General features: G+C 48.7%; 1 protein-coding gene across 1 annotated transcript; it reads left to right on the forward strand.

The window, feature by feature from the left end:
- The first annotated feature begins 15,108 nt into the window (after positions 1-15,108).
- On the forward strand, positions 15,109-44,928 carry LOC139234724 (uncharacterized). The gene is made up of 9 exons (XM_070865405.1): positions 15,109-15,159; positions 15,802-16,000; positions 16,389-16,593; positions 21,601-21,774; positions 29,858-29,966; positions 36,324-36,472; positions 37,470-37,575; positions 42,213-42,311; positions 43,879-44,928. The coding sequence occupies exons 1-9, from the start codon at positions 15,127-15,129 to the stop codon at positions 44,128-44,130; spliced, it is 1,326 nt and encodes a 441-aa protein (XP_070721506.1). The 5' UTR covers positions 15,109-15,126; the 3' UTR covers positions 44,131-44,928.
- Positions 44,929-72,089: the final 27,161 nt, after the last annotated feature.

The raw sequence follows: 72,089 nt of genomic DNA on the forward strand, positions 1-72,089 counted from the left end.
AATTGGCTTCAGCAGCCCCAGACTAGGGAGGACAACATCCGACCACATTCCCAGCTCCAGATTGATTCCCATTCACCCCTCGGGGATATTGCCCGGGTGTGTGTGTGTGTGTGTGTGTGTGTGTGTGTGTGTGTGTGTGTGTGTGGAAGTCAGAAGGGGACAGAATTGAGCTCGGCTGTGATGCCTGCCACCATCGGAGAGCCTGCGGACACACGCACTGTCCAGGCTAACGTGGGCAGGGCACCAGAGGGCCGCGGGCACCATCCACCAGCCCGAGCGAGGGGCTTCAGGAGAAGGGTGGAGAAAATTTGGAATGCCTTAGCTGGGATTGCACCATGCAGAGTGCCCTTTGCAACTCTGGGGGCTAGAATTGGCACTGGTTCATCGCCTGGTTTCTTGGCAATATTGGCCATTTTGGGCGAGAACTGGGCCGGCGAAAAATTCCCCAGCTGAGGCACGCCGGCGGTTTCGAAGTCCCGCTGGGGAGCGGACCGCCACCGTACACTTTCCACAGATCGGCAGAGCGCGATTTTTGGAAAATTTTAAAAAGCGCCCCTGAGGAGCTGGGCGGTAGGTAAGTGGGTCTGCAAGAAAAAGGTAAGTGATTGGTTTTTTACTATTTATTTTCAAAATCTGTTGGGGTGATTTAATTTAAAAGTGTGTTGGGAATGTTTTTTTGATTTTTTTTTTAGTTAGGTTTTAAAAAAAATTATTTTTATTCTTTTTCTCGTGTTAGGCCCAATCCGCAGCCTCAGGGTAAATTTTTATAGATTTTTAAATTTATCGCCCATGTTCTTTAGTCACCGCCCAGTCTAGCAGAAATTTTACTTTTTCGCCCAGATTGGGGGTGCAAGGCTGATATTTTTCGCTGGGTGGATTTTAACATTTTTTTTCGGAAAGTTTTAGCCAGAGATAACCTTCCCAGCTTTAGTGGTTTTTTGGGCGGCAATTGGGTGCTGGCAGGCTTTGGGGAAATTGTGTTTTGCAACCGAAATAGTTTCACCATGCAGAATTTGTTTCCCTAACAACAAACACAAGGGCCCCAAAACACAATATAATGGTTGTCTTCCATTCAGCATTATTCTTATTCTGAAGGAACAAGATGCTGTTTAAGTCCACCAGCTGTGAGCAGGCCTGTCTGCCCTTGTTACCTTGAGGTAGATTTCATGCACTCGTGCTCTGCGTGACGGGAAATCGTGCAGGGCACACTGACGTCCGAACTCAAACTTCCAACACGCACCCCCATCACGTAAGCCCTTTTCAAGTATATATCCAATTCCCTTTTGAAAGTTCTGCTTCCACCAGCCTTTCAGGCAGTGCCTTCCAGATTGTAACAACTCGCTGAGTAAAAAAACATTCTTCTCATGCCCTGGTCTTTTTTTGCCAATTATTTTAAGTCTGTGTCCTCTGGTTACCGACTCTTCTGCCAGTGGAAACACTTTCTCCCTATCTACTCTATCAAAACCCCTGATAATTTTGAACACTTCTACTAAATCTACTAACCGATAAGGGAATAAGGGGTTATAGGGAGTGGGCAGGCAAGTGGACCTGAGTCCATGATCAGATCAGCCATGATCATATTGAATGACGGAGCAGGCTCGAGGGGCCGTATGGCCTACTCCTGCTCCTATTTCTTATGTTCTTATGTTAAATCTCCCCTTAACCGTCTCTGCTCTAAGGAGAACAATCTCACTTTCTCTCATGCCACCAGTAAACTGAAACCCTTCATCCCTGGTACCGTTCTGGTACATCTCCTCTGCACCCCCTCCAAGGTCTTGACGTCCTTTCTAACGTGTGGTGCCCAGAATTGGACGCAATGCTCTATCGGAGGTCTAACTGGTGATTTAACATCAAGGAGGTATCTCAGAGGTTCAGTCACACGACTTTGTTTTCTTTCTCTCCCACAGCTCGGGGCAAAGCTAACGGATGCAGAAGTGGAACGCCTGGATATTGTGCTGGGAGACCTTTCGAAGCAAGTGGAGAAGAGACAGCTTTTGGTGAACTCATTTTTCAAAGACTTTGATGAGGTGAGGGCATACTGCTTGGGAAGGCTTTCAAAGCTGTCAAAGCTACGAATTTCCACAGAGACTGGCTGACATTCCATAACTACAGTATTGATCCCCTCATTACATCAAATACTCTGAATTGCCCGTTAACCTCCTCATCTCCAGGTAATATAATAAAGTTTGTTCCGCTTCTCACCATTGCTAAATCCTTTCATCCCAACACATCGTCAGTGAATCATCACCTGAACTTTCTCCGAGGCCAGAATGCGCATCCTAACTTTGGGTTAGATGTCCAACGATTCACGTGCAATGGGCAGAAAGTCTAGAATATCCCGAATGAGATTTGGCCAGCACTCTGTATAACTTTTGCATCCTGTACGTCTTGTGATAAAACCAAGCATTCCATTAGCATACGTGGTCACTTTAGCACCGAATGACTTGTGCACCTAAATCCCGTTATTTGTCTACTCGCCCACTGCTTCACATTTTGGCTCTACTCCCACCTATCCATTTTGAAATCCATGATGGCTGCTTCGAACCATTTCCTCTTTAGGTAGCAACATGGCCATTCCATCCTTAATCAAAGAGTCTGAGGGGGAGAAATTCGCGTCATTTGTGCCTCCCTGTGGAGGGCGCTAACGGGAAGCAAACAACTCCTCGCCCGGGGCGCGGGCTGCTACCGACTCCCACGTAATTCCGTGGGCGTTAGCGGCGGCGCTAACCGGTAGTGCCCTGCTCCTGCCGGTAACGCCCCAGGCCGCTGTGGTAGCGATGATATCACCGCGCGCAACGACCTGTTTTCGCCCCGGAGCGAAAATTCGATGCCGCCCCGTGAGGCTGCCGCGGTCTCACTCCGCTCGTGGGGCGAACATTAAAGGGGAGGTGCGGCGCCGACATTTTGAAAAATGGCTGACTTACCGGCTTGAAATCGCGGGGTCTGCGGCGCGATGTTACAGCCCGGCACATCGCTCCTCTGCCGGGCTGTTGCCGCCAGTTGACTGCCCCTTCTCCCCAATGCAGAGTCTGCGTCGTGCCCTTCCCTTTACCGGAAGGGGAGGGCCCTGTGTTCCCGCCGGCGCTCCTCGGCGCTCCGCGTTGGAAAATTCCCGCGGTTAGAGCCCCAGTCCCACCCGCCGGCGAGGAAGTGCAGCACGTGATATTGCGCTCCACTTACTCGTGGGGATGCTAACCCCAATTTCGCAGTCGGGGCGGGACATCTGCACTGGGCGCAGGAGGTCCCGCCTCCCAGCGGTTACCATACACAACCGAATTTTGACCGCTGAGACTTTTCCCACTACAGATGTTACGTTAACCAGTCGGTAATTACCTGGATTGGCTCAGTCTTCCTTTCTAACAATGGGCAGGGCATTGGCCGCTCTCCAGTCCTCCAGCTCATCCAGCAGAGCCCTGAAACACAGGCCTTGACAATTAATTTTTGGGTGTGTTCAATCCAACAGAAAGTGGCATACACAAGACTTCTGACAAAGTCACAGTTTGAGAGGACACTCGACAATCTGGGACTGGGTTTGCTGCCTATGGATTTACGGCTGCTGTGCAAGAAATTTGAAGACCCTATGACTGGAAATGTAAATTATGTAGCATTTAGCCAGGCCATCGACAAAGGTAGGAGTTTCTCGATTTGATTCCTGTGTTTTTAAGGGGACTTTAAAGGAGCAGGTTGTGAAATTATGCTTGCTAGCATTAGTTTCAGGTAGATTAGCTGCTTACAGAACTTTAACCTAAATGCTTTTTTCACTCATCTCCTTGTGCCTAGATTATTCTGTCAGTAGTGGCTCAGTGAGCAGCACACTCGCCTCTGAGTCAGAAGGTCGTGGGTTCAAGTCCCACTCCAGAGACTTGAGCAGAAAATCTAGGCTGACACTCTAGTGCAGTGCTGAGGGAGTGCCGCATTGTTGGAGGTGCCGTCTTTCGGATGAGACGTTAAACTGAGGCCGGTCTGCTCTCAATATACCGTGGCACGGTTTAGAAGAAAAGCAGGGGAGTTAACCCCAGTGTCCTGGCCAATATTTATCCCTCAACCAACATCACTAAAACAGCTTGTCTGATCATTATCATATTGCTGTTTGTGGGAGCTTGCTGTGCGCAAATTGGCTGCTGCGTTTCCTACATTACAACAGCGACTATGCTTCAAAAAGTACTTAATTGGCTGTAAAGCACTTTGGAATGTCCGGTGGTGATGAAAGGCGCTATATAAATGCAAGTCTTTCTTTTTTTTAGCCAGAATTCAACAGGCCCTTTGCCCTCTGAAAGGACAGTTTTGCTTGTTGGAGCGAGCCACACGATGACTTCCTCTGATTAAAAAAAATCCCTACTGCAACCTCCGTGTCACAAAAGAGGGGTGCGAAATTGCCCCTTTTATAGCCCCGTTTGCTCCTCCGGGGGTGGGGGATGCTAACAGGGCCCATGGCAGCTTTCGCCAGGGGGAAGCGGGGTGGGCAATACCGCCTCCCGGGAAATTGCCCCGGCCGGTTGCGAAGGCGCTGCGCCCCGCGGTTAGTCCCCGGGCTGCCGCACAACCGGTGATGGCATCATCGCAGTGCGCGCCGACCCTGCACTGACCCCTTAATGCCCCGCGGGGGAAATTGCATCGCTGGGCCACGAGGCTGCTGGGGGCGGATGTCAATGCCAACATTGGTAGTTAAGGCGTTGAGGTAAAATTGGTGTTTTATTTCTTTACCCTCCTCTCCACAACCCATGTGTTTTTTCGGCCTTAGTTTTATGGATCGCTGGCATGCTGTCCAGGTACTTGGCATTTGTTTATTGGCGCTAGTTTGTCGACAGCGATTGCTACATATTACACTGGGAACTGACTGCTGGATTCATATTCTTGTTTCCTCAACACAACCTCTATTCTGTTTTCAAATTTGGTTTGATGGCCTCTGGTTCCGCCACAACCTCGTTTGTAGGTTGAGTCTGGGGCTGAGGAGGTTAACTCCTAACTTAGTGTCATCTGCAAACTTGGATACACAACACGTTAACCCTTCATGGTGAAAAGTTGAGCACCCAGTGAAGATCCTGTTGAACACCATTTGTCACATTCCGTCAATCAGAGAATGAACCCTGTCTCTGTCTCCCACTTCCCAACCAATTACCATCCTATGCCACAAGGTTACCTCCCGTTCCGTACATTTTTATTTTTGCTAGTAGTCTCTTGCATGAAAACGAATAAAATGCTTTGTGGACGTCCATCCGTAGACACGCCCTTATCCTCCATGCTAGTAACCTCCTCAAAAAATTGAACTAACCATGAATTGCCCATCACAAATCCATGCTGCCTCTCTTTGATCAGCTGGTGCTTGTCCAAGTGCTCTGTTACTCTGTCTCTGCTGATTGATTCCAGTAACTTTCCCACAATTGATGTTAAACTGACAGGTCTATAGTTACCTGGTTTCTCCCTCCCTCCCTTCTTAAATAATAAATTGACATTTGCAATTCTCCAATCCAAATTGCTGAATCTAGAATTTGCTGTTGTGCTGGACATCCCATGGCCTTGTCTCTACAGTTTAGCTGGGAGGTACATGCGCATGGCGTGATCTCCTGCTGAATGTGCATGAAGTTCCTTCGCATCTGGCTCTAGGCCTACTCATAGACATCAGGAAGCAGAGGTCTCACTTTAATTACAACGTTCCCTCATTGTGGGATGGAATGCCACCCATAATGTGGTCTATTGCAACCAGGATTGAGCAGGAAGGACTGGAAATGGGACCAGGGAGCTAATCCTCTTCCTCATCTGGACTACAAGAAGAGTGGAGGAGGACATAGGCAGTGTCTTAGAATCCAAGGTATCCGGTTATGAAGGGGTTGAGTACTATAAGAAAGAGTATCGGTAATGATGACCATGGAACTGCCGGATTATTATAAAAACCCATCTGGTTCACTAATGTCCTTTAGGGAGGGAAATCTGACATCCTGGGCGTCCTTGTTCATGAAACACAAAAAGTTAGTATGCAGGTACAGCAAGTAATCAGGAAGGCAAATGGAATGTTGGCCTTTATAGCAAGGAGGATAGAGTATAAAAGCAGAGAGGTCCTGCTACAACTGTACACCGTACTAGTGAGGCCACGCCTAGAGTACTGCATACAATTTTGGTCTCCGTATTTAGTGAAGGATATACTTGCATTGGAGGCTGTTCAGAGAAGGTTCACTAAGTTGATTCCGGAGATGAGGGGGTTGACTTATGAAGATAGGTTGAGTAAGTTGGGCCTATACACATTGGAGTTCAGAAGAATGAGAGGTGATCTTATTGAAACTTATGAGATAATGAGGGGGCTCAACAAGGTGGATGCAGAGAGGATATTTCCATTCATAGGGGAAACTAAAACTAGGGGACATAGTCTTAGAATAAAGGGCCACCCATTTAAAACTGAGATGAGGAGAAATTTCTTCTCTCAGAGGGTTGTAAATCTGTGGAATTCTCTGCCCCAGAGAGCTGTGGAGGTTGGGTCATTGAATATATTTAAGGTGGAGATAGACAGATTTTTGAGCGATAAGGGAGTAAAGGATTATGGGGAGCAGGCAGGGAAGTGGAGCTGAGTCCATGATCAGATCAGCCATGATCTTATTGAATGGCGGAACAGGCTCAAGGGACTAAATGGCCTACTCCTGCTCCTATTTCTTATGGCCGATATGTGACTCCCGACCCACAACAATGTGGTTGACTCTTAACTACCCTCTGAAATGGCCTAGCAAGTCACTCAGCTTCAAGAAGGCGGCTCACCATCACCTTCTCAAGGGGCAATTAAGGATGGACAATAAATGCCGGCCTGGCCGGTGACGCCCACATTCCGTGAACAAATATATTTTTTTAAAGTGTATGGTTGCAGATTGTCAAACACTTGGCTCCATTCTTTGAGTGGGGTATGTAGCTGGTCAGATTCACTCACCACTGGACAAATCCATCTAGCGGTTGGCCAAATGACATCAATGTAGTAAATGACTAATAAATCCAATGGGGAATTCAGGAGAAACATCTTTACCCAGAGAGTGGTGAGAATGTGGAATGCGCTACCACAGGGAGTGGTTGAGGCGAATAGCAGAGATGCATTTAAGGGGAAGCTGGATAAACACATGAGGGAGAAAGGAAGAGAAGGATTTGCAGATAGGGTCAGATAAAGCCAAGTGGGAGGAGGCTTGTGTGGAACATAAACACCGGCTTGGACCAGATGGGCCGAATGGCCTGTTTCTGTGCTGTAAAATTCGACACAATTCTATGTAACGTATTAATCTCTCCTCTTTCTTATTCTCTCTTTCTTGCCATCCTGTTTTATTCTCGCTTCCTCTCTTCTTCACAACTGGGATGTGCAGGTGTTGCTGGTTTCTCTCGTGTCCCTTCGCGGAGGTGAAACTCTGATCCTGTGGAAATGCCACAAATTCCCGGCACAATCCACACACGCGGGGAACTGTGAGACTCCAGCCATGTGTAGGAGAATTGATAAATGCAGATTGTGCAGTTAGCGCAGGAGCTTTACACCGATTTAAAGCACTCTCAAGAGAAGCATGACCATAATTCAGATATAAAGCAGTTTACACCTGGATTCGTCTGTAATTAAAGAGAGGCCAGCCAATTAATCCCAGTGCAGTACTGGCTTTATGCAGCTAGAGGGTCTCAGCGAGCAGCAAATCAGGCATCCTTCTAAAACAGGAAACCGCTCTGGCAGAATGTCAATTTACAACCACGTAAGCTGGTTCCCACAGCCCTTACACTGGCACTTTGGGGCAGAGTTTGTGCTCAGGCGTTAGTCGGGCAGTGCTCCCAACCGTTAGTATGCAGACTCTACTTAGTTTGGTGGGGTCGACCATGCTGGGAGTTTTCCAGATTTGGAGGGTGGGGAGTGGGTGTGTGTGGGGAATGGGTGTGGGGGTGGGGAGAGGGGGGGAGAGTGGGGAGTGGGTGTGGGGGATGGGGTGGGGGTGGGGAGAGGGGTGGGGTGAGGGTGAGGAGAGGGGAATGGGGGAGGAGGGAAGAGGAATGGGGAGGGGGTGGGGGATGGGGTGGGGGTGGGGGGAGGGTGGGAAGAGGGGGATAGGGAGAGAAGGGTGGGATGGGAAGGGGGGTGGGGAGAGGCGGATGGGGAGGGGAGGGGGTGGGGAATGGGGAGGGAGGGGTGGGGAGAGGGGGGGTGGGGTGGGGAGAGGGGGTGGGGTGAGGGTAAGGGGAGGGGGAAGGGAGGGGAATGGGGAGGAGGTGGGGGATGGGGAGAGGTGGGGGATGGGGAGGGGGGGCTAGGGAAGAAAACCACTTGCAGTTGTTGAGGGTAAAATTAAAGGGATGTGGCCACTTAAAGGTGCTTGACTGCATGCAGGGGCAAAAATGTCAGTATCCTTTCCAAACACATTTAAAGCCTCTCTCAGTCTTCACCTTTTTGGGTGCAACATTGGATGGCAAACGTCAGCAGCTGGCACAGTAAATATGGAGGTGATGGGGTGGCGCACCTCTTGAACCCCAATTTGGTGGCTGACAGAGTGGAAGTGGTTTGGAACAAGCCGATAACCGGGAGAATGCCTCTGTCACCTCTCCCCCACTGGACCACATTCCAGCGTGCTTGGCCGGAGGCGGGGGTGGGGTGGTTGCAGACAACTTGAGGTAACCCAGTTGCGGTAATCATAGAAACATAGAAAATAGGTGCAGGAGTAGGCTATTCGGCCCTTCGAGCCTGCACCACCATTCAATATGATCATGGCTGATCATGCAACTTCAGTACCCCATTCCTGCTTTCTCTCCATACCCCTTGATCCCTTTAGCCGTAAGGGCCACATCTAACTCCCTTTTGAATATATCTAACGAACTGGCCTCAACAACTTTCTGAGAATTCCACATGCTCACAACTCACTGAGTGAAGAAGTTTCTCCTCATCTCGGTCCTATATGGCTTACTCCTTATCCTTAGACTGTGACCCCTGGTTCTGGACTTCCCCAACATCGGGAACATTCTTCCTGCATCTAACCTGTCCAATCCCATCAGAATGTTATATGTTTCTATCAGATCCCCTCTCATTCTTCTAAATTCCAGTGAATATAAGCCTAGTCGATCCCGTCTTTCTTCATATGTCAGTCCTGTCATCGCGGGAATCAGCTTGGTGAACCTTCGCTGCACTCCCTCAATAGCAAGAATGTCCTTCCTCAGATTAGGAGACCAAAACTGTGCACAATGTTCAAGGCGTGGCCTTACCAAGGCCCTATACAACTGCAGTAAGACTTCCTTGCTCCTATACTCAAAATCTCTCGCTATGATGGCCAACATGCCATTTGCCTTCTTCACCACCTGCTGTACCTATATGCCCAGATCTCATTGCACCTCCCCTTTTACTAATCTGTCACCATTCAGATAATAATCTGCCTTCCTGATTTTACCACCAAAGTGGATAACCTCACATTTATCTACATTATACCGCACCTGCCATATATTTGCCCACTCACCTAACCTGTCCAAGTCACCCTGCAGCCTCTTAGCATCCTCCTCACAGCTTACACTGCCACCCAGCTTAGTGTCATCTGCAAACTTAGCGATATTACATTCAATTCCTTCGTCTAAATCATTAATGTATATTGTAACTAGCTGGGGTCCCAGCACTGAGCCTTGCGGTGCCCCACTAGTCACTGCCTGCCATTCTGAAAAGGACCCGTTTATTCCTACTCTTTGCTTCCTGTCTGCCAACCAGTTCTCTATCCATGTCAATACATTACTCCCAATACCATGTGCTTTGATTTTGCACACAAATCTCTTGTGTGGAACCTTGTCAAAAGCCTTTTGAAAGTCTAAATACACCACATCCACTGGCTCCCCCTTGTCCACTCTACTAGTGACATCCTCAAAAAATTCTGGAAGACTTGTCAAGCATGATTTCCCTTTCATAAATCCATGCTGACTTGGACCGATCCTGTCACTGCTTTCCAAATATGCTGCTATTTCATCTTTAATAACTGATTCCAACATTACGTCAACTCTTCCACCGTCGGGGAGCTGGTGCGGAGGCCATTGCTTCAACCCTCTTCTTTGAGGAGTTGAACACTAAACTTGTTAACATTGAAAGGAAAATATTCTGTGGGGTCTTGTGATGGTGAGGAGTTGGACTTCCTCAGTCGGAGAGTGGTCTGGCTGGTTTTGCAGTATTTTTTTTATCATGTAAAATATGATGCAGGATTACGCAGGATATACAACACAGTAACAGGTCATTCGGCCCAACCAGTCCATGCCGGCATTTATGCTCCACTCGAGCTTCCTCCCGTCTTTACTCATTTAAATCTAACAGCGTAACCCTCTATTCCCTTCTCCCTCATATGCTTGATTCATCATAGGTAGTCCCTCGAAACGAGGATGACTTGCTTCCAAGCCAAAAAGGGATCAGTTCACAGGTGTTTCAATGAAGGACCTAATATTCCAGGTCCCGAACTACATATTGAAGGGTGGAAGATGCCTGTGCGTGGACTTTTTAAACGTATGGTGGCTGTTGCATACCAGTCACCACACGGGCTTGACAGAGCTAGGTCTTGGTCCAGTGGCAAGGGTTAACCAGGACGACTGGAGACCTGCTCTACTGCACGGGCCTAGTGTGCGCACATATCGCAGTGTGGGCTGGCCCGTGCTGCCCCTGGGCCCTCGTCTCTTCTGGGCCCCAAACTCACGCCTCTCCTGGGCCCCGATCACATCCCACTATGAACTCTTGCCGCTCCTTCGCCCCGAGCTCGCCCTCCTGCTGTGCCTGTCAAATCCAGTCGCCCTCTTCGCAGCCATTGCCCTCCTGCAGCAGCACACACTAATGGCCCCGGCCTGCTGAGGGTCTTGCAGGCCAGTACCGCGCCGATTCCCGGGCCGGGCCGCCGCACGTACAACGTGAGCATTCCAGAGGTGAGGTGAAAGTGACTTCCCTTGACATTAAGGTAGGATTTGACCGAATGTGGCCTCAAGGAGTGCTTGTAAAACTGAAGTCACTGGGGATCAGGGCGAAAACTCTCCACTGGATGGTGACATATCCAGCACAAAGGAAGATTGTTGTGGTTGTCGGAGGACATTCATCTCAGTCCCCACTCAAGAAGCTTGACACCATCAAAGCAGCCCACCTGATTGGCACCCCACCCACCATCTTAAACATTAGCTCCCTCCACCATCCGCGCACTGGGGCTGCTAGGGCAAACAATCTATTCTGGTTAGGGTGTTCACTGTCCATCACCAAGAGTGGCTCGGTAATACCACATTGACTGAGCAGCCGATTCCTGAAGGACATAGCTGCCAGACTAGTCTCACAGCAGGTGTTGAGAACAAACACGAGGGAAGTACCTTCTTGATCTCGTCCTCACCAATCTACCTGATGCAGATGCATCTGTCCATGACAGCATTGGTAGCAGTGAGCACTACACAGTCCTTGTGGAGTCGAAGTCCTGTCTTCACACTGAGGACACCCCTTCATCGTGTTGTATAGCACTGCCGCCATGGTAAATGGGATAGATGAAGAACACACCTAGAAGCTCAAAACTGGGCATCCATGAGGCGCTTGGGCCATCAGCAGCAACAGAATATGTCAGTCCAGCCTCCCCTTAAATGCATCGATACTATTCGCTTCAACCACTCCCTGTGGTAGCGAGTTCCACATTCTCACCACTCTCTGGGTAAAGAAGTTTCTTCTCAATTCCCTATTGGATTTCTTGGTGACTTTCCTATATTAATAACCTCTAGTTATGCTCTTCCCCACAAGTGGAAACATTCTCTTTGTATCCACTCTATCTAAACCTTTCATAATTTTAAAGACTTCTATTAGGTTACCCCTCATCCTAAAAGAGACCCAGCCTGTTAATCCTTTCCTGATATGTATACCTTTGCATTTCTGGTATCATCCTTGTAAATCTTCTATGCACCCTCTCCAGTGCCTCTATATCCTTTTTATAATATGGCGACCAAAACTGCACGCAGTACTCTAAGTGTGGTCCAATCAATGTTCAATACAGGTTCAGCATAATATCCTTACTTTTCAATTCTATACCTCTAGAAATAAACCCTAGTGCTTGGTTTGCTTTTTATGGCCTTGTTAACGCAACTTTTAGCGATTTGTGTATTTGTACTCCGAGATCCCTTTGTTCCTCTACCCCACCTATTCTATTTTGGGGTACCTTATCGAAGGCCTTTTGAAAATCGAGATAAATTACATCTACTGCATGACCATTGTCTACTCTCTCTGTTACCTCTTCAAAAAATTTAATGAGGTTGGTCAAGTAAGACTTTCCCTTTTGAAATCCATGCTAACTATTCGTTATTATATTTTTGGTTTCTAGATATTCTTATATTTTCTCCTTTGGTAGGGATTACATTATTTTTCCGACCACCGATGTTGAGCTGTGAAGAAAGAACTGGCTTCTAAACATGGGTGACCTGGTGGGGCTTCTTCTGGGTATTGAGCATGACTGGGAGAATGAAGAGAGGCTGCGCAGAGTAGGACAAGCTGCTGGAAGAGGGAGGAAGAGGAGGGGGAGAAGGACTCTCAGCAAAAGGCTATATCCCCCAAGGATCTTCAGGGAGCAATTCTCGTACCTTAACTTCAGCAAAGATCAATGCTTGAGATGTCTTCACTGCATTAAAGAGGTCGTGACTGAAATCTGAAACTGCTGCAGCCACAACTGGAACCTCCAAGCAGGGCAAGGATTGCATCACCTGTGGCTGTCGAGGTGATTGTGGCTCTTAATTCTTACACGCCTGGCTCCTTTCAGGCTACTGCTGGAGATATAAGCAACATTTCTCAGTTTGGAGTGCACTGCTGTACAGGTTCAGCGTCGAAAGTCCAGAGTTCCGGAATCCGGAACGTTCCAGAATCCGGACTCTGGACCGATCGGTGGCAGGGTCATCCGGGATCCGTAAAATGTTCCGGAATCCGGACCTGCTGACCTTGCCGACCTCGGGGTCCCACCGCTGCCCGACCCCGGGCCTTACCTTGCTGCCCCTCGCCTCGACCCGCTAGCCGGCCTTACCTCGGGGCCTCCTCGTCGGCCCGCCCAAACACCTCCTCGATGGCGGGGCCCGCCCGAACAGCTCCACTACGGCTGGCCCAAATAGCGGGACCCCCCCCCCCCTTTCTCACGTTCCAAAATTCAGAAATACTCGAACCTGGGCTTGTGATGTCAGAAAGTCCGGAAAAGCCTGGAATCCGAACGGCCTCGGTCCCAAGGGTTCGGGATTCTTGATGCTGCACCTGTATAAGGAAGGTCACCAAGCCTCTCTATACAAAGAGGAACACATTTATCTCATTCACTTTTGTCAGAGACGAGCAAGTGGAGAGAGCACGAAGGTTTGCTTGAATTGCAGACGTCCCAATAGCGCAGGGCGCCATTGATGCGTGTGCCTTGCGTGTGCCTCATGTTCACTCGGCTATTTTCTTGAAACGAAAGGGATTCCAGTCCCTCAATGTGCAGCTGGTGGGTGACCACAGGCAATTATGCCGGTGAATGCCCGTTACCCTGGCAACGGTCACGATCCCTTCATTCTGCGACAGTCCCCTGTGGACCCACCGCGGCAAGCCAAAGGCTGGCCACTGGGCGACGAGGGTTATCCACTCATGACATGGCTCATCAATCCGGTCTGGAATCCACGTGCACAGTAACCCTACAATGAGAGCCATGCAGCCACATGGAACATTACAGAGCACACCACCAGCATCCATAAGTAGCGCTCGCGCTGCTTGGACAGCTCTGGAGGAGACCTACTCTACTCAGCTGAGCGGATATGAAGATTTGTGGCACTATACCGCGTGCTGTGCAACATGGCCATTATGAGCTGTTGCCTATTATGGGCACGAAACTCTGGAACTCCCTCCCTAAACCTCTCCATCTATCTCTTTCCTCCTTTAAGGCGCTCCTTAAAACCTACCTCTTTGACCAAGCCTTTGGTCATCTGCCATAGTTTCTTCTTATGTAGCTGGGTGTCAAACTTATTTGTTTTGTCTTATAGCACTGCTGTGAAGTGCCTTTGGATATTTTACTATGTTAAAGGCGCTATATAAATAAACGTTGCCGCCACCTCTCGGGCGAGAAGCTGAGAAACAGGAACGCGAGGGAGAAACTGAAGGGTGGCTACAACATAGACAACCCCTGTCTGCCCGGGTTCTACATGATCAGATTATTCATGACCGATACCAGTAGCGTCAACTACACCTCCCCATTCATCAACAGTCCCACACTGTTACCTTTCCTCTATCACTGACCATCACATCGTCCTCGTTCCTACAACACAAAAATGAAAACTACCAGAAAATGCACATTCCAATCCATTATAAATTCACCCATTAAATAATGCATTCAAAATGAAACTAATCACCATTGCCTGTTCTCGAGCTGCTACGAGGTGCTTCCCCAATGGCTGCAGCGAGGCTGCTGGGAGGCTGCTGACCTTCAATTCAGGAGACGGCCTTGGAGGGCGACCTCGAGCAGCTCTGGGCCTAAAAGGCCCGGCTTCAGACTGCACCGTCTCGGCCTGGGCAGCAGCAGTCTGGACTGGCTGGGCGACGGGCAACAGCAAGGTCAGGGGTGGGAGCAGGAATGCTGTCATCCTGAGAGATATCCGGACAGCAGGTTCGTGCTCCATGGAGCCAGTGCCGCTCTCCCGGGGCGGCAACCCAATGACCCACCATCTCCATGCCCCTTTTCGGGGGGGTTATCCAATTTAAATCCCTTTCTCTTTTAATCCGTGAAAGCTGTGCAGTGTTTCTAACTGCTGATCTTGGGAGTAAATCCAGCGACAGCAGTTTTCCACTTCCCGCCTCCCATCCGGGAGGCCACGAGATGTTCTTCTGCCTGTCCATCAGGCGGGACATCCTGGGAGGTCTGCCCAAGCAAGCTTCCCCACTGCGTGCACTTCCAGTGGTTGAGCCTGTGCGGGGCGGGGGGGGGGGGGGCGGGGGGGGGAGGGCAGGAACCGGGACGCTTACACGTTCGATATTACAAGGTCATTTTATGTGGTCTCTCTCTCCCAGAATACACCGGTTTTAAAGTGGATTCCTTTGAGCCTGTAACACTGGAAGACAAATCACTGCCCGTTCCGCCGGAACAGCAGCAACTTGGATTCGTGCCGCGGCGAACGATCGAGAATGACCGCGTGGATGTCGGCGAGCTGCTTGGCCGAATGCGCCACCATGTTCTGGTCAACAGAGTCAGGGTGAGAATGGAGCTCCTTCTGTCCTTTCTCATCCTTAATCTCCTTTTTTTTTTGATCGTTTCTCCCCACTGATCCTGCCACCTCCACTCCTGTAGGCGCTGCCTCGAGCAAGAGGGTGAACCCACAGGGCACCTCTCCAGCTGGTCTAACTAAAGTATCATTCCCTAAGTGTCAGCATGTGGCTCAATGGGCAGCGCCCTTGCCTCTGAGTCAGAAGGTTGTGGGTTCAAGTCACATTCCACGGACTAAAGCACAAAATTCTAGGCTGACACTCCCAGTGCTGAGGGAGTGTTGCACTGCCGGAGGAGCTGATTTCGGATGAGATGTTAAACCGAGGCCCCATCTACTTTCTCAGGTGGATGTAAAAGATACCACGGCATTATTTCGAAGAGGAGGGGAGTTTATCCCTGGTGTCCTGGGGCCAATATTTATCCCTCAATCAACATAACAAAAAAACACAGATTATCTGGTCATTATCACATTGCTGTTTGTGGGAGCTTGCTTGTACGCAAATTGGCTGCTGCGTTTCCCACGTTACAACAGTGGCTACACTCCAAAAGTACTTCATTGGCTGTAAAGCGCTTTGAGACGTCTGGTAGTCGTAAAAGGGCTATATAAATGTAAGCTTTTCTTTTCTTTCAGACTGTTGACTTCATTGAGGACTTTGACGTTTTGCACAGTGGACGAATCTCCATCTCGGTCTTCAGGAGGACACTCAGTATGATCGGATTCGACCCGGAACTAACTGATGCCCAGTTCAAAGCTCTGGTGGAATGTTATGAAGATCCCAAGATGCCTGGCCATATCATGTGGACTAACTTTACCAATGACATTGACTCAGGTACAGAACCATTTGCTCAGCCTCGAACTTGGAGAGCAGGAGTGGGAGAGATAACTGAAAATATCTCTTATACAGGTACAATGTCTGAAATCCGACTATCTCGGGAGCGAGACCATGCCGGTTTTAGGACATCTTGGCCGCCTCAAAAATGTCTGGTTTTCGGACAATTCCGATTTTCGGACAGCTGGATTTGGGACGTTGTGCTTGTAGTTACTTTCTTCATGTAATCTTATTGCATTGTTCTTTGCAATGTCTCCTGTACAGTACCGTACTGGTTTTGTATCTTAGACTTATCAGAGGCCTATTGTGGCCAAGACATCTTGTAGAACTATCTCTTACTGAAGGGTTGCCTCACTCCTCGTTAAACGAATGCCAACTCTCTTTCCAGTTTTCACCCTTCCTGAATTGGAGAAGAAGCCCAATGTAAAGGTCCCACCATTGGAGACCTACCAGTTGCCCAAGGTTGGTACCGTGGATGCAGATATCTTAGACCCTACAGAGCGGGCTCAATTCGAGGCATTGATGTGCCGCTTGCAGGAGCGAATCAAACACAGACATCTCGAGACATACACAGTGTTTAAAGATTTTGACAAGTACGTTGGTTATCATTTTCCTTATTTGATAAGTGCTTATAAATGTAATCCTTAAATTAAAAGGCCAGCTTCCAGGAACACAGGAAGAGGAGGAGTCCATTTAGCCCCTCGAGCCTGTTCTGCCATTCAATGAGATCATGGCTGATCTGTGACCGAACTCCATATTCCCACCTTTGCCCCATATCCCTTAATATCTTTGGTCAACAAACAGCTATCAATCTCAGATTTAAAATTAACAATTGATCTAGCATCAACTGCCATTTGAGGAAAAGGATTCCAAACTTCTACCACCCTTTGTGTGTAGAAGTGTTTCCTAATTTCACTCCTGAAAGGCCTGGCTCTAATATTTAGACTGTGCTCCCTAGTCCTAGACTCACCAACCAGCAGAAATAGTTTCTCACTATCTACCCGATCAGTTCCCCTTAATATCCTGAAAACTTTGATCAAATCACCCCTTAATTATCTAAATTCTAGGGAATACAACACTAGTTTGTGTAATCTCCTCGTAATTTAGCCCTTGGAGTCCGGGTTATCATTCTTGTAAACCTATGCTGTACTCCCTGCAAGCCCAATATATCCTCCCTAAGGTGTGGTGTCCACAACTGAGCACAGTGCTCCAGGTGTGGTTCAACCAGGGCTTTGTATAGCTGCAGCATGATTTCTAACCACTTGTATTCTAGTCCTTTTCATATAAAGGCCAACATTCAATTAGTCTTTTTGATTATTTTTTTAACCTGTCCATGACATTTTAATGATCTATGTACCTGAACCCCTAAGTCTCTTTGGATCTCCACTGTTTCTAGCTTTTCACCATTTAGAAAGTACTCTGATCTATCCATTTTAGGTCCGAAATGGATGACCTCGCACTTGCCTACATTGAAATCCATTTGCCACCGCTTTGCCCATTCACTTAGTCTATTAATATCCCTTTGTAATTTTATGCTTCCATCTATACTGCTTACAATGCCGCCTATCTTTGTGTCATTGGCAAACTTGGACATGTGGCTTTCTATCCCATCATTTAAGTCGGTAACAAATACAGTGAATAGTTGAGGCCCCAACACAGATCCCTGCGGGACACCACTAACCACATCCTGCCAATTAGAGTATCTGCCCATTATCCCTACTCCCCGTCTCATAACATGGTAGAATTCTTTATTAAGATGGAGAGTGACACAGTTAATTCAGAAACTAGGGTCCTGAACTTAAGGAAAGGTAACTTAGATGGTTTGAGGCGTGAATTGGCTAGAATAGACTGGCAAATGAAACTTAAAGGGTTGTTGGTGGATAGGCAATGGCAAACATTTAAAGATCACATGGATGAACTTCAACAAATTGTACATTCCTGTCTGGAGTAAAAATAAAACAGGGAAGGTGGCTCAACCATGGCTAACAAGAGAAATTAAGGATAGTGTTAAATCCAAGGAAGAGCCATATAAATTGGCCAGAAAAAGCAACAAACCTGAGGACTGGGAGAAATTTAGAATTCAGCAGAGGAGGACAAACGGTTTAATTAAGAGGAGAAAAATAGAGTACGAGAAGAAGCTTGCCGGGAACATAAAAACTGACTGCAAAAGCTTCTATAGATATGGGAAGAGAAAAAGATTAGTGAAGACAAACGTAGGTCCCTTGCAGTCGAATTCAGGTGAATTTATAATGGGGAACAAAGAAATGGCAGACCAATTGAACAAATACTTTGGTTCTGTCTTCACAAAGGAAGACACAAATAACCTTCCGGAAGTACTAGGGGACCGAGTGTCTCGTGAGAAGGAGGGACTGAAGGATGTCCTTATTAAGCGGGAAATTGTATTAGGGAAATTGATGGGATTGAAGGCCGATAAATCCCCGGGGCCTGAAAGTCTGCATCCCAGAGTATTTAAGGAAGTGGCCCTAGAAATAGTGGATGCATTGGTGATCGTTTTCCAACTGTCTATCAACTCGGGATCAATTCCTATGGACTGGAGGGTAGCTAATGTAACACCACTTTTTAAAAAGGGAGGGAGAGAGAAAGTGGGTAATTATAGTTAGCCTGATATCAGTAGTGGGGAAAATGTTGGAATCAATCATTAAAGATGAAATAGCAGCACATTTGGAAAGCAGTGACAGGATCGGTCCAAGTCAGCATGGATTTATGAAGGGGAAAGCATGCTTGACAAATCTTCTGGAATTTTTTGAGGATGTAACTAGTAGAATGGACAAGGGAGAACCAGTGGATGTGGTGTATTTGGACTTTCAAAAGGCTTTTGACAAGGTCCCACACAAGAGACTGGTGTGCAAAATAAAAGCACATGGTATTGGGGGTAATATACTGACGTGGATAGAGAACTGGTTGGCAGACAGGAAGCAGTGAGTCAGAATAAACGGGTCCTTTTCAAAATGGCAGGCAGTGACTAGTGGAGTGCCGCAGGGCTCAGTGCTGGAACCCCAGCTCTTTACAATATACATTAACGATTTAGATGAAGGAATTGAGTGTAATATCTCCAAGTTTGCAGATGACACTAAACTGGGTGGCGGTGTGAGCTGTGAGGAGGACACTAAGACTTGGACAGGTTAGGTGAGTGGGAAAATGCATGGCAGATTCAGTATAATGTGGATAAATGTGAGGTTATCCACTTTGGGGGCAAAAACGCGAAGACAAAATATTATCTGATTAGAAAAGGAGAGGTGCAACGAGATCTGGGTGTCATGGTTCATCAGTCATTGAAAGTTGGCATGCAGGTACAGCAGGCGGTGAAGAAGGCAAATGGTATGTTGGCCTTCATAGCTAGGGGACTTGAGTATAGGAGCAGGGAGGTCTTACTGCAGTTGTACAGGGCCTTGTGAGGCCTCACCTGGAATATTGTGTTCAGTTTTGTCTCCTAATCTGAGGAAGGACATTCTTGCTATTGAGGGAGTGCAGCGAAGGTTCACCAGACTGATTCCTGGGATGGCTAGACTGACATATGAGGAGAGACTGGATCAACTGGGCCTTTATACACTGGCGTTTAGAAGGATGAGAGGGGATCTCATAGAAACATATAAGATTCTGACGGGACTGGACAGGTTAGATGCGGGAAGAATGTTCCCTATGTTGGGGAAGTCCAGAACCAGGGGACACAGTCTTAGGATAAGGGGTAGGCCATTTAGGACTGAGATGAGGAGAAACTTCTTCACTCAGAGAGTTGTTAACCTGTGGAATTCCCTGCCGCAGAGAGTTGTTGATGCCAGTTCATTGGATATATTCAAGAGGGAGTTAGATATGGCTCTTACGGCTAAGAGGATCAAGGGGTATGGAGAGAAAGCAGGAAAGGGGTACTGAGGGAATGATCAGCCATGATCTTATTGAATGGTGGTGCAGGCTCGAAGGGCCGAATGGCCTACTCCTGCATCTATTTTCTATGTTTCTATGTTTCTCCTGCCGCTCAGCCAATTTCCGAACCAGGTCAATAATTTGCCTTCAATTCCATGAGCTTCAACTTTAGCTAACAGTCTCTTATGAGGGAATTTATCAAATGCTTTCTGCAAGTTCATATAAATAAAATCCATAGACATTCCTCTGTCTACTACTTTAGTCAGCTCTCCAAAAAGTATGGACCTATTGTTTACAATCCATGCTGGCTCCCTTTGATCAGCTGAAAATGTTCAAGTTGTTCAAAAAAGGCCAATTCCTGATTTGTGACGACCATTGTTAACATTATACGGGTCCCTGTGCTGTCAATGGAGGCTGCTACGCAGCCAGAGCCTATCAGAGAATCATGGTCACGCTTGCCTTGAATGCCCACTTTGAATGGGCAACCTTAACGCTTGAAGCTCAATGATTATTGATGACCTGAATGATGCATGAGTAATGAAGCTTGAGCAGATTGTGTGCAACAGCTGTAACCGCCGGGAAATGGCGCATTGCGACACAATGACAAGATTATTGCGAGAGGGTCCTTTCCGACACGGATTGGGGAGCAAACCATTGAAGTTCAGTACTTGCTGCACCTTTCTGGAGACAGACCCTGTCTTTAAAAGGAATCCTGGTGGGGCCGGGTGTACCTTCTGTAAACGGAAGACCTTCTGACAAGGCCCTCCCGTTTGCTCCGCCCCTCTCCTGCAAGTGCCTGCTCCTGGCTGGATACAGTTCCACAAGCACAAGGCACATTCAAGTATTGTAGCCAAGTACTCGTTCGTCACCTGTGAGTGTGGGGTCGGTTTTCTTGGTTTGCGCTACCAGTTGTGCGTATCAGGGAATGGTTGGCGCTGCCCCCTTGATTTGCCGCTGCCTTGCAGGCATGTTTACCAACCAGCAGCGCAAATTTGGAAGGTTAGTCCTTGCTGGTATTACTATTACCATGTGGTTTTCAGTTCCCAAAACCGCTAAGTGGCAGCCCGCAAAAACCGGATTGGGCGATTGGCTGTTCTAAGTCGAACCTGTGACCTGCTTCCGCACCACTAAATTACACACCCACCTTACGAGCCGAGCGACTCCCTCTGTACAGTGGGGTCCAGATGGTGAGGCTCACGTTAAATGTTACCCCTGTGTGAGAAGAACTTATTCGAAGGAGACTTTGTCCTCAGGGCCACGCAGGTTTGCTTGCGACTAATGGTACAGAACTCTGACCCGAGGATTGGCCTCCTCACGCGGTTATTGCCATGGGTAGGAGGGGCAGGGCAGGGAATAAACGAGGAGCATAGCCAACCCCCATTCACCCACCTGGTTTCAAAGCAGAGCCTCGCGAGCAAGTCAACTGGAAGCTGCCCGTCCTCCCAGTTGGGGCTAGGTGTTCAGCGTGGGGTAGGGGGCATAATAACCAAAGGGACGAGATAGTTACCTAATGGAGGAGATGTTTTATCGACACAGAAACAGGAGTAGGCCATCCAGCCCCTCGAGCCATCTGTCATGGCTGATCTAATTATTGTCTTGGTTAAGAAATGGTATTGAATGATCGCAGAAATATTCACAGTCAGAGTGGTCCCATCTCGGCCGTGCAGAGTAAAGGGTGGAGTTCCACAGTGTAAGTCTCGTCACTCCCACTTTTCTAGATATAACAACGGCCACGTGTTGCGATCCCAGTTTTGCCGATGCCTTTCTCAGCTCAATCTGCAAGCGACCGATGAAGAGATGGCTCTGCTGGGGAAAGTGTTCTCGGACGAGCTGGGCTTCGACTACGTCAGGTTTCTGGAGCAGGTGGATCCCCAGGAGAAGCCCGAGAAGAAGTGAGTATGAGTGTGTATTGCTGGATGTTCCACGTCCATGGTCTCTCGCCCAGAGAGCGCTGGGCTGGTGGGGTTTATGGCTTGTTGATCCACCTTTCATTCCCCCCCCCCCCCCCCATCTCCACCAACTCCTGAGGATGACGGCTCCTGTTGGGTTACGCGGTCATGGGTTTCAACAACTCTGACATCTCAACCAAGTGCCTGTCCTCGTGTGTCAGCCTCGACTGTGCAGGTCGGCAGGTTATTCGATATGGGCAGCATCGCAACCAAGCCCAATCCTGCCCTCGCTTAACAATTGCACTTTCCAACAGGGTAGTGATCAGAAGCTGGAGCCCAGGCTGACTTGTTTTCCCATTCCGTACCTTCGGGATGTTACAGCCAACATGAATTCAGAAGAATGAGAGGTGATTTTATCGAAACGTATAAGATTATGAAGGGGTTTGACAGGGTGGATGCAGAGAGGATGTTTCCACTGATGGGGGAGACTCAAACTAGAGGGCATGATCTTAGAATAAGGGGCCGCCCATTTAAAACTGAGATGAAAAGACATTTCTTCTCTCAGAGGGTTGTAAATCTGTGGAATTCGTTGCCTCAGAGAGCTGTGGAAGCTGGGACATTGAATAAATTTAAAACAGAAATAGAAATAGATGATAAGGGGATAAGGGGTTATGGGGAGCGGGCGGGGAAGTGAAGCTGATTCCATGATTGGATCAGCCATGATCTTATTGAATGGCGGAGCAGGCTCGGGGGGCCGTATGGCCTACTCCTGCTCCTATTTCTTATGTTCTTATGCCTGTGGTTGAGGCCAATTCAGCACAGATCAGGGGAAGGGGTGGGATGAGAAGCCATTGCTGGAGACACTGTGGCTACAATCGAGAGTGTTGCTAAGCAAGGGCACCCACTGAGCTGGACAATGGAGGAGGAGGGCATGGTTGACTGTGCCGAAGGTCACAGCGAGTTCACGGAGAGATCCCACAGTCAGGTCACAATCACAGCGAATGTCACAGGAAAGACAACGGAAAGCTCAGCTGAAGAATTGATTACCCCAATGCTGACCCGGTTGACCTACCACCCATTGCAAAAATCCAGCTCATACAAAACTCTGCTGCCCATGTCCTATCCTGCAGCAAGTCCCACTTGTCAATCATCCCTACAGTGTTTTTTTTATTATTCATTCACAGGTTCTGAGTGTTGCTGGCAAGGCTGGTGAAGGAGAAAAATTTCTTAACCGATAACCTTTGTAACTTTTATAATGTGTAACCAGCTCCGCTGTCTCTCTCTCTCTCTCTCTCTCTCTCTCTCTCTCTCTCTCTCTCTGATGAATTATGGGACAGGGAAAGTGGTCAAAGTAAGAAATGTATGCTTAAGCAAAAAGATATATATTCAGTCTCCAATGTCTGCTGACCCTGAGTCATGGAGATAAGGGAAGTGGGACAGTGGGCAGTTGGAGAGGCAGACAGATGTATATCGCTTGTACTAATAACAGGAAGGTAGTTCTGCTGAAACGGGAACTAACCCCACTTGTGTGTACGTATGCTGGTTAACCTTTGACTTACCACAATATAAAGATAGATTATCATAGCATTACCATATAGGGTAAGACATTACAAAAATGTTAGATAATTGGACAATGGTGTAAGGGGGCGGGACCGCCCCCTATGGTATAATTGTAACTTGAATACTTTGCTCGGAGAGAAGGTGTGGCGAAGCTGCGGAGTTTCCCCACTTCTCCCAGAACGCTCTGTACGAATAAACTGTGATGTTTTCCTTCACCGTACTCGGACTTGGTGTGGAATTTAGTTCCCTTACAGATTTGGCGCTGCGAGCAGGGTGAATACGGTCGCTTCGGGTCACCTAGCCGATGGAGAGGGACGAGTAGTCAAGGTTTGACCGTCCAGTCAATTGAGCCCCGGGAAAGGGCGACTCCTGAGCCCCGATTCACCAAAGAACAAAATGTCCGTGAACGGTGAGAAAAACCACAGTTGAGCCGCGGGTTAGAGTCTAAGCTAGCTTGGTATGAGTGATGTGTGAAAGAAACGAGTGTTCCCCGCCACTTCGATTGTCACAAACAATCTCAGTCACCTAACTTGAGCCGGAATTAAGAGGGCGAATGCCCCACGTGAAGGCCAAGGATTACGGTCGAAGGGAACAAACGAGAGGACAAAGTAGCAACGGAAAAGTGGAACAGTGAGTGAAGTAGGGACTAATCTCCTTGCGACTTTGAGTCACACAGGTCGGGACATTGGGGGTCGTGTGTAGAACAATTAATGTGGTTGTAGTAAGTTGCGGGTGCAGCTGGAAAAGATCGGAGTGGGTCGCGGAGGCGCCATTTTTAACGAATCGCAAGTGTGTTGAAACACCTCTGACGATAGAGACTGCAAGTCCTGAACGCACCGCTGACAGTAGTAAGACCGTGACGTGAGATTACGATGAGTGGTAAGAATCGCAAGTGTAATCAGACACCTCTGACGATAAAGATTGCAAGTTCGCCTGGTAGAAGTGAGTAAGACCAGGCATACCTTTGACAATCGTGAGACCGTGAAACGGAGTGGGGCCCCCCCCCGGGGTCGCTGACCAGACTGTACCTAGTCGACCAAAAGGGATTGATAGATAGAATGCGAAAGGAGGGATGGGCCCCGACGGGAAAAAAAAGTGTGAGAGAACAGAGAGAGTGGTGGGAGATGCAGAAACAGAAAGAAAAACTGGGACATTTGAGAGGACGAAAAGCAGCCCTCAAAGCCTACGTGCTAGACTCCGTTCTAGTTATGAAAAGAAAGGATAAAGATGCAGCCTTGAAAGAAAACAACTTGAATGAAATTGAAAGAAAAAGTATCTTCGATTGTCTGAATTAACGAAGTTACCGAGCCCTCTGTGTAAAATACCAAAACCTAATTTGAAGAAAGGAGATAAACAAAAGAGGACATAACTTACTAAATACTCGTTGATATTGGCTGTGAAAAAAAAAAAGATATTGGTTTAATTGAAAAGATTTTTGGAAGAGGTAAAAGACACTCTCCATTGAAAATGATTTTAAATTACGAGAAAGTTTCATTGCAGTTTGAAAAGATTTCCAGAATAGACGTGTTTATCAAGAAAAGTCCCAAACAGTCTAAACAAGCAGGAGGGTTTTAAAAATAACGAGAAGAGATCTAAGCTATGCGAACTCAGCAGAGAAAGAAAAGTTGGGAATTAGAAAATCTTACTGATTTTAAAATTCTTATCGGAAATGTTGGAATGTATACAGCTTGTGTGAAAATTGAAGTTCAGTAAACAAAATAACTATTAAAAATGTGTGGTATCGTTTTAAATCAATTAAAAAAAAAATCTTTGGCAAGTACTTGAATTAGAAGTTAAGAAAAAAAATTGAAATTTAATCTAAAATGCTGTCTGTCCTGATGAGAAGACTTCTATTATGACGACTTTACGAATGATTTCTGCTGTTTTAACGGATTCCTAATTTCTAAGCAAGTTTTGAAAGCACAAAAATTTTTTTTAAAAATGAAATTCGGATGATTACGTGAAGTCACGTAATGACATCAGGCCTTCTTACAAACCTGTAAAGAAGTTAACCCATTCCATTGACAACTGTTTTATATTGGACATTATTCATTTCGATTTCTTAATAGAATAAAGAAGACTCACCTGACAGATAAAGGAAATGGTGGGATAGTAAGAATAAAATAAAACAGAACTAGCCCATGTAATAATACTCGCTTGATACAACTAATGAAAAAATTATTCGAGGAACAGACTTAATAAGGGAATTTAAACTATTAATAGACGGCGAGCTTAACAAAATGATCTGGCCGCAAGCAGATGGACGTAAAAGCAAGTACTCCGCGCCCTTACGAAAAATTGCGAAAATGGGCAGTGCTAAACCACTGGCCCGGGATTAGGGATAAGAGTCGAGGGTAGACGGGGTGATATGCGAGACCCTAGAGCCGGTATGGGCCAAAACAAAGCAGGACACAGGCCTCGTTGACATGACGCCGGTTAACGTCCCAGGGCCCGAACATGAGGGATATAGGAGAAAACCCGGCAGAAGGCCTCCTGGGGGCAGTGAGCCGGACCAGTGTGAGGAAGTGGATAGTGAGAATATAGAAGGTCGTCTAGCAGACGAACCCTTAACCGGGGCACAGATGACCCTCTACGTGGATGGGTCTAGAAAGTATGTCGAAGGGACACCATGGACCAGGTGGGCCGTGGTAAATGGTCAGTTACAAACCGTGGCGTCTGGCAGATTAGATGGGGGCTCTCAGCCCAAGTTGCTGAGATTGTGGCCTTCATTGAAGCCTTGAAACTGGCAGGGGGCCATGGGAAAATATACAGATAGATTTCACTGGGCCATTGCCAGAATCATGGGGGAAAAGATATTGCTTAGTGGTAATAGGCCAGTTCACCCGATGGGTGGAAGCTTACCCAACATGGAACTGTACGGCCACTGCGGTAGCTAGAATTCTGGAGGAAGAAATAATCCCTAGATGGGGGGATGCCATTGCAAATGGACTCGGACCAAGGCACCCACTTCACGGGGGAAGGTAATAAAGGCTGTATGTCAACTAATGGGAATAAAACAAAAATTCCACATACCATACCATCCCCAGAGCTCGGGGATGGTAGAACGGATGAATCGAACCCTCAAGGTGGCGATTGCAAAGGCAATCCGAGAAACCGGGAGGACCTGGGTTGACGTGTTGCTCCTCATTCTAATGAAGTTAAGAGCGATCCCAAACAGGATGACTGGGCTGTCCCCCTATGAGCTAACGACGGGGAGAGCGATGCAACTCCCAGAAGGAATTTTTATGGGAGGAGTGGATGTAGGACGCCTAAGGGATAGAATTCGGAGATATATATATTGGAGATGAGTAATAGTCTCCAGGAAATGTGAAAGCAAACCAGAGAAAGGCAGGCTCAATGCGATAAAAAAAAACTGGAGTTCGCCGCCTTCCCGGACATACCTCAAGCCGGAACACGCGTGATGGTGAAGGTTCTCCCAGGAAAACCCGGGTTCGCCCCGAAGTGGATAGGGCCGTACGAGGTTATGATTAGTGGAGATACATGCGCCTGTATTGACATTAGGGGAAAAGGACAATGGAAACATAGAACCCAGCTTAAGATTTTCGAGCCTGCCGCTCAATACATGTATTATCTGTCATTATTTTTCTGTTTAAAGGTCAGGAGCGACTCTTCAAGCAAGCCAAACGGCCATTTTGCCTTTGAGTAATTGTTAACATAGAGTAATAAGACGGAACTATACGTCACGATCTGTGTAATGACCTCGGTCTGTATTGTATGTGCCCCATTGGTAAGACAAAAACGGGAGCTTCATGTAAACACCTTTTTATATATGTCCTATGCCTATGCAAGGAATGGGAACTTCTCTAGTTGCTGGGTGCGCTCTCATATCCCCACACACTCGAGAGGAGGGATCCCTTTGCGTCCCATTCCCCTAAATCTGACCGAAGTTGCCGCATGGGTCCTTCATCAGAACTCCTCCAGTCCCATACGGGAGGGATCCAAGGCCAAAGGAACATCTGCCTCATACAAGGTGGACGGAAGCGGGGACGAGAGAGATTGGGAAAGCGCTGGGTATCATACCAGAGGGGCGCTTCGTGGATGGTATCAACCATCCTACAATCGGCAGGCGTTACCTCCATCCTTGGCCCTGACTAACACATCGAGGATAGGGAGACCCCGGGGAATAATATGCCTCACCCGAAGTGTAACTGGCACAAAAGGACACAACATGGGATATAGTAATTGCACCTACCGCCTTAACGTAACCGAAGGGGCGGAGCCAAGTTTCCTCGACGCCTCCCGAACATGACAGGGGGGGTGGGGAGGTGAAATTGGACATGGTTATTCTATCCTGAGACACTGAGTGCCCCAGCAGCATACAATGGCACGTATTTTGTGTGCGGGCATAGGGCATATCCCTGGTTACCCAGGCGATGGACAGGGTCCTGTTATTTGGGACATGTGGTCCCCTTTGTCAGACAGGTACGTACCCTGGCAGAGGTACGTACACCAGGTCGACGAAGACGAGCGATTACCCTGGTAGAAAGACTCTTTGGAATTGTGATGTTCCCATACGGGATAGGGCGCGCCATGGATGAACTAAGAAACGTAGAGAGGGTTCTGGTACAAATAGCTAACGACACTGCCGAGGTGATGGAGAGCATAACAGCTGAAATGGTAGCCATACGTACTACCATACTTCAGAACCGAATGGCCCTAGATTACGTATTGGCCCAGAACGGAGGCACTTGCGCATTGATTGGGGCCGAGTGTTGCACTTATATACCCGATAATTCGGAGAATATAACCAACCTAGCCGACCACATAAGGAGAGAAGTGAGGAAACTAACCACCCCGGATGGTGAAGTTGGCTGGCTGGGGGGATGGATGTCTAAGTTGGGACAAAGTGTTATACAGGGGCTGATTTTGATTGTGGGCATATGCCTGGCTCTGTACCTTGCGGTAATGATGATTAAGATATGTATGTCCAAGCTGTGTACTGCGATACCCATAGCTGCCGGGACCCGCATCAACGATACAACAACCCAACTTCCACCCGCAACATACCAGAAGCTGCTCCTCCATTTTCAGCAGGACCACCAGGCACAAGACGACGAGACAGCCCAAATGTAGAATTGGATTGTTCTTATCCGCATGAGATGGGAAAAGATCAAAATGAGGGACTGTAGGAGAAAAATTTCTTAACCTATAACCTTTGTAACTTTTATAATGTGTAACCAGCTCCGCTGTCTCTCTCTCTCTCTGATGAATTATGGGACAGGGAAAATGGTCAAAGTAAGAAATGAATGCTTAAGCAAAAAAAAATATTCGGTCTCCAATGTCTGCTGACCCTGAGTCATGGAGATAGGGGAAGTGGGACAGTGGGCAGTTGGAGAGGCAGACAGATGTATATCGCTTGTACTAATAACAGGAAGGTAGTGCTACTGAAACGGGAACTAACCCCACTTGTGTGTACGTATGCTGGTTAACCTTTGACTTACCACAATATAAAGATAGATTATCATAGCATTACCATATAGTGTAAGACGTTACAAAAATGTTAGATAATTGGACAATGGTGTAAGGGGGCGGGACAGCTCCCAATGGTATAATTGTAACTTGAATACTTCGCTCGGAGAGAAGGTGTGGCGAAGCTGCGGAGTTTCCCCACTTCTCCCAGAGCGCTCTGTACGAATAAACTGTGATGTTTTCCTTCACCGTACTCGGACTTGGTGTGGAATTTAGTTCCCTTACAGCTGGCATTTATTGACCACAGTAATTGGGCCTTAACTGAGTGGCTTGTCATTTCAGAGGGCAGTTCAGAGTCAACCACATTGCTGTGGGTTTGGAGTCACATATAGGCCAGACCAGGTAAGGACGGCAGGTTTCCTTCCTAAACGATATTTGTGAACTAAATGGGGTTTTCCAACAATCCGGTAGTTACATGGTCACCATTACTGATACTAGCTTTTTATTCCAGATTAATTTATTAACTGAATTTAAATTCCCCAGGTGCTGTGGTTGGAATTGAATTGATGTCTCCAGGCCTCTGGATTACTGGTCCAATAACATAACCACCATGCTACCGTTTCCTATGTTGCATTTTGAGTCTGTGGATCTGGGCAGTGGTCAGTTGGAGGACAGGCAGTGGTCCATTGGAGGACAGACAGTGGTCAGATGGAGGTCAGGCAGTGGTCAGTTGGATGTCGGTCAGTGGTCCATTGGAGGTTAGGCAGTGGTCAGTTAGAGGTCAGGCAGTGGTCAGTTGGAGCACAGGCAGTTGTCAGTTGGAGGTCAGGCAGTGGTCAGTTGGAGGACAGGCAGTGGTCTGTTGGAGGTCAGGCAGTGGTCAGTTGGAGGTCAGGCAGTGGTCAGTTGGAGGACAGGCAGTGGTCAGTTGGAGGTCAGGCAGTGGTCAGTTGGAGGACAGGCAGTGGTCAGCTGGAGGTCAGGTAGTGGTCAGTTGGAGGACAGGCAGTGGTCAGTTGGAGGACAGACAATGCTGCTCTATGAGCTGTGTAGATAATTTCTCATCTTTGACACTTTTTCTTTTGTTCTTATATAGGTACGACAAACTAATGAATGAACTTCACCAGCTGAATGACTCAAAGAGAATCCATGAACAGGGAGCCTCAGATGACATCTTCTGCATCTTAGAAAAGATTAAAACCAAGGTGAAAATATTTAGCGCAGTTTATTCCTGTGTACCATTCCCAAGCACTTCAACAATACAGAGTTCCAATACCAGTATCACATCACTCTTATTATACAGAGTGCATGTACGCCTTTCCTGGCCGGCCTCCCACCTTGAACCCACTATAAACTTGAGTTCATCCTGTCATGGTTGTAACCTTTATGTAACAACACTGCAATACTGTATATACGTAAGAAATGCACACCTTGACCACAGGGGGTGAACTTGTGGGAGACACTCCTCACCTGGTCATCCAGGTATATAAAGGGAGGTCCCACGCAGGGTCATCACTTCTTGGTCCTGTGAATAAAGGTTCAGGTCATGGAGTGACCTTGTCCATAGAATGTGCCTCGTGTGGATTTGTGGTATTGTGTAAGGACTTTACATTGGCGACGAGAAACGGGAATCAACGACCCACAAGAATGGCCACCGGCAGCACAGATGAATGGTACTGTGTTGGTGAGAACTGGGACAATTTCACTGACAGGCTCTAGCAGAGTTTTGTCATGAAGGACTGGCTGGGAGATGCAGCGGCCGACAAGCGAAGGGCTCATCTGCTGACCAGCTGTGGACCTAAGACTTACGCACTCATGAAAGATCTGCTAGCACCCGACAAAACTTTTGAAGAGCTCAGCAAACTAATCGGCGAGCAGCGTACACATGGCCCGACACAGATTCTATACCCACCGACGTCGGGAAGGACAGAGCTTACCGGATTTTGTTGCGGACCTCCGGCGCTTGGCCAACCTCTGTAAGCTCACAGACGCCTGCAGCGGGGGGGATGCTAAGGGATTTCTTTATTGAGGGCATCGGTCATGCTGGGATTTTCAGAAAGCTAATTGAGACCAAGGACTTGACCTTGGAAGCGGCAGCGTTGATGGCTCAGACTTTTATGGCGGAGGAGGAGGAAACCAAGATAATATATGCACGCAATTCTGCTTCCAACTTGATGGATCTGGGAGTCAATATCATAAACGCGACAGAGCTCCGCAGGCAGGCAAGGGCAGTTCGACACACCCCAGGCAGCAATAGACCCAAGAGTAAGTCTCCAACAGAGACAATGGCAGGTTGAACAGACATTTACGCCCCCCCCAGTGGACAATGCGGCCCGGGATGGGGCCATTGACACCCACTAACAGGGTGCTAAAGAGCAGTCAAAAGGACAGTCAGTGAGGAATGCCTGGTAACAGCTCTTTTGTTCACAACAATGGGAATCTCAGTTCATGCTGGAAGTGTGGGGGCAGACATGCTGCCAGGACTTGCAGGTTTCAACAGTTCGTCTGCAGAAATTGTAACCTCAGTGGCCATTTAGCCAGAATGTGCAGAAAGCCTGTAACCAGGCTAATATACGAGGCGGATAAACCAGATGAGTTCAGTGGGTTCAAGTGGCAAACATTCACAGCTCATATATCAAAATGCCACCTATGATGATGAAAGTCCTATTAAACGGCATCCCTATACACATGGAACTGGACACGGGGGCCAGCCAGTCACTCGAGTGTTCAACAATTCGAAAAGCTGTGGCCACTCAAAGCCAGCAGACCCAAACTAGAACGCATTGAGACACAATTACGGACGTACACCAAAGAAATCATTCCAGTGTTGGGCAGTGCAATGTTGGCGGTCACACACACTGGATCGGTGAACTGGCTGCCGCTCTGGTTGTCCTGGGCAATGGTCCCGCACTGTTGGGGAGGAGCTGGTTAGGTGAGATGAACTGGAAATGTGGGGGATGTGCACACCATGTCATCTGTGGAGTGAAGTTCATGCTCACAGGTCCTACAGCAATTTGAGTCACTATTTCAACCTGGCGTCGGGACGTTCAAAGGTACCAAAGTAGTGATACGCATCACCCCGAACGCCACACCAGTGCACCACAAAGCCAGAGCTGTGCCGTATGTGATGCGGGAGAAAATTGAGAGTGAGTTGGACCGGTTGCTGAGAGAGGGCATCATCTCGCCCGTTGAATTCAGTGACTAGGTGAACTCCATCATTCCCGTCCTAAAAGCGGATGGCTCGGTCAGGATCTGTGGTGACTACAAGGCCACTATGAACCGGGTGTCCCTATAAGACCAATACCCGCTCCCGAGAGCGGAGGACCTTTTTGCCACGCTGGCAGATGGCAAGCTGTTCACCAAGTTGGACCTCACTTCAGCCTACATGACCCAAGGACTGGCCGACGAATCTAAACTACTGACCACCATCACCACGCACAAGGGACTGTTTGTTTACAACAGGTGTCCGTTTGGCATTCGATCAGCGGCCGCGATTTTTCAAAGAAACATGGAAAGCCTGCTCAAATCCATTCCCGGAACAATCGTATTTCAGGATGACATCCTCATCACCGGTCGTTACACCGAGGAACACCTCCACAACCTGGAGGAGGTGCTACGCCGACTGGACCGGGTAGGCCTGTGACTCAAGAAGTCTAAGTGTGTGTTTTTGGCTCCCGAGGTCGAGTTTCTGGGCAGGAGGGTTGCTGCAGACGGGATTCAGCCTACCCAATCCAAAACAGAGGCGATTAGACGAGCGCCCAGGCCCTGCAACACATCGGAGTTGCGTTCATTTCTGGGACTCTTGAACTATTTCGGGAACCTTCTGCCGAACTTAAGCACATTGTTGGAGCCGCTACATGTGCTCCTGCGTAAGGGTTGCGATTGGTTTTGGGGGGACTGTCAGGAACGGGCTTTCAATCGGGCACGGAACCTACTTTGTTCAAATAAGTTGTTGACCCTGTACGACCTCCGTAAGAAATTGGTTCTGACATGTGATGCATCGTCCTATGGGGTTGGGTGCTTGTTGCAGCAGGGTAACGCTGAGGGCCAACTACAACCTGTGGCTTATGTCTCCAGGTTGCTCTCTCAAGCTGAACGGGGATATGGGATGGTTGAGAAGGAAGCACTCACATGTGTCTATGGGGTGAAAAAGATGCATCAGTACCTTTTTGGCAGGAGGTTCGAATTAGAAACGGACCACAAGCCATTAACATCCCTGCTATCAGACAGCAAGGCCGTCAATGCCAATGCGTCAGCTCGCATACAGCGATGGGCTCTCACGCTCGCTGCGTATGACTACACCATACGGCACCGGCCCGGCACCGAAAACTGCGCCGACGCGCTCAACAGGCTTCCACTGGCCACCACTGAGGGGGCAGCGGAGCAAAGCGCGGAGATGGTCATGGCTGTCGATGCCTTTGACAGTGCAGGTTCTCCCATCACAGCCCGCCAGATCAAAATCTGGACCAACAGAGATCCCCTCCAATCCTTGATTAAGAAATGTGTCCTGACTGGGGATTGGGCGCCCGCACACGGAGCATGCCCTGAGGAGGTCAGACCGTTTCATAGACCGATGGATGAGCTCTCCATCCAAGCCGACTGCCTAGTATGGGGCAGCCGGGTAGTCATGCCCCAGAGGGGCAGGGAAGCATTCATCAGGGAACTCCACAGCGAGCACCCAGGCATTATGCTGATGAAGGCCATTGCCCGGTCACATGTGTGGTGGCCGGGAATTGATTCAGACCTGGAACACTGTGTTCGCAGGTGCACGACGTGTGCCCAGCTAGGTAATGCCCCCAGGGAGGCCCCGCTCAGCCCGTGGCCCTGGCCCACCAGGCCATGGTCACGTATTCACGTAGACTACGCGGGCCCGTTCATGGGAAAGATGTTTCTCATTGTGGTTGATGCGCACTCGAAATGGATCGAGTGCATCATTTTGAATTCGTGCACGACATCCACCATCGTGGAGAGTCTGCGGCGGTCTTTGCGACCCGCGGCTTGCCGGACATCCTTGTTAGCGATAATGGCCCATGTTTCACAAGCTATGAATTCCGGGAGTTCATGTCGGGTAATGGCATTAACCATGTCAGGACAGCACCTTTCAAGCCGGCATCCAATGGCCAGGCGGAACATGCGGTCCAAATCATAAAACAAGGCATGCTCCGGATTCAAGGACCCTCCCTTCAATGTCGCCTATCGCGCCTTCTGCTGGCCTATAGGTACTGACCGCACTCGATCACGTGGGTCCCACCCGCGGAGCTACTCATGAAACGAACACTCAAAACTCGGCTATCCCTCATTCATCCTGTCTTGTCTGACATTGTTGAGGGCAAGCTCCAGTCCCAAAACGAGTACCATGACCGAAATTCAAGGGGGAGATGTATAGAAATTGATGACCCCGTATTTGTTCTCAATCACGCTTTGGGGCCCAAATGGCTTGAGGTTACTGTAATAGACAAAGAGGGGAATAGGGTCATAGCGGTTAAACTTAACAATGGGCAGATATGCCGCAAGCATCTAGACCAAGTAAAAAAAAGGTTCAGCATGGACACTGAGGAACCTGAGGAAGATCATGAGATGGTATTCACACCACCGTCAGTGAACGAGCAACAAGAATATTCAGCAGCATGCACAGTCCCTGCGGTCAGCCCGGACAGGCCGTAATCACCACAGGTGACAGACACGCATACCAAGGCCCTACAACTAGAGCCCCAACTGCGGCGCTCCACGAGAGAGCACAGACCACCCGAGAGACTTAACCTATGATCCCAATAAGATGTTGAGGGGGGAGGTGATGTCATGTATGTAACCTTTATGTAACAACACTGCAATACTGTAATGTACGTAAGAAATGCACACCTTGACCACAGGGGGTGAACTTGTGGGAGACACTCCTCACCTGGTCATCCAGGTATATAAAGGGAGGTCCCACGCAGGGTCATCACTTCTTGGTCCTGTGAATAAAGGTTCAGGTCATGGAGTGACCTTGTCCATAGAATGTGCCTCGTGTGGAGTGTGGTATTTTGTAAGGACTTTACACATCCAAAACTATTCTGCCCCTGTCCGAGCTCACACCAAGTCCCGTTCACCTATCACCCCTGTGCTCGCTGACCCACATTGGCTCCCGGTCTGGCAACATTTCGCTTTTAAAATTCTCATCCTTCTTTTCAAGATGCCTGTGCGTGGATGTTTTTAATGTGTGGTGACCGTTGCACACCAGCCACCACACAAGCCATGGGGAAAGATTGGATAGGCTGGGTTGTTTTCCCTGGAACACAGGAGGCTGAGGGGAGACATTATTGAGGTGCATAAAATTATGAGGAGCCTAGATAGAGCGGGTAGGACGGACCTATTTCCCTTAGCAAAGGGGTCAACAACCAGGGGGCATAGATTTAAAATAATTGGGAGGAGGTTTAGAGGGGATTTGAGGGATAGCTCCACCATTGGCGGCCGTGTCTTCAGCTGCCAAGACCCTAAGCTCTGGAATTCGCTCGATAAATCTTTCCGTCTCTCTCCTCCTTTAAGATGCTCCTCAAAACCAGGCATTTGGTCACCTGCCCTAATATCTCCTTATGTAGCTCGGTATTCTGTGGACATTTTACCGCCTCTCCCTTTTCCCCCAGGAAGGGGGAAAACTGCTCTGAGTTCCTGCTAATGTGGCTGTTTGGGCATTGAGTTCAGTTGTGAAGCTGCCCCAGTGACTAAAGACCCTGCTGTCACTTGTCACGATTGACACCTGAGATATCGGAACCTGGGGCCCCATGGAGCTCTACCCCAGCAAAGAGTCCGTGACTCCAGGAAAAGGGAGGGAGAATATTGGCGAGTTAAATTTCAATTCAGTTAATTAAATAAATCTGGAATAAAAAGCTAGTGTCAGTAATGGCGACCATGATTGTCATAAAAACCCATCTGGTTCACTAATGTCCTTTAGGGAAGGAAATCTGCCGTCCTTACCCGGTCTGGCCTATATGTGACCCCAGACCCACAGCAATGCGGTTGCCTCTAAACTCTGTGGTTCAAGAAGGCAGCTCACCACCACCTTCTGAAGGGCATTTCGGGATGGGCAATAAATGCTGACCTTCCCAGCGACGCTCACATCCTCTGAACGAATAAAAGAAATAATGGCCGGACAATAAGAAATAAGTTTGAAGTCACATCCATCTGACTTTTTCCATCGTGACCTACAGGCCAACTACCAACTACCATCACCAATCCTACAGAGTAAAGTACTCAGTATTAGAAGTCAATTATTGAATACAAAGTATTAACATCGTAAGATTATCAAATCTCGGGGGTGACTATTGACTTCAGTGGAACTGGATATGGGACGGGCCGAATAACGGGTGACAGATACAATACCGCCCGCTTTGGGTCCCCACCCAAGTTGAAATTCATCCCCCTCAGATCTAAAACTATATCGGGAGGAAAATCACATAATCAGAGGCTTTGTAGTGAAAGAATCGCGTATTTAAATGTTAGTGGTTCGGATGTGCGAGTTATGAAATAGGAAAGCAGCTGTTTCCATTTAAAGCCTGCTCTTTACCCACATTGTGCTGATTCAGGTATACAGAAAGCCGCTGAAGATTGGTGAGCATATGAGGGACTTTGACAAACTGAATAGCGGACGTATTCTAAAGATTAACTTCGGCAGGGCGCTTGATATGGACGGGTTTGAGTTACAACCTTCAGAGGTGGCGATACTCGAGAAAGCGTGAGTAGACACTGCTTATTTTGGTTGAAAAAAAAGAGGGCATCAACCTGATATGTGGCTCGGTGTCAAATTTTGTCTAATTATGCTCTGTGAAGGGCCTTCGACGTTTTACTGCGTTAAAGTTGCTCTGTAAATGCAGTTGTTGTTGTTTTGCCCCCAAACGTGATAGTTACGGTACCGATTCATGTGACCGCGTTATAACAGAAGGTCATGGGTTCAAATCCCACTCCAGAGACTCAAGCACAGAATCTAGGCTGACATTCTAGCGCAGTACTGAGGGAGTGCCACACTGTCGGAGGTGCTGTCTTTTGGATGGGACGTTAAACCGAGGCCCCGTCTGCCCTCTCAGATGGGGGGGGGGGGGGGGGAAGGTCCCATGGCACTATTTGAAGAAGAGCAGGGGAGTTCTGCCCGGTGTATTGTGCCAATATTTATCCGTCAACCAACATCACTAAAAAACAGGTTATCTGGTCAATATTGCATTGCTGTTTGTGGGACCTGGTGTGCAAATTGGCTGCTGTGTTACATCACAACAGTTACCACACTTCAAAAAGTATTTAAATGATTGTAAAGTGCTTTGGAACATCCTGAGGTTGTGAATGGCCGATATAAATACAATTTCTTTCTTTCTTCATTCTTTTGTTGAGGCAGCTCAGAAACTTTAGCCCACATTACAATCTGTTGCAAACATTACCTGATATTACAGACTATTATAAACATTATCTCACATTCAAACTATTGCAAATATTATCTAATATTGGAAGCAATTGTAAACATTACAAGCGATTGGAAACATTATCCCAAAATACATACGATCACAATTTTCCCACATTACAAATTATTACAAACATTATTCCAGATTACAGACTAGATGATGAATAATTAAAATGAAGGAGACCATTTGAGGTGCTTTTATCAGCATTGATTTGAGATCTGTGTACGAATGAGTAAGTTCAGACCTTTAAATTCACACTATGAACATTTCCTTGTTTTCTAGCTATGCTTCCTGCAATTATCCAAACTATGTTGATTATAAGCTGTTCATCGATGAAATTGAATCTGTTTTTACACTCGAACATCTTGAGAAGTTTCCTCGAGCAGAGGTACAGTGGGCGGCCTTAACTAACATATCTTGGTTCAAATCCCTTACTGGAGATGGTAAACCTCCAGACCAATCAGCTGATTCTCAGGCGGTGGGATTTACCCCATTAGAGATTGGTAGCTGAACTGTAAACACACTCGTGAGTGCAGTTTACTGCAAATAGCAGAGGAGATCGTCATCCAGAATCTTTTCTTTGAAGTTGGTTGGCCCGTGTTTAAGTGTATGGCAGAAGCCGCGGGGCGGGGGTGGGGGGGCGGCGGGGGGCTTTGTTATGTGCTTTTAGCTGGGGCAGGAACTGGATGCTGCGTTTAGCTTTAATCAGCTAGGGGAAATAATCAGCCAGGATTCTCATTCCTTTTGTATTTACGTGTGTGTGCATGCATGCATTCAGTGTCAGCTGTGGCTCAGTGGGCAGCACTCTTGCCTCTAAGTCAGAAGGTTGTGGGTTTAAGTCCCACTCCAGGGACTTGAGCACAAAGATTTGGGCTGACACTCCAGTGAAGGAGTGCTGCACTGTCAGAGATGCTGTCTTTCAGATGAGATGCTAAGCCGAGGCCCTGTCTGCTCTCTCAAGTGGATGTAAACGATCCATGGCACTATTTTGAAGAAGGGCAGGGGAGTTATCCTTCGTGTCCTGGCTAATATTTATCCCTCAATCAACATAAAGAAAACAGATGATTGGGTCGTTATCACATTGCTGTTTGTGGGGGCTTGCTGTGTGTGAATTCGCGTTTCCCACATTACAACAATGACTACACTCCAAAAGAACTTCATTGGCTGGAAAGTGCTTTGAGACGTCCAGTGATCGTGAAAGGTGCTGTGTAAGTCTAAGTATTTCTTTCTTACGTGTGCGTGCGTCTGCATGCCGGTGAGTCAATGTTCCCTCTAAGCTGCGCAGCTGAAGTCCTGCGCCGGCTTCTCCATTGTAAATACAGCGCGTGTGCGGAAATTTAAAGGGACCACGCACTAAAAGAAACAGACCGTTTAGAATAAAGCGCAGCTTACAGAGAACATTGGTGTGAGCGTGCGTGTGCACGTGAGATCACACGTGAGCCTGTATTCACACGCTTCGATGGCAGAGGACAGGCTCTGGCTTGGCAATCATTACTTCACAGTTGAATAGCCCGCTGATGCACAAGGACTGCTTTGCCCAGTTGGCAATGCTTGCTGGAAGCCTCACCCGCCAGCTGCCCACATCAGAAAATCACCAGCACGCTGCCCACTATGGCCGAAGAGTCCTGGGCAGCCTGCCTACGATTTCCTAATGAACGCCGCTGGCCAGCAAGGCATCCCCTATTACAGCAAACCCAGAAAATCGGAGTGGGGGGATTTTAACTGCCACCAGAAACCGTCGGAGTTGTTGAGTTGTCCGGCCGCCCGCGACACTCAGGTAGGTGGTGGGTGCAGCGGTTCGGGGGGGGGGGTCCCATGGTGCCGGGGTGGGAGCCAGTCCAGGGCAATGGAAGCCTAACCGTACCGTGTGCGGCATCTTCTGATCCCGATCATTTTTAGCAGGCGAGGTTGTCACAGCGACTTCCCCACTCAGGTCAGAGTTCAAATCACGCTCGGTTCCCCCATTACATCATCAGACCCTGATTTGCATATTTAAAGAAGGACCCCGCTGGCTTTAGGCGGGCGCCTTTGCCGCCTGCTCAGAAGAGCAAGTTGCGCTCGGTGGGATCCGGGCGGGACATCGGCGGGTGAGTCACCCGATCCATTCTAATGGCCGACCCATTTCCGCTGTGGTTAAAGTTGAGCCCCGCAATCTGATTTGGTCCTGCAGGAGGAGCTGTGAGCCAGAAAGAGTGTGCTGACACTACAAATTGAGCCTTGGCTTCAGGTGTCAAAGCCTGAGCTGACTCCACATTAAAGAGCAATGTGGCCATCTCCTGCAGGAATAACCACTCCACTTCACTCCAGTACCAGGCTGGGACTGACTCCCATATTTGACTTTGGGTGTTGGCCATGGCTTGGTGGGCAGCACTCTCGCCTCTGAGTCAGAAGATTTGTGGGTTCAAAGCCCACTCCAGGGACTTGAGCACGAAATCTAGTCTGACACTCCAGTGCAGTGCTGCACTGTTGGCGGTGCCGTCTTTCGAAAGAGACGTTAAACCGAGGCCCCATCTGCCCTCTCAGGTGGACGTAAAAGATCCCATGGCCACTATTAGAAGACGAGCAGGGGTGTTCTCCCCGATGTCCTGGCCAATAAACTGAAACAGATTATCCGGGCATTCCTTCATTGCTGTTTGTGGAAGCTTGCTGTGTGCAAATTGGCTGTTCCATTTCCTACATTAGAATGGTGTCTACATTTCAAAAAGCACTTAATTGGCTGTAAAGCTCTTTGGGACATCCTGAGTTTGTGAAAGGCGCTATACAAATGCAAGTTCTTTCTTTCCTTCTTTTTTCATTTGCACCATAACTACAATGTCAGTGTGACACCAAAATCAATTGCTACAATTGAAGTGTAATGTAAGACTAGAGATTTAAATGTTTATTTTTAGGTGACCTTTTAATATCAGAAGTTCAGCAGAGGTGGAACCAATGTTCTCGCTGGAAGGTTAACGAGTGCTGTTAGGGAAGGTTTAAGCTCATCTGGTCAGAAGATTACAGAGAGGGGCAGAAATGAGATGAGAGATATAAACAGCAGTATAATTAGAAAGATCCCTAAAATTGCAGCGACCAGAGTGAGGAAAGCAGCAATGGTGATGAAGGAGGTATTAAATTGTATGTACGTCAGTGTCCGCAGTGTAAGTAATAAGGTTGTTGTGCCGCAGGCACAAATTGCTACGTAGGATTATGACATGGTTGCATTGACAGAGACATGGCTCAAACAAGGCCAGGGATGGGTTCTTTATATTCCTGGTTACTAAGTATTCAGGAATGACAGAGAAGGAAAAACAGGAGGGCATGGCAGTATTGATTAAACATGATGTGGCAGTTCTAAGTAGAAAGGATTTACTGGATGATTCTAGGACTAAATCTATTTGACTAGAGTTAAGGAACAGAGGGGGAGCTGTTACATTGTTGGGAGTTTTGTTTATAGAGCTCCAAATAGTGAAAAGGAGATGAATGAGCAAATTTGTCAGCAAATATCAAAGGTATGGAACAAAAATATAGTAGTAATATTGGGAGACTTTAATGACCTTAATATAGACTGGGAAAAACTCTGCTAAGGGCAGGGAAGGAGAGGAATTTCTGACAACTGTCCTGATCAATATGTCTCCAGTCCAACAAGGAGAGAAGCAGTGTGAGATCTGGGCGATGAAGTTGGGCTAGTGGAGGCTGTTACAGTAGGAGATCATCCAGCTAACAGTGACCGCAACATCATTCGCTTTAAAGCAATTACGGAACGAAATCACAGAAATATTGAAGGTAAAAATGCTCAATTGGGGACGAGCTAATTTCAATGATTTAAGAAGGCACCTAGCACAGGTAGATTGGAAAAGGCGATTGCCGGGTGAAGCAGTGTCGGAGCAATGGAGGGCATTCAGAGAAGAGAGTGTTCAGGTGCAAACTAGGCAGCTTCGTTTGAAGGGAAAAGGTAACGCATCCAAAGCTATTGCGTCCTGGATGGCAAGGGAAATAAAAGTTAAAATAAAACAGAAAAAGGAGATTTCTGACAAATGCCAAGATTCAGTTAATAACCAGGAAGATTATGGAAAGTACAGGAGGGAATTGAAAAAAGTTAATATGGAAGGCAAAGAGAGGCTACGAGAGAAAATTAGCAGACGACATTAAATTGAACCCTAACACATTTTATAATCATATAAATGTAAGAGTTCAGGCAGGGAGAAAGGTTGGGCCTATTAAGGACCCAAACAGACATCTTCATGTAGAGGCAGAGGACATGGTTAGAGTATTAATTACTTTGCATCAGTCTTCACAAAAAAAGCTGGCAAGGGATTTCAGTTATGAGGAGAGATTGGGCAAGTTAGGAATGTTCTGCTTGGAACAGAAAAGGTTAAAAGGTGATCTAATCGAGGTGTTCAAGATGATGCCAGGATTTGACAGAGTTAATAAGGAACAAAATATTCCCTCAAGCAAGTGGGTCAATAACTATAGGTCATAGATTCAAAACCACTGGCAAAAGGTCGAGAGGGGCGATGGGGAGAATGTTTTTCACCCAGAGAGTTGTGGGGGTCTGGAACATTCCACCTGAAAAGGTGGTAGAAGCTGATTCCGTCAATAATTGTAAAGAGGAGTTGGACAGGTCCTGGCGGATGAGGAACTTCCATGGTTACGGACAAAAAGCGGGGATGTAGGACTAAGCACGACTGCCCTTTCAAAAAGGCTAGCACAGGCACGATGGGCCGAATGGCCTCCTTCTGTGCTGTAAGTTTCTACCATTCTATCATCTGTTTGTAAAAATGCCTTTTAATTATTTACACTGTACATCGAAAAATAAATTGTGTACAATAACTGCATTTGCAGGTTGGGAGATAGTTGCTTTTGTTTGCTTTTTGATAGGTATTTGATCTCTGCTATTTATATACTTACTCTACGAATGATATTCTGGTATCAGACAACGCTCGTCGGTAGCTATCCCATTGTCATTAACCACAAGTACAGGTGCCAGCATAACTTGAGTTTATAGTGAATATGTACTGAATGTTGGATCGTGATGTTCCCGCCCTGTAGGTAACCCAGTACAAGCCACCTGCCGATTGGACTTTGAACACACTGTCGACAGAGGAAGTCGTTGTTTATCAGCAGGCCTTGGCTAGACTGGCAGAAAAGGTAAGCACATCATGAGCGATTTGATAATGAACGCTCAAAGGTAGCAGAGGTAATGAGTGTAATAGTGCTCCCCCTAGTGGAATACGGCTCCACTTAGTGGACTACTGTGGCAATGCAACTACTGATGTCAATACAATAAAAGGGTCATGTGACAAAGTCGCATGATGACGGGTTCCTGTGTTAATAGCCATCTTGTGTAGTGTGTCTGTTAGTGATGTTGTAAGAATATATCACAGTACAGTATCCTGGTGGTATGATGATGATGATGGGTACTGGACTAGCAGCCTGGAGGTCATGAGTTCAAATCCGATCATGGCAAGATACGTTAGCCGTGACTCAGTGAGTCCCGCTCCCCACAACCCTTGACTCCCTTATCATTCAAAAATCTGTCTATCTCCACCTTAAATATATTCAAAGTGTACTGCATTTGCAGGTTGGGAGATAGTTGTATTGCTGTACTGCGGCACTTTGCAATCTTTCTCCATTTAAATAATAACTTGCTCTTTGATTTTTTTTCTGCCAAAGTGCATGACCTCACACTTTCCGACATTATACTCCATCTGCCAAATTTTTGCTCACTCACTTAGCCTGTCTATGTCCTTTTGCAGTTTTTTGTGTCCTCCTCACACATTGCTTTTCCTCCCATCTTTGTATCGTCAGCAAACTTGGCTACATTACACTCAGTCCCTTCCTCCAAGTCATTAATATAGATTGTAAATAGTTGGGTCCCAGCACTGATCCCTGCGGCACCCCACTAGTTACTGGTTGCCAAACAGAGAACGAACCATTTATCCCCACTCTCTGTTTTCTGGTAGTTAGCCAATCCTCTATCCATGCTAATATATTACCCCCAACCCCATGAACTTTTATCTTGTGCAGTAACCTTTTATGTGGCACCTTGTCAAATGCTTTCGGGAAGTCCAAATACACCACATCCACTGGCTCCCCTTTATCCACCCTGTTCGTTACATCCTCGAAGAACTCCAGAAAATTTGTCAAACATGACTTCCCCTTCATAAATCCATGCTGACTCTGCCTGACTGAATTTTGCTTTTCCAAATGTCCTGCTACTGCTTCTTGAATAATGGATTCCAACATTTTCTCAACTACAGATTTAGGCTAACTGGCCTATAGTTTCCTGCTTTTTGTCTGCCTCCTTTTTTAAATAGGGGCGTTACATTTACAGTTTTCCAATCTGCTGGAACCTCCCCAGAATCCAGGGAATTTTGGTAAATTACAACCAATGCATCCACAATCGCTGCCACTACTTCTCTTAAGACCCGAGGATGCAAGCCATCAGGTCCAGGGGATGTATCTGCCTTTAGTCCCACTATCTGCCTTTAGTCCCACTATCTGCCTTTAGTCCCAGCTATTTACAATATACATCAGTGATTTAGATGAAGGAATTGAATGTAATCTCTCCAAGTTTGCATGAGTTCATGTGATGACACGTCCGGGGAGACGTCCAATCAGAGTTGCTGACTCTACTTTTGCCGCCGGTACGGGAACTCTGGGGGAAAATACTTTGGCTGTTGGCCCCGACCGTTAAATGTTTGCTCGTTGGCAGGTGAGGAAGAAACAGTTGCAGCTCTTCCCCCTGTTTGAGGACCACGACCGCCTGAACATCGGCAGCGTGACACAGTCGCAGTTCCACCGCGTGCTGGCGGGGCTGGACCTGGAGAGCATGCTGAGCGCCAGGGACCTCCGCGTCCTGTGGCACAAGTTCCAAGTGACCATCGGCCACCGCGACGACGTCGACTACATCGCGTTCTGCGACGCTGTGTACGATGCAGCCTGCATGGACAAGAGGCTGCCCTAACGCTGGGCTCAGAAAGACATGTCAAGCCCCCCCGCTCCACCTCGCCCCTCCCTCTCCTGCCCCCACCGCCGTGACTCCCGCTATCGAGAAATGATTTGACAAAGCTGAGAACAAAGTAGGAAAGCTTGATCGTTTTTTTTAAAGGCAGCTCCCAGAGTACATAGAACGTCAAGAAAAGATACTGTGCCTTTCGAAATTCTCTGATATCTTCCATAAAATTCATCGATTCAATTCCAACCCTGGTGTTTTCAATCTCTGATTTTTTTTTGATAATGTTTTATTTGAATTCATTTTTATATTCTTTGGTCTGCGCGCTAAGCTAAAACCCCGTCTGCCCTCTCGGGTGGGTGTAAAAGATCTCAGGCGCTCTTTGAGAAAGAGTAAGACGTTCTTTTGGTGTCCTGGCCAACATTCGTCCCTCAAACCACCATCATCCAAAAAAAAAATTATCTGGTCATTTATATCATCTGGACCTTGCTGTTTGTGAATTGGCTGCCATGTGACATTATAACAGTGACTACACTTATGCAAAGTAGTTAATTGGCTGTGAAGCGCTTTGGGACATGCCGAGGAAGCAAAAGGCGTTGTATCAATGTTTGAGACAGGACCCCTGAGAGATCGAAGATCAGACTTAGTGGAAGGAGGTGTCCAGAGCAGTGAGAGGCAACTCCACAACCCCGCCCACACATGGCAGCTCAGTTCCTCGAGAAGTTTAATGACCTTACAAGGGCGGGCAAGATAAAATAGGCTAGCGACACATTCCGAGCGCACTACATTGAGCGTATCTGCCATTTACAGCCTCCTCCCCCTCACTGGGTTAAACTGCTTCAAGAATTTACAATCCAAGCACCGGGGGGAGGGGGGGCGGGAGGGGGGTAGTGCGGGTCCCTTTACATTCCCCGCCCATCACACTTATAATTAACACTGTCTAGAGTAACATCTGTTCACAAGTAATTGTAGGCTCGTGTCTGAAATGGTTCGCTGTGTAGAAATGATAAATAAATACAGACTAGCTACCATCTGACCAAACTAAACACTCCCGGACAGTGTGGTGGAGCTGAGTGAGGGAACTGTCCAGTGCAGTGCAGTCTCAACCCCCAAAGTAGGCCAGAATGTTAGCCTTTACTCTAATGATCTTTGCGTTTCCATGGCGATGTTCCAAAACCCTTCCGTTCACAGTGATGGGTGTTGGTTGCCTGGAAACTTCAACGGGCCAGCACTGGGAGAAACACATCGGAATAAAAGCATCTCTGAGGTGAAATGCGTCCCTCCCAGCAGAGAAGGAACTGGCCTCCACTCAGCAGCCCCCCACCCCCACCCACTCTGGGGACCTTCGATGGCGGACGTGTGTCCTTGCTGTTGAGCGGTGACCTGGGAATAACTCTTTTATCAAGATGAGTCATGCTTGGGTTTGACGGGCTGGGCTGAGCTGGGACAGAGCGATGGGATGTACCACCCCTTGAGTAGATCTCCACAAGCACCGGATCCCAACATGCTGAAGGACAAGGCAGCAGTGAACGGAATCAGTAGGTTATTATTTGACAACGGTGCCAAGTATATGTGATGGCAAAATATTGAAATGCAGTTAAATCACAAAATAAAGCAGACTAAAGCTGAACATCCTGGTTTTGACTGGTGATTACGCTGCTGGCAGTTAAATATTTGCTGACAATCCTACTGTGATTGCTGATAAAGTTGTGTAAATAGTGACCAGCTGGCTATTTGGGAGTAGCTTGCGCAGTAGTCCCTGTGTGTCATGGGATCATAAAATACAGGTGAGGAAGGCCTTTCGGTCCAGTTGAGTTCATTCCAGCCAGTACGGCCTTAAGCTCTCCTCAAGTCAACAGCAAATCTTTTCTTGGAATGATTTCAGCCCCACTGTTCTACCTGGACGTTTGTTCCATTAATGATCGCTCCAAGGGTGAAGGAAAGCTTCCTGTTACAGGGCGCACTGCGACAACTCACCAAGCTTACTTCAATAGCACCGCCTTCATCTGTGACCTCAACCATCGCAAAGGACAAGAGCAGCGATGTCGTAGGAAGCTCCAGGTTCCACTGCAAGTCATGCACCATCTTGACCTGGTTGCTTCACCTTTGCTGGGTCCATAGCCTGGCATTCCCATGCCCAGCACCCTTGTGGGAGCACCCTCGCCATACGGACAGCAGCGGTTCAAGGCGAAGGCCCCACCCATCGCCTTCTCAAAGGACAACCAGGGGCGGGCAATTAAAAACTTGGGCTTTACCAGTGATGTCCACATCCCGAAACCAAATGGAAAGGGTTTGACCGGAGGGGAACATGACCACCCGATGGCATGTTTCTAGAGGGAGGAAAGGGAATTTGGAGCAAGAACTTGTGCCTCCCTCACCCCATGACATCTCCATAGCCACCAGCACAAGGGTGGCACTGGCAGAGAGCTGTGAGCCATCCAGTGCCCCTCTGCCTCAGCTAGGGGTGGCTGTGTGGCACAGGATGCCCTAAAGAGGGGATATAACCAAGGAAAGTAGTTAAAGGAAACAAAAAATAAACTTTAAACATTATCTCTGTTCTTGATTATTGGTGACAATCTATGATTCTATCCTGTCCAGTTGCACCTACTTATGCGCCTTCCATTTACAGGATGTCTCACACACACAGGCGACACGAGTTATTGTTTAAAAGCCAAAGGAAAGCTAGCAGCACAGATGAGGATCTTGGCCGTAGTGTGAAGGTGATGGGAACTGAAGACATCTCACACTGGACTTTCATTGGGAGTAATGATGGTGTAAAATGGGTGACATTGCATTAGCCGTCCGTTATACATCTCCCCTGATAGCCCTTTCCATTCACTTCAATTCTACACTAGCGCCCAAAGTTAAAATGACCCCCGATTAAGGCCCAAGTTTCTACCTGAAATGTTGACGTCTCTCTACTCTCCACAGACGCTGACCGACCTGCTAGATGTTTCCAGCATTTTCTGCCACTGCCTACCAATTCAAATCGTGTTGCTTGGTGTCGAGTGAGCCCGATCTTTGACATATGTAACAGGTGGACCAAGCTTGGATCACAAATAAAACAAGAAGTCCCCGGGGCCTTCCTAGGCTGTAACTGGTTGGTAACCGAGCCATGCAGATTAGGTCTCTTACTGTGCTGTGTGGAATCATAGAATGTCACAGCACAGAAGGAGGCCATTCGGCCCATCGTGCCTGTGCCGGCTCTTTGCTAGAGCTGTCCAATTAGTCCCACCCCCTGCTCTTTCCCACAGCCCGGAAAGTTTTTCCACTCCAGTATTTATCCAATTCTCTTTTGAATGTTACTATTAAATCTGCTCCCAACCCCCTTTCAGGCAGTGCATTCTGGTTTCACTGTGTAAAAGAATGTTTCCTCATGTCGCCTTTGGTTATCAACTCTTCTGCCACCAGAACCGGTTTCTCCTGATTTCGTTTATCAAGACCATTCAAGATTGTGAATACTGCTATCAAATCTCCTCCTCTTAACCTTCCCTGCTCCAAGTAACTGAAGTCCTTCAAGCCTGGTACCGTTCTAGTAATGGACACGATGGGCCGGAATGGCCTCCTTCTGCACTGTAAATTTCTATGTTTCTATGTTTCTAATGCAAAAACAAAATACTGCGGATTACCATTGCAGTAATGAGATGTGAGCAGGAGTGGGACTAATTGGACAGCTCTTTCAGAGAGCTGGCACAGACACGATGGGATGAATGGCCTCCTTCTGCGCTGTATGATTCCACAGGTTAAACCTCCCTTATCCAGAACTCCCTTATCCGGAACCACCCCTCATCCAGAACCATTCCCCGCCGCTCCGACATGAACAAATTGAAATCCTTCCTCGCTGCCAACTCCCATAATCGCTGGCCTGACCCCACGATCTACCACACCACCGCTCTCCATCAAGATCTTTCTGCCGCACTCCCAGCCCCAAGCCAGCCAGCCCCGATATCCCCTTGCTCAGTACCTATACCATCCAATTTAACGTGACCACCCCTCGACCGGAAAAATCCCTCATCAGGCACAGGCTAAGTCCCGAGGGTTCCAGATAAGGGAGGTTCAACCTGTATAAAGAAGGTCCCATGTTTGATGCTTGGTCTGAGCAGAATTTGCTGGTTTTTACTGGGCCAGTAATCGGAGAACTACGATTGAATTCAGAGTCCCTAGGTGAGGGCAGAATCCTGCTCCTAATCATTATCCCTGTGGGAATGGTGGGGGGGATGTATGGACGTTGGTGGAGGAGAGGACTGTGCTGGGCTGTCACGCCGGATAGCACGCTGGAAAGTACTGGTCAATTGGGCAAGGCTCAGGAGGCCAGCCATGCCTGGGTCAGTGCATTCAGTGGATTCGAATTGCAGTACTCGGAAATTCTGGTTTACAGTTCCATATTTACCGAACGTGTTATCATAACTAGCTAGAGGGATATAAAGAATGTGCGATCGCCTCCGAGACCTTGGCCTGCCTGAGTGACACTGCACAATATGAGATATGATATAATTTCACAACTGAACTGTTCAGGAGTGGCTGCTTAACTGTAAGGTAAATACTGTATCTATTTCATTCTCTGGAGAACAGACTGACGGCAGTAAAACTATATCTTTGCTCTAGGATCTAGTTCCTCCTCCACTTACACACAAATAGTTTGCAATGACCTATTTGGGATGTAAACAGGATGGAATGCAGTTAACAGCCGAGAAAAATAAATATTGATTCAGTCAGCTTTTGGTCCACGCAGCCTGCTGTGGGAGCAGGTGATCACCGGGATATTCTGTCAGCACAATTATATTAATGTGAAAATATTCCAGCACTTCAAAATCAAGTGGCTGCTAAGAGAGGAAGGGTGGGCTCGGTAGTGAGCGTTACTAGTGGAGAGAGGGAATTCGATAATGAGAGTCACTACAGTGTGGATAGGGAATTCGATTGTGAGAGTTACTACTGGGGAGAGGGAACTCGATAGTGAGAGTTACTACTGGGGAAAGGGAACTCGATAGTGAGAGTTACTACTGGGGATAGGGAACTCGATAGTGAGAGTTACTACTGGGGAGAGGGAACTCGATAGTGAGAGTTACTACTGGGGAGAGGGAACTCGATAGTGAGAGTTACTACTGGGGATAGGGAACTCGATAGTGAGAGTTACTACTGGGGAGAGGGAACTCAATAGTGAGAGTTACTACCGGGGAGAGGGAACTCAATAGTGAGAGTTACTACTGGGGCTAGGGAACTCGATAGTGAGAGTTACTATAGTGTGGAGAGGTAACTCGATAGTAAGAGTTACTACTGGGGATAGGCAACTCGATAGTGAGAGTTACTACTGGGGAGAGGGAACTCAATAGTGAGAGTTACTACTGGGGCTAGGGAACTCGATAGTGAGAGTTACTACTGGGGAGAGGGAACTCGATAGTGAGAATTACTACTGGGGATACGGAACTCGATAGTGCGAGATACTACAGTGTGGAGAGGGAACTCGATAGTGAGAGTTACTACCGGGGATAGGGAACTCGATAGTGAGAGTTACTACTGGGGATAGGGAACTCGATAGTGAGAGTTACTACAGTGTGGAGAGGGAACTCGATAGTGAGAGTTACTACTGGGGAGAGGGAGCTCGATAGTGAGAGTTACTACCGGGGCTAGGGAACTTGATAGTGAGAGTTACTACTGGGGAGAGGGAACTCGATAGTGAGAGATACTACTGGGGATAGGGAACTTGATAGTGAGAGTTACTACCGGGGAGAGGGAACTCGAGAGTGAGAGTTACTACTGGGGAGAGGGAACTCGATAGTGAGAGTTACTACAGGGGAGAGGGAACTCGATAGTGAGAGTTACTACTGGGGAGAGGGAACTCGATAGTGAGAGTTACTACTGGGGATAGGGAACTCGATAGTGAGAGTTACTACTGGGGAGAGGGAACTCGATAGTGAGAGTTACTACCGGGGATAGGGAACTCGATAGTGAGAGTTACTACCGGGGATAGGGAACTCGCTAGTGAGAGTTACTACCGGGGATAGGGAACTCAATAGTGAGAGTTACTACTGGGGATAGGGAACTCGATAGTGAGAGTTACTACAGGGGAGAGGGAACTCGATAGTGAGAGTTACTACTGGGGAGAGGGAACTCGATAGTGAGAGTTACTACTGGGGATAGGGAACTCGATAGTGAGAGTTACTACTGGGGAGAGGGAACTCGATAGTGAGAGTTACTACCGGGGATAGGGAACTCGATAGTGAGAGTTACTACCGGGGATAGGGAACTCGCTAGTGAGAGTTACTACCGGGGATAGGGAACTCAATAGTGAGAGTTACTACTGGGGATAGGGAACTCGATAGTGAGAGTTACTACTGGGGATAGGGAACTCGATAGTGAAAGTTACTACTGGGGAGAGGGAACTCGATAGTGAGAGTTACTACTGGGGATAGGGAACTCGATAGTGAGAGTTACTACTGGGGATAGGGAACTCGATAGTGAGAGTTACTACTGGGGATAGGGAACTCGATAGTGAGAGTTATTACTGGGGATAGGGAACTCGATAGTGAAAGTTACTACTGGGGAGAGGGAACTCGATAGTGAGAGTTACTACTGGGGAGAGGGAACTCGATAGTGAGAGTTACTACTGGGGATAGGGAACTCGATAGTGAGAGATACTACAGTGTGGAGAGGGAACTCGATAGTGAGAGTTACTACTGGGGAGAGGAACTCGATAGTGAGAGTTACTACTGGGGAGAGGGAACTCGATAGTGAGAGTTACTACTGGGGAGAGGGAACTCGATAGTGAGAGTTACTACTGGGGAGAGGGAACTCGATAGTGAGAGTTACTACTGAGGATAGGGAACTCGATAGTGAGAGTTACTACTGGGGATAGGGAACTTGATAGTGAGAGTTACTACTGGGGATAGGGAACTCGATAGTGAGAGTTACTACTGGGGATAGGGAACTCGATAGTGAGAGTTACTACTGGGGAGAGGGAACTCGATAGTGAGAGTTACTACTGGGGAGAGGGAACTCGATAGTGAGAGTTACTACTGGGGAGAGGGAACTCGATAGTGAGAGTTACTACTGGGGAGAGGGAACTCGATAGTGAGAGTTACTACTGGGGAGAGGGAATTCGATAGTGAGAGTTACTACCGGGGATAGGGAACTCGCTAGTGAGAGTTACTACCGGGGATAGGGAACTCAATAGTGAGAGTTACTACTGGGGATAGGGAACTCGATAGTGAGAGTTACTACTGGGGATAGGGAACTCGATAGTGAAAGTTACTACTGGGGAGAGGGAACTTGATAGTGAGAGTTACTACTGGGGAGAGGGAACTCGATAGTGAGAGTTACTACTGGGGATAGGGAACTCGATAGTGAGAGTTACTACTGGGGAGAGGGAACTCGATAGTGAGAGTTACTACCGGGGATAGGGAACTCGATAGTGAGAGTTGCTCCTGGGGAGAGGGAACTCGATAGTGAGAGTTACTACTGGGAATAGGGAACTCGATAGTGAGAGTTACTACTGGGGATAGGGAACTCGCTAGTGAGAGTTACGACTGGGGATAGGGAACTCGATAGTGAGAGTTACTACTGGGGAGAGGGAACTCGATAGTGAGAGTTACTACTGGGATAGGGAACTCGATAGTGAGAGTTACTACTGGGGATAGGGAACTCGATATTGCGAGTTACTACTGGGGAGAGGGAACTCGATAGTGAGAGTTACTACTGGGGAGAGGGAACTCGATAGTGAGAGTCCAAGTGCATCACTCCCCCAGCCAAAGTGCCTTATCCCAGTGCACATCCATTCTCTCCTCTCCCCTCCCCCCCACCCCCGCCCCCCCCCCCCCCCACCACCATTGATGGGGCAGGCATTGCGTACGGATTGTTTACAAGGTTTATTGGGTATGAAGGGACTTCTGGCTAGCTCCCCCAGCCTCTCTCTCTCTCTCTCTCTCTCCCTCTCCCCCCCAGGCTCTCTCTCTCCCCCAGCCTCTCTCACCCCCAGGCTCTCTCTCTCTCTCTCTACCCCCAGCCTCTCTCTCTCCGCCAGCCTCTCTCACTCTCCCCCCAGCCTCTCTCTCCGCCCAGCCTCTCTCACTCTCCCCCCAGCCTCTCTCACTCGCCCCCCAGCCTCTCTCACTCTCCCCCCCAGTCTCTCACACTCCCCTCCCAGCCTCTCACACTCCCCTCCCAGCCTCTCTCACTCTCCCCCCCAGTCTCTCACACTCCCCTCCCAGCCTCTCACACTCCCCTACCAGTCTCTCTCACTCTCCCCCCAGGCTCTGTCTATCCCTCCAGCCTCTCTCACTCTCTCCCCCAGCCCCTCTCTCTCTCCAGCCTCTCTCTCTCTCTCTCTCTCTCCCCCCCCCAGTCTCTCTCACTCTGCCCCCAGCCTCTCTCACTCTCTCTCTCTCCCCCAGCCTCTCTCTCTCTCTACCCAGCCTCTCACACTCTCCCGCCAGGCTCTCTCTCTCCCTCCAGCCTCTCTCCCTCTCTCCCCCAGCCTCCCTCTCTCCCCAGCCTCTCTCTCTCTCTCTCTCTCTCTCTCTCTCTCTCTCTCTCTCTCTCTCTCTCTCTCCCCCCCAGCTTCTCTCACTCTCCCCCCAGCCTCCCTCGCACTCTCTCTCTCCACCCAGCCTCTCTCTCTCTCCCCCAGTCTCTCACACTCTCCTCCCAGGCTCGCTCACTCTCCCCCCAGCCTCTCTCTCTCCTCCAGCCTCTCTCACTCTCCCCCCAGACTCTCACACTCTCCTCCCAGCCTCTCTCACTCTCCTCCCAGGCTCTCTCTCTCCCTCCAGCCTCTCTCCCTCTCTCCCCCAGCCTCTCTCTCTCTCCAGCCTCTCTCTCTCTCCAGCCTCTCTCTCTCTCTCTCCCCCAGCCTCTCTCTCTCTCCAGCCTTTCTCTCTCTCTCTCTCTCCCCCCAGCCTCACTCACTCTCTCTCTCCCCCCAGCTCTCTCTCTCTCCCAGCCTCTCTCTCCCCCCAATCTCTCTCACTCTCCCCCCAACCTCTCACACTCTCCTTCCAACCTCTCTCACTCTCCCCCCAGCCTCTCTCCCTCTCCCCCAGCCTCTCTCACTCTCTCTCTCTCCCGCCCCCCAGCCCCTCTCTCTCCCCCCAGCCTCTCTCTCTTCCCCCAGCCTCTCTCTCCCCCCAGCCTCTCTCACTTTCCCCCCAGCCTCTCTCACTCTCCCCCCAGGCTCTCTCTCTCCCTCCAGCCTCTATTCCTCTCTCCCCCAGCCTCTCTCTCTCTCTCTCCCGCAGCCTCTCTCCCTCCCCCCACCAGCCTCTCTCACTCTCTCTCTCTCCCCCAGCCTCTCTCACTCTCCCCCCAGCCTCTCTCACTCTCTCTCTCCCCCCCAGCCTCTCTCTCTCTCCCAGCCTCACTCTCCCCCAGCCTCTCTCACATAAGATCATAAGAACATAAGAATTAGGAACAGGAGTAGGCCATCTAGCCCCTCGAGCCTGCTCCGTCATTCAACAAGATCATGGCTGATCTGGCCGTGGACTCAGCTCCACTTACCCGCCCGCTCCCCATAACCCTTAATTCCCTTATTGGTTAAAAATCTATCTATCTGTGATTTGAATACATTCAATGAGCTAGCCCCAACTGCTTCCTTGGGCAGAGAATTCCACAGATTCACAACCCTCTGGGAGAAGAAATTCCTTCTCAGCTCGGTTTTAAATTGGCTCCCCCGTATTTTGAGGCTGTGTCCCCTAGTTCTAGTCTCCCCGACCAGTGGAAACAACCTCTCTGCCTCTATTTTGTCGATCCTTTTCATTATTTTGAATGTTTCTATAAGATCACCCCTCATCCTTCTGAACTCCAACAAGTAAAGACCCAGTCTACTCTGTCATGTATTCAACCAGCATTGTAACCCATGTATAATCTGACCTAAGTTGTACACTATGACAACAATGACCACTAGGTGGGAGACACTCCTAACCTGGACCTTCAGGTATAAAAGGGGAAGCTCCACCTACCTTCATCTCTTGGAGTGCTAAGGCATAAAGCACAGGTCACAGACTGACCTTCTCTCAAGCATGGGCCTCGTGTGCATTTATACTGTATAGTAAGGACCTATCAATGGCGACGAGAAACTGGGATTTAAACCACGCGAGCATGGCCACTAGCAGAACAGACAAGAAGTACTGTGTTAAGGAATGGTTGGGATAGAGATTCAACATTGTTAAAGCAGCACACAGTTCTCCAGGCAGACAGGGGTAATCGGGCATGCCCAACATGTAGTCGAACCCAGAGGGGGAGTTCAACAGAGACAATGGCAAGTTGAACGACGATTCATGCCATTGCAAGGGACAATGCGGCCAGTAATGGGGCCATCAACACCTGTTAATGGCGCACTCAAGGACAATAACAGGGGCAGTCAGGGACGATCGACTGGCAAGGGATCTTTTGTTTCCAACAACAGCTCATGTTGGAGGCGTGGAGGCACACACTCAGCCGGAGTTTGCAGAGATGAGCAAAATACCTGCAGAAATTGCAGAAATGAACGCTGGGGGAAATCGCTGGAAGCTGAAGTTCAGCGAGTTCATGTGGAGCATGTATACAGTTCATACACCAGGACAGCACCGATAATGATGAAAGTGCTCCTCAATGGCATCCCAGTATCAATGGAGCTAGACACGGGGGCCAGCCAGTCCCTGATGGGTATCAAACAGTTCAAAAAGTTGTGGGCGTCCAAGGCCAGGAGGCCAAAATTATCGCCGATTGACACACAGCTACAGACTTACACAAAGCAGATCATTCCAGTGCTAGGCAGCGCCATGGTAGTCGTGACCCACAAAGATTTGGAGAACTGGTTGCCACTCTGGATTGTCCCGGGGACGGTCCCGCAATACTGGGGAGGAGTTGGCTTGCTGTCATGAACTGGAAATGGGCAATGTCAATGCAATTTCCTCTGTGGAGCGAGTATCATGCTCACAGATCCTGGACAAATTTAACTCACTATTTCAACCCGGCATCGGCACTTTCATGGGGGCCAAGGTAGTGATTAACTTAAACCCGGACGCCAGGCCAGTACACCACAAGGCCAGAGCGGTGCCGTACATGATGCGGGAAAAGATAGAAGGCGAATTGGACCGCCTGCTGAGGGAAGGCATCATCTCGCCAGTCGAATTCAGTGACTGGGCGAGCCCGATCGTGCCGGTGCTCAAGGCGAATGGGTCAGTCAGGATATGTGGTGATTACAAGGCCACCATCAATCGGGTGTCACTCCAAGACCAGTACCCGCTACCGAGAGCAGAGGACCTCTTTGCGTCGCGGTTCGGTGGCAAACTTTTTTCAAAATTGGACCTGACCTCAGCTTACATGACCCAGGAGCTGGCGAGTGAGTCAAAGAAGCTGACCACCATCACGACACACAAGGGGTTGTTTGAGTACAACAGATGTCCGTTCGGGATTCGCTTGGCCGCCGCGATCTTCCAACGAAATATGGAAAGCCTCCTCAAGTCGATTCCAGGGACGGTGGTTTTTCAGGACGACATCCTCATCACGGGTTACAATACTGAAGAACACCTCCACAACCTGGAGGAGGTGCTACGCAGACTGGACCGGGTAGGGCTGCGACTGAAAAAGGCGAAGTGCATCTTCCTAGCTCCAGAGGTAGAATTCCTGGGGAGGAGGGTAGCAGCAGACGGGATCAGCCCTACTGCGTCCAAGACGGAAGCGAACCAGAGAGCACCCAGACCCCGTAACACGACGGAGCTGTGTTCGTTCCTGGGGCTCCTGAACTATTTTGGTAACTTTCTTCCCAAATTGAGCACGCTGCTCGAGCCGCTACACGTGCTCCTACGCAAAGGTCGCGAATGGGTCTGGGGGACAGCCAGGAAAGGGCTTTTAATAAAGCACGCAATTTGTTATGTTCCAACACTCTGTTAACACTATACGACCCATATAAGAAACCTGTGTTAACGTGCGATGCATCGTCCTATGGTGTTGGGTGTGTGTTGCAGCATGTCAATGTCAAGGGTCAGTTACAGCCGGTAGCTTATGCCTCCAGGAGTCTGTCCCAGGCAGAAAGGGGTTACGGGAAGGAGGCGCTCGCATGTGTATATGCTGTAAAGAAAATGCACCAGTACCTGTTTGGCAGGAAATTTGAGCTGGAGACAGATCACAAACCCCTAACGTCCCTTTTGGCCGACAACAAGACCATAAATGTAAACGCATCGGCCTGCATACAGAGGTGGGCACTCACGTTAGCTGCCTATGACAATACAATTCAGCACAGACCGGGCACCGAAAACTGCGCCGATGCACTCAGCAGGCTCCCACTAGCCATCACTGAAGGGGCTACCGAACATGCTGCTGAGATGGTCATGGCTGTTGAAGCTTTCGGAAGCGAAGGCTCACCTGTGACAGCCCGTCAGATTAAAGTCTGGACAAATAGAGACCCGCTATTGTCTCTCGTCAAGAAATGTGTCCTGAATGGGGACTGGGCAGCCACGTACAGGGCATGCCCTGAGGAATTTAAACCATTTCACAGGCGCAGGGATGAATTCTCGATTCAGGCCGATTGCCTACTGTGGGGAAACCGCGTAGTCATGCCTCAGATGGGCAGAGAGGTGTTCATCAGAGAACTCCACAATGGGCACCCGGGCATTGTCGCGATGAAGGCAATTGCCAGGTCACACGTTTGGTGGCCAGGGATAGATGCAGATCTGGAACTTTGTGTTCGCAGGTGCAACACGTGTGCCCAGCTGGGCAATGCACCAAGGGAAGCCCCCCCTTAGCCCCTGGCCATGGCCCGCCAAGCCTTGGTCACGCATCCATGTGGACTACGCAGGTCCTTTCATGGGAAAAATGTTTTTGGTTGTAGTAGACGCCTACCCCAAATGGATCGAGTGTGACATTTTAAATTCAAGCACATCCTCTGCCACGGTAGAAAGTCTATGGGCAATGTTCGCCGCCCACGGTTTACCGGACGTCTTGGTCAGCGACAATGGCCCGTGCTTCACAAGCACTGAATTCCAGGACTTCATGGCAGGCAATGGAATTAACCATGTCAGAACGGCACCGTTCAAGCCAGCCTCAAACGGCCAGGCAGAACGAGCAGTGCAGATAATCAAACAGGGGATGCTTAGAATCCAAGGGGGTTTCCTACAAAGACGCTTATCATGCCTCCTGTTGGCCTACAGATCCCGACCACACTCGCTCACAAGGGTTCCATCCGCAGAGCTGCTAATGAAAAGGACGCTCAAAACCCGGTTATCCTTTATACACCCCACCATGAAAGAAATTGTCGAGAGCAGGCACCAGCCACAATATGACTACCATGACAGGAATGCGAGGGCGCGATATATTGATGTAAATGACCCTGTTTTTGTCCTCGACTACGCTGCAGGGCCCAAATGGCTCGCAGGCACTGTGATTGCCAAAGAGGGAAATAGGATTCTGGTAGTTAAACTTACCAATAGACAAATCTGCCGCAAACACGTGGATCAAACAAAAAGGAGGTTCAGCAACCCCATAAAGGAAGCAGAGGAAGAACACGATGTAGAGTTCACTCCACCACAGGTGACCGAACACCGGAACCAAAGGGAGGAGAGCCCACTCACTGTGGGCAGTCTGGATAGGCCTGAGGCACCGCAAATAGCAGACACTCAGGCCAGCGCCCAACAACCGGAGCCCCAACTCAGGCGCTCTGCAAGAGAGCGTAAACCACCAGAGAGACTCAACCTGTGATCCCAATAAGACTTTGGGGGGGAGGTGATGTCATGTATTCAACCAGCATTGTAACCCATGTATAATCTGACCTAAGTTGTACACTGTGAGAACAATGACCACTCGGTGGGAGACACTCCTAACCTGGACCTTCAGGTATAAAAGGGGAAGCTCCACCCACCTTCATCTCTTGCAGTGCTAAGGAATAAAGGACAGGTCATAGACTGACCTTCTCTCAAGCATGGGCCTCGTGTGCATTTATACTATATAGTAAGGACATATCATACTCAATCTATCATCATAAGGTAACCCCCTCATCTCCAGAATCAGCCTAGTGAATCGTCTCTGTACCCGCTCCAAAGCTAGTATATCCTTCCTTAAGTAAGGTGACCAAAACTCACTCTCCCCCCAGCCTCTCACACTCCCCTCCCAGCCTCTCCCTCTCTCTCCCCCCCCAGCCTCTCTCTCTCTCCCCCCCCCAGCCTCTCACACTCCCCTCCCAGCCTCTCCCTCTCTCCCCCCCCAGCCTCTCTCTCTCTCTCCCCCCCCCAGCCTCTCTCTTCCCCCAGCCTCTCTCTCCCCCCAGCCTCTCTCACTTTCCCCCCAGCCTCTCTCACTCTCCCCTCAGGCTCTCTCACTCCCTCCAGCCTCTCTCCCCCATCCTCTCTCTCTCGCTCTTTCTCTCCCCCCCCAGGCTCTCTCTCTCTCTCTCTCCCTCCAGCCTCTCTCTCTCTCTCTCCCTCCAGCCTCTCTTCCTCCAGCCTCTCTCCCTCTCTCCCCCAGCCTCTCTCACTTTCCCCCCAGCCTCTCTCACTCTCCCCCGCCAGCCTCTCTCTCCCTCCCCCGCCAGCATCTCTCTCTCTCTCCCTCCAGCCTCTCTCCCTCTCTCCCACCAGCCTCTCTCCCTCTCTCCCCCAGCCTCTCTCACTCTCCCCCCAGCCTCTCTCACTCTCCCCCCAGCCTCTCTCTCTCCCCCCCGCCAGCCTCTCTCTCTCCCGCCAGCCTCTCACCCTCTCTCCCCCCAGCCTCTCTCTCCCCCCAGCCTCTCTCACTTTCCCCCCAGCCTCTCTCACTCTCCCCCCAGCCTTTCTCACTCTCCCCCAGGCTCTCTCTCTCTCCCTCCAGCCACTCTCCCTCTCCCCCCTCCCAGCCTCTCTCCCTCTTCCCCCTGCCTCTCTCTCTCTCTCTCCCTTCAGCCTCTCTCTCTCTCCCCCCCCCAGCCTCTCTCTCTCCCCCCCAGCCTCTCTCCCTCTCTCCCACCAGCCTCTCTCCCTCTCTCCCCCAGCCTCTCTCACTCTCCCCTCAGCCTCTCTCACTCTCCCCCCAGCCTCTCTCTCTCCCCCCCCCCCAGCCTCTCTCTCTCTCTCTCTCTCTCTCTTCAGCCTCTCTCTCTCTCTCTCTCCCCCCCCCCACCCCCCAAGCCTCTCGCTCTCTCGCTCTCTCTCCCCTAGCCTCTCTCTCTCTTTCCCCCCCAGCCTCTCTGTTATGTCTGTGATGTACTTATGAATGACTCCACGAGGCAATGTGTTGTACTCAAACTGTAGTGATCTTGGTCCTTTATTCCAAACTCCAGAGTGAGGCACAAGATGGTGGCTAGCCTTTTATACAGCCGCTGCCACCAGGGCAGGAAACCCCGGTCTCCACCAGTTGCACCCTCTAGTGGTGCCAGCATAGTATATACACAGTGCAACCCTTATTGATAATACATCAGGTAAACAAATCTCTATCTTGTGCAACTATACAGTGACTACACAGAGAGTATATCTATAGTCTGCATATATAACATCACTCTCCCCCAAGTCCTTTGTGCCAATATCTTTGCACTATGTGCTCTGGCTGAGCTCTCCCCAGACTTAAGTGCCAATAGCCCTTGCACCTTGGCTGTGCTTTGGCTTGGCTTTCCCCCTGTTAACCCCCAATTCATTTTGCCACCATGGTGGGTAGTGGTTACCAGTTTGGATGGTTCGTTGATATAGTGGAGGTTCCAGTAGGTTCTGGGTGTGATCCATGTGTGTGTCCATGGTTACATACGTTCATTTCCCGCCCAGCCACAGCGAGATCATGCAGCTGGCCCGTTACATTAACATACAGGATCAGACACAGTGCAAGTACAAAGAAAGGAAGAAGAAAATTTTTTTTACAGTTTGTATCATGACACCTTGGTTCAGTGACTTTCATTTGTTACGTTTTACGGTCGTGCACCAGGATTGGGTAGATTGCATAATTAGTTCAGTCATGGTCAGTATTGAGGTAGCAGTACAGGTATGCGAGGACGCTAGTTCCAGAGCAACCGGAGAGAGTCGTCTGATGGCTGCGCTGTGCTCCCTGCTGGCGTGGGCTTGGTTCGCTCACCTTGCCAGGACTCAGGGCCTTTGCCGTTGCCCAGTGGTGGACAGAGCCACAGATGTGTGTGGCCTCCCTGTCCTCCTTTGAGGGCTGCAGAATCTTCTGCCTGCTCTCTAACGGTGTTAGGAACCTGGCTGTTCCAGGTCCTGTTTGGGTAACTCGTTGGTTCTGACCTTTCGCTCCCGGACATGGCCGAGGTAGCGACTGGATCTGGGAGCTGCACCGTCTCCACACAGGTGGTGGGCAACGGCGGCCGACTGCGCGTATTGGCGCTGTTTTCGTTTCCAGGTCCGTGGCGAATAGTGCCATCGAATGCCTGCAGCGTGGGATAGACCTGGGGTTGGGTATCAGGATCAGTACCTTTACCCTCCCAAATTCACTTGCTTGCTACTTTTGGGGACACTGTATTCCCGACATCTCACAACAACATTTTGTTCACAATCTTAATCGGTTCGTTACATTGATTGCCATGGATACAATGTCTCTTTAAGTTCAGTTGGTTGCAGGTCTCCTTTAAGTGAACCCTGCTGACTTTACCCCAATCAAATCTTTTGTTAGACACCACGTGTTGGTCCCTCAGCGTTGCACCTCGTGGTGTGGCCGCGGCCATCTTTTGTTTCAGCCACGCTGCACCTCACTGCAGCAGGGATGTGATCTTGTCTCTGTCCTCGAGGTCGACTGCCTTGATCCTTCCCTCCCGCGATTCTGCCACAAAAGCTGGAAGAGTGCCTGTGAATTCGATCTTCCTCCCCAGGAGTCCTGCCACTGGAGCCGGGAAGGTACTTTTAGGTTATTCCAGTCGGATCATTGCCACGCAGTTGTGATAGACGGTCTGTGCCTCAGGTGCTGCGCTGGTCTGTTCTCTAGTCCCTGGCCCAAGCGAAGGTGAGGTTTTGCTCTGCCTCTGAGCACGGTGGACATCGATTGCTGGAGTGAAGGGGTCTTCCAATTTCCACTGGATCTTCCCCATCCACCTTCTTCCGAGTAGCGTTGGACCATCACCTACAACAATCCACAGAGATAACTTGTGCACCACGCCATTATGGATTACATTTACATCCGCACTACCAAGGACTGGTATCAGCTCCTTGGTGTAGGTGTCAACTTTTCCTGTACTAGAACCAGCTCGCGTCGTTTATCGTTCCATAGCCTCTCAAAGGCATCCTGGCTCATCACTGACTGGCTCGCTTCCATGAAGACTGGAACGCCGTTTATCTCGACTTCCATCTTCACTGGAGGACAATCGGTGGTGCAGGTATACACTCCATGCACTTCTTCTTGGGGCTGAGTTGCCTCTCTGGCCAAATCATCATACTCCCCGCTGGATTCAAAGTCATCTACCAACTCCTCTGCTAGACGGTGAGTCATATTTCTTTTACACATACGCTGGAGGTGGCCCTTCATGTTACAGGTTTTGCATACATACTCAGCAAACTGACACTGGTGAGCCCTATGGTTTCCACCGCAACGTCAGCATGGTGCTACTCGATTAGCACCCCTCGGCGGACTCTGAGTTCTGGAACTCTGAGGTCTGTATTCTCTGCCCTACAGTCTTGCCTGTGAAAGGCACCATTCTGTGTACAGTATTTGCCGGGTTTGAGTCCACAGGATGAATAATTTGCTTGGTGCTGCAGGTCGAGGTCATGAACGCCTGATTGATGTTGATGGCCTTCTGCAGGTTGACTGTGGTGTCGGCAGATAATAGCTTGTGAAGGAGGCCCTCGTGGCCAATTCCTATAATGAAGATGTCTCACAATGCTACGTTGAAGTGCGTGCCAAAATCACACGGTGCCGCAAGTCTCCAGAGGTTGGCAGCATATTTTGCAATCTCCTGGCCCTCAGATCTGCAATGAGTGTAGAATCTGTGCCTGGCTGTAAGGATGCTCTCTTTTGGTTTTAATTAGTCACGAATTAGTTCAGTCAGCTCATTGTATGTCTTATCCTTGGCCTTCGTGGATGCCAGAAAGTCTCTGACGAGGCGGTAGACCTCGGGCCCACAACTGCTCAGCAGTATAGCCTTGCGCTTCTCTGCCGATGTATCCGTCTCCCCTGCCAGGTCGTTTGCCACGAAATATAGCTTGAGCCTTTCCGTGAAGGCATCCCAATCATCACCCTCTGCGAACTCTTTTAGTGTGCCAAAGGTAGCCATAATCATGTGAAAGGCCGTATTCTCATCACCAGTTGTTATGTCTGTAATGTACTTATGAATGACTTCACGAGGCAATGTGTTGTACTCAAACTGTAGTGACCTTGGTCCTTTATTCGTAACTCCAGAGTGAGGCACAAGATGGTGGCTACCCTTTTATACAGCCCCTGCCACCAGGGCAGGAAACCCCGGTCTCCACCAGTTGCACCCTCTAGTGGTGCCAGCATAGTATATACACAGTGTAAACCTTATTGATATACATCAGGTAAACAAGTCTCCATCTTATGCAATTATACAGTGACTACACAGAGAGTATATCTATAGTCTGCATATATAACACTCTCTCACCCCCCAGTCTCTCGTTCTCCCCCCAGCTTCTCTCTCTCTCCCCCCAGTCTCTCTCTCTCTCCCCTAGCCTCTCTCTCTCTCCCCTAGCCTCTCTCTCTCTCCCCCCAGTCTCTCTCTCTCTCCCCTAGCCTCTCTCTCTCTCCCCCCAGTCTCTCTCTCTCCCCCCAGCCTCTCTCTCTCTCCCCCCCCAGCCTCTCTCTCTCTCCCCCAGCCTCTCTCTCTCTCCCCCCAGCCTCTCTCTCTCCCCCAGTCTCTCTCCCTCTCTCCCCCAGCCTCTCTCTCGCTCTCAGCCCCCAAGCCCGGCCGCTCTCGGCCTCTCGGCATCACGTGGATGGATTGATTCAGGCCGGGGGTCGGGGTGGGGGTGGGGGCGCGGGGGGGCGGAGTGTGGGGGTGGGGGGTGGCAGAGCTTGACAGGTGGCGGTGCTTGTCACATGTCTGTCAAACAAAGTGCAGTACGGGCACGGGCGGGGGTGAGGCTTGATCTAAAAAAGTGCACTACAAGTAGTTACATCATAGATTTAAAGCAATTGGTAGAAGGATTCGAGGGGAGTTGAGGAAACATGTCTCATGGTGGGGGTCTGGAACTCACTGCCTGAAAGGCTACGGACCAAGAGTTGACAGTTTGATAGGCTGGGTAGCTCGTTGTCGGCTGGTGTGGACACGATGGGCCGAAATGACCTTCTTCTGTGCCGTAAATTTCTACGATTCCATGATTCTTTGATAGTGAGAGTCACTATATCGTCATAGGCGGTCCCTTGGAATCGAGAAAGACTTGCTTCCACTCTTAAAATGAGTTCTTAGGTGGCTGAACAGTCCAATACTAGAACCACAGTCCCTGTCACAGGTGGGACAGATAGTCGTTGAGGGAAGGGGTGGGTGGGACTGATTTGCCACACGCTCTTTCCACTCCCTGCGTTTGATTTCTGCATGCTCTCGGCGACGAGACTCAAAGTGCTCAGCGCCCTCCCGGATGCAGTTCCTCCACTTAGGGTGGTCTTTGGCCAGGGTCTCCCAGGTGTTGGTGGGGATGTTGCATGGTGTCTTACAGGATGGGAGAGACTGCAGGGAGGCTACAGCACATGGCGTCAGTATATGCACCTCCATTCCAACAGTGTGCAGTCTGTCGCACAAATCAGACAAGGTTCCCACTCCCGATTAACCTTCCCAGCAATCTCAAGTGCAACTATGGAAACAGGTTGCCATTGGGCTGACCGGGAAAGTGTGTTCCACACACGTCACAGAATCTCAGGGTGCGATTATCCAGGATTGTTTTGTTCTTCCTAGATAATGAAACGCTTCTAGGATTTTTAAACCTTGACAGGAACACAAGCTTCTTTCCATCAGTTCCAAATATCAGTCCCACAGCAGTGCAGGAATGTGCTGACAATTCCTTGAAGGTTCATGTTTACCCATTTCGCTTCCTGGCCCTGTACATGATGTCATTCGAGCCTGACTAGCGTCAAGAAATTGGCTGATTGGGAGTGGCCTCCTCATACCAACGCGGGGAGTGGTGCAGTGTTTATTTTACTATTATTCAGAAAATACAAAGCTCACAAGAGGTGCGACACACATCAGCATTTAGTTATCCTGGATTGGATAAGTCGCTGCTTGCATAATTTGGAAAGGTTTTAAAGTTTTATATTTTGGGATCTCCCTGCAACCCACGCCCCCCCCCCCCGCGCCACCATGGACCTTTAGTTAAAGGCACTGGCACTGGGAGTGGATAGTCCCAGGCCCATCATTGGCCTAAATTGGTTGTGGGAGTGGCATTGATCTGGGCATTCCTGGGCTTGGGAGGAAAAATCCACCAGGGTTCCCGCTCTTGACCATTGTCCGGTGACTCCTGCTGGAAAGTGCATTGGGGCGAGGGAAGGATAGAGTTCAGCAGTGGTGCTGAGACTACAGTCGAATAGTTTGGAAACACACCGCCACTTGGACAAGGTACGGAAAAGTGGCCTGTGCTGATGTTCCAGCGAAAATTACCACCGACCTGATCAAATTCTTGGGAAGAAATTCATCGCTAATATTGCTCTCTGCTGACTCCCTACTTCACAATCAAAATGTTTGATCCGTTTTCACCAATTTTCTTCCCTTTCCACCCCCTTTTGCTAAAGGTACGAGCTCATTCTGGGGCACTGTATCATGCATGCCAGCTGCCCTCTGGTACCTCTTGCGGGCACCACCGCGGATTGGGAGGATAAAAGAGCTGGAGCGCGGGCGCTACAACATGGTGGGCAAACTTCCAAGTGTGGGGCTGATACGCAACGGTCACCATACGTTAAAAAAATCCACGCACAGGCATCTTCCACCCCTGGAGTTCAGGACTGGAACATCGGGTCCTTCATTGAAACATCTGTGAACACTTGTGGAAGCAAGTCATCCTCGTTCGAGGGACCGCCTATGATGATGATGGTACCTCATTCAAGCAGACCAATTTTCACTATCAGCCTTGGCATTGAGAATTGGCAGACTATTCGATCACAGGGAGCGTCACAGTTCTGACTATTACAAGCCTGATGCCCTTTGAACTTGATGAAATGGACTTTGCTTTTTTGGAACTGAACACTGTGTTTGGCTTCAGTTCAATACATGAGTTCAGAGCCACAATTAACTCCTATTTGATTCTCTGAGTAGTTTCAGTTGTTACGTTGGGTGTGAAGGTTTAATGTTTATTGTCACAGTAACTGCCACGTCTTTAGTTGTATGTCACCAACAAACTCACTGGTTTATGTTTCGAGCTGTGCCCGAAACATATTGCATGCTTACCAGCTCTAGTCACAGTCAAAGTTGTCACATCAAATTTGTATTACCTGGAAACTAAAATCATCCTTTCACATCAATGTTCTGCAGATATCATGCCACTACTACGGTAATCAAATTGGAATTTACATCCACTTCCAGTACACTTACATAGGTTGCTCGGAGAATGCTAAGTCCCCACCCATTTCCTCTCTCCTTTTGTACCTGTCTTAGCTGTGGTTCAGTGGGTAGCAGTCATGTTTTTGAATCAGAAGGTTGTGGGTTCAAGTCCCACTCCAGAGACTTGAGCACAGAAATCTAGGCTGACACTCCAGTGCAGTGCTGAGGGAGTGCTGCACTGTCGGAGGTGCCATCTTTCAGATGAGACGTTAAAAACCAAGACCTCATCTACTCTCTCAAGTGGATGTAAAAGATCCCATGGCACTATTTCGAAGAAGAACAGAGGAGTTTATCCCTGGTGTTCTGGTCAATATTTATCCCTCAATCATCATCACTAAAAAACAGATGATCTGGTCATTATCACATTGCTGTTTGGCAAATTGGCTGCCGTGTTTGCTACATTACAACAGTGACTACACTTCAAAAAAGTACGTAATTAACTGTAAAGTGCTTTGGGACGTCCAGTGGACATGAAAGGTGCTATATAAATGCAAGACTTTTCTTTTATGGGAGAGGGAACAAAGGTAGACTTTCTCACTTTTAGCTCACGAGAGTTAATTGCCCACGATATCACCCTCGGTCAGATGAAGAACGATTTTTTTATGTGTGCAAGGTGCTGACTGTGGTTGGATCGGCTGGGATGAAGTAGGGTGGGAGGAGGAGGCGTGCAGAGCATAAACACTGGCATGGATCAGTTGGGCTGAATGGCCCTTTTTCTGTGCTGTAAACTCTATGTAAAACTGGCTCCATGGAGGCACCTAATGGCCAGAGCCTGCACTACACCGTGACAGTTGACATACCCAAATTGAATGGAAAATGCTGACATAGCAATTTGCAATAGTAAATGACAGAAAAGCGTGACCAAAAATCAGGCGGTAGGATTTGCAAAAGTGCAAGATTTTTAATAATATATTATATATATTTTTTTTTAATGTATAAATTATTCCGCTTAACAAGTTGAGGGATGACATTGCTGGAGATTGGAACACTTATTCCAAGTTATACTTCTACAGGATAATTATCCAACCTCATTCTCCCAGTATTCTTGCATTATAACAGTGACTACACTCCAAAAGTACTTCATTGGCTGTGAATCGCTTTAAGACAACTGGTGGTCTTAAAAGGTGCTATATAAATCCAAGGCTTTCTTCTTTCAGTTGGGAACCTTGCCCATTGTCAGACATTCGGGCTTGCAATGTGCCCGATTTTCTGTCTTTTAATTGGAATGATTAAATGCAGAGTGAAACCCGTTACTGGACCACAATAATGAACATTAACCTCGATCCTGGAAGAGCGAGACTTATTTAAGGGGTTTTTATTTCCTATATCAGCCATCTTTGTGGGATCACCCAGTCATGTCCACTTCCTGTCACGTGCTCAATATCCATTTGTAACTGGATTGGGACAGCCTGAACAGAGATGGTTAAATACCCCATGAAACAGAACAACAATTTTTCTACTGGGACCCTGGGAATGCAAGTTATTGGGGTTACGTGGTGGAGGATAAAGCTCAGTATCAAACTTTCTGTACCTGCCCTGGGTGTAATGTATTTGCTTCATGGGTTCTTTGCTTAAGAATTCATAGCAACACATTGCTATTAAGAACGAGTTGGTTTATTAGCAAAAGATTTAACAATCACACAACACATTACCAGTTCATCCACCAAGCTCACAACCACCTGCTTCATCGTGGATCCCCCGAAACTAACTGGCTGGGGTTTTATTGAGTCTTGTGAACATCATGTGACTGGCGAAGCCACTCCCAACTCAATAGCTCTACAAACCTGTGAGCATCCTCACGGATGCATAGATTACATCGGGGAGGATAACAACCACCAGCTTCAGGGTCAGAATATTCTGTACATATACTAGAGGTTTTGAGAAATTGGTTTTTATTCCCTGGAGTACCGGAGATTGAGGGGTGATCTGCTTAGGGTTTTTTTTAAATGTTAAATGGATTTGATTGGGTCTTTAATGGAAAAACTATTTCCTCTGGTAGGGGAAGCAAGAACAAGTTGACATAATCTTATAATTCGTGCTTCAGGGAATGGTCTCCCAGTGTAGGGTTAAAGTAGGCACAGTATTGCTACAGAGCTGGAACTATCCCAGCCCTCAGCAGTGGTGAAGGTTCTCGATTAAAATTATAGGCTCTGGAATTTTAATTGAAGGTGTCCATTCCAGACATGAATGCTGCATTTAACCCTCAACAGCACCACTGAAACAGACTATCGGGTATGCCTCTCGTTGCTGTTTGTGGGAGCTTGCTGTGCTCAAATTGGCTGCTGTGTTTATCTCTACAGTGGCTACATTTCAAAAGTACTTAATTGGCTGTGAAGCGCTTTGGGATGTCGTGAGGATGTGAAGGACACTATATAAATGTAAGTACTTCATTACATTTTTAGAAAAAACTTGCAAATCCCACAGCCAGATGGGCAGTAAAGGTAAAGAGATGTACGGACGCGACAGGGGAAAGTGAACCCTAAACATAGAAACATAGAAATTTACAGCGCAGAAGGAGGCCATTTTGGCTCATCGTGTACGGGCCGGCCGACAAAGAGCCACACGGCCCTCGGTCAGCGGCCCTGAAGGTTACATATAAACCTATGAACAATGAACAATGGCGGAAAGGCAAAGAGCACCCAGCCCAACCAGTTCGCCCCACACAAATGCGACACCCCTTACATTGAAACATTCTACACTCCACCCCAACCAGAGCCATGTGATCTCCTGGGAGAGGCAAAAACCAGATAAAAACCCAGGCCAATTTGGGGGAAAAGAAATCTGGGAAAATTCCTCTCCGACCCATCCAGTTGATCAAAACTAATCCAGGAGATCACCCTGGCCGTATTCGATTCCCTGCAGTACTTACCATCGTATCTGTGCCAGCCAACAAGAGGTTATCCAATCTAATCCCAATTACCAGCTCTAGGTCCGTAACCCTGCAAGTTATAGCACTTTAAGTGCCCATCCAAACACCTTTTAAATGTGGTGAGGGTTTCTGCATCTACCACCCTTCCAGGCAGCGAGTTCCAGACCCCCACAACCCTCTGCGTGAAGAAGTCCCCCCCTCAAATCACCTCTGAACCTTCGACCTTCCACCAACCACCTTAAAACTATGCCCCCTCATAATTGACCCCTCCACCAATGGAAACAGGCCCTTGCTATCCACTATAAACAGACAAGAGGCAGGCAGGAGAAGAGGACAAGGAAGAAGAGATGACACGTTGTTACTTGCCGATACTCTGCTGCCCCTGTGGTGGATGCAGCTTTCCGCTTTAGCCTCATTTATGTGTTAGACCTGAGTCCAGGGCCAGGATTTTCCCCAGGTAGGTGGGCTGGGGGTAGGGCCTCTGAGGCAGGCGGGTTTCCTGCAGGACCTGCTGACTTTAACGGCGGGGCCTGGTTTGAATGTGAGGCCTCAGATTCTCGCCCGCAGCCAGTCCGCTTGAGTGACTGGTTGGCTGTGGTGGGGGGGAGGGCAGCGGGGGGGGGGGGGGGAGAAGGTTAGGCCTCAAAAGCTAGGGGCTTCTGGGGAGGGATCATTGGAGGAGGATCGTCAATCGGCCGGGGATCGGTGGCGGGGGGGGAGGGGTAGTTGGCTGGAGATCATGGGGTAATGGGTCGTTTCTTGATAGTCAACAGCATTACCATCACCAAATCCCCCACCGTCAAATCCTGAGGTCACCATTGATAAGAAACTTAACTGGACCAGCCACATAAATATTGTGGCAACAAGAGTCGGTCAGAGGCTGGGTATTCTACGACAAATGTCTCACCTCCTGACTCCCCAAAGCCTTTCCACCATCTACAAGGCACAAGTCAGGAGTGTGATGGAATAATCTCCATTTGCCTGGATGAGCACAGCTCCTACAACACTCAAGAAGCTCGACACCATCCAGGACAAAGCAGCCCACTTGATTGGCACCCCATCACCACTTTAAAAATTCTCTCCCTCCACCACCGGCGCCCCCTGGCTGCAGTGTGTACCATCTACAAGATGCACTGCAGCAACTCGCCAAGGTTTCTTCGACAGCACCTCCCAAACCCGCGACCTCTACCACCTGGGCAAGGACAAGGGCAGCAGGCGCATGGGGACACCATCACCTGCAACTTCCCCTCCAGGTCACACACCATTCTGATTCAGAAATATATCAACATCGTCGCTGGGTCAAAATCATGGAACTCCCTCCCTAACAGCACTGTGGGAGAACCTTCACCACACGGACTGCAGCGGTTCAAGAAGGCGGCTCACCACCACCTTCTCAAGGGCTATTAGGGATGGGCAATAAATGCCGGCCTTGCCAGCGACGCCCACATCCCAGGAACCAGTAAAATTGCTGCGGTGTCTTCCCAGAGTCGCAGCTGTTCCCAGAAACAGACAGTAGGAGCAGGCTGCCACATGTAAAGGCCCCAGGGCATTCAAGGGTGTGCCCTGAAAGTTTCTCTGGCATGCATTCATGAGCTTACAAAATTGTTCACAAATTTTATTTCCAAGTGAATTCCTTGAGGTCTTTTCTAAAGTACCTCAGCCATTCATCGGGTTACCAAGCCTTCCAGATTGCCCAGGAAGTTCCCAGGAATTTCCTAATTAATTCATTAATCCGAGGCCCCGTCTGCCCTCTCAGAGCACATATTTCGAAGAGGAGATCCTACTTCGCAGAAGAGCAGGGGAGTTCTCCCCGCTGTCCTGGCCAATATTTATCCCTCAACCAACAGATTACCTGGTCATTATTACATTGCTGTTGGTGGGAGCCTGCTGTGTGCAAATTGGCTGCTGCATTTCCCACATTACAACCGTGACTACATTTCGGAAGTACTTTATTAGCTGTAAAGCACTTTGAGAAGTCCTGAGGATGTGAAAGGTGCTATATAAGTGAATACTTGCGAGCAATTAGGGAGATTAACAACTAATGATATCATTTTCGGGGGGCGGGGAGACTTTGAGGCCTCCCGCTGAGCAGTTAGCGGGTGGCAGGACCCCGAAACTGGCCAGCTTTGACCTCTAGGCCCATTCCCGCTAACCGTCTATCACCTTCCCAAGAGCCTAGTGCCAGGTGACCAAACCACTTGCCTGAGTCAGGTGATGGGGGCCTTTAAATATGCAAATTGGGAACCAATGATTTACATAGGATCCCGGTGGCCATTTTAGACTTCAACTGGATGGAATGTGCGCTGACAATCTGGCCAAGAGCCCAGAAGGTAGGTTATTATTTGTTTTTGTGGGGCCCGGGAGTGTTCCTCTGGGCTATGCTGGAATAACCTAGGTAGCTGCCGCACCATTAGCCACCCACCCCCCCGCCCCTTGACCTGGGCCCAGATATTGTATTGCTCCAGAGCCCCATGAGTAATCCCCATGATCTCTCATATGCTGCAATGGAAGCAATCTGTATCTCAACCCATGAGGCTGGTCAAAACCTACTATTAACCAAGTTCCTGAAGTTAGAAAGGAAACTTGCATTTATATAGCTCCTTTCATGACTTCAGGATGTCCCAAAGCGCTTTACAGCCAAGGAAGCACTTTTGGAGAGTAGTCACTGTTGTAACGTGGGAAACACAGCGGCCAATCTGTGCACAGCAAGCTCCCACAAACAGCAATGTGATAGTGACCAGATCATTTGTTTTACTGATGTCGATTGAGGGATAAATATTTGCCAAGACCCCAGGGAGAACTTCCAATAGTGCTGTGGGATCTTTTACTCCCGCCCGAGGGGTCACGGTTTAAGGTCCCATCCGAAAGATGCCACCTCCAACAGTGCAGCACTCCCTCAGTACTGCACAGGACCATGAGCCTAGATTTTGTGCTGAAGTCAGACTTGAGCCCATGAACTCCTGGCTCAGAGGTAAGAGTGCTATCCGCTGAGCCACGGCTGTACAAGTGTAAGCCATGGCTGTTCCAATAATAAGATTTGAAAACGAGAAGAATTTCTCTATTCCAGAGCAGCTGCACATTTTATTTTGTGCTCACTTGCATTTATATAGCGCCTTTCACGACCACCGGATGTCTCAAAGCGCTTTACAGCCAACTAAGTGCTTTTGGAGTGTGGTCACTGTTCTAATGTGGGAAACGCAGCAGCCACCTTGCGCACAGCAAGCTCCCACACACAGCAATTTGATAATGACCAGATCATCTGTTTTGAGAATATGAGAATCATCATCATAGAAAATCCCTCGGAATCGAGGAAGACTTGCTTCCACTCTTAAAATGAGTTCTTAGGTGGCTGAACAGTCCAATACTGTTATATATGCAACACCCTGTAATCAGTATTCTACCGCCACCAGAGGGCGCATCTGTTGGAGTCCCAAAGGATCCCAGCATCCCTTGGGAGCACTGTATATAAGCAGGCCTCCCATGCTGTGCCGGCACTCTGGAGTCAGAATAAAGAAACTAAGGTCACACTTACTCAAGTCTACAGTACTCAGTCACATTGCTTTATTTGAGATGTAACAAATACGAGAACCACAGTCTCGGTCACAGGTGGAACAGATAGTCGTTGAGGGTAAGGGTAGGTGGGACTGGTTTGCTGCACGCTCTTTCCGCTGCCTGCGCTTGATTTCTGCATGC

The sequence above is a fragment of the Pristiophorus japonicus genome, chromosome 22 (assembly GCF_044704955.1).
Source record: "Pristiophorus japonicus isolate sPriJap1 chromosome 22, sPriJap1.hap1, whole genome shotgun sequence".
NCBI lineage: Eukaryota > Metazoa > Chordata > Chondrichthyes > Pristiophoridae > Pristiophorus > Pristiophorus japonicus.

What these genes read in the sequence shown, in the direction of transcription:
- LOC139234724 (XM_070865405.1), top strand. Translation starts at nt 15,127, where the DNA reads ATGCGCCACCATGTTCTGGTCAACAGAGTCAGG. An exon ending in TACCAATGACATTGACTCAG is followed by an intron (nt 16,001 to 16,388) that starts GTACAGAACCAT and finishes CTCTCTTTCCAG; the next exon opens with TTTTCACCCTTCCTGAATTG. An exon ending in AGAAGTTTCCTCGAGCAGAG is followed by an intron (nt 37,576 to 42,212) that starts GTACAGTGGGCG and finishes CCCGCCCTGTAG; the next exon opens with GTAACCCAGTACAAGCCACC.